Here is a 71,229-nt window from a genome sequence, read left to right as displayed (position 1 = left end):
AATAACTGAATTTAAAAAAATGTCTGATAATGTAAAGAACAATTTGAAAGACAGCCCTTTAAAAGGTAAACTATGATGCTCCAATCTACATAAATGAAGAAAAAGAAGACTACAAATGAATAATTTCAAAAATGGTGATTGAAAAAAAAGGTAGATCTGCTTAGGAAAGATGTTCAACAGAGGTGAACTTTCGGAAGGGTTAGCATTAACTCACAGTATACATGGACTCAAGAAACTTAGACTTTCAGAAAAATAAAATCTTAAAAGCATTCCATGGTGGTGTTTGGTTGTGTAATAGTTTGGGGGTCCTTAGGCATTTGAATGACTTACCACCAAGTCCTAGGCAGGTTTGAATATGTGAGGGTTAATGGCCGAAGTAGTGTGCATCATCAGAAATAAACGCAGGCCGTGGAAGCCTGACGAGTGGGTTAATACTGACAATGCACACTTCGAAGGCCACGAACTCACTTATACCAAGGTCACTGTCAAAAGAAATGAACATTCAATGAGGTTTTAGTAATTTATTCCTGATATTTTATGGGTTTGGATCACTTTTTTTCCCAAAAAGCGGACTATTCGTTAGGTGGTTAGCCGCGTTGTCATAGCTTCTTTGCTCCTCTCCATTCTGATCATCCACCTGCAGACTAATAGATCCACGAACGTCTTTGTTTTTTTTTCTCGTCTGAACTGGAATCTGGATCCAAACTGTACGGATGGATAGCTCCAATATTACGCCCCATTTTTGTTGCACCGCTAATGTTGGGAGAGTGTGTAAACTGAGAGCTCTCAGCCAAAAGGAGGGGAAGGGGTGCAGGTCCACGTCAACATTTCCGCCCACATCTCAGAGGCGAATTTCCAGTGAACTCCTGCCCCCCTGTTAAAATATGTCCTAGAAAATCAGATTAGATTTTTTTTTAACTTTGGCTAAAAACAGCATAATCACAATAAAAATGACGACTGGGAACACTTTAAAATTAGATCTGAAGATGATCAGGGCGGGTCTTTAACACTAGATTTGAAAATGTCCCTTTATTTATTGGGAGATTAAAAGAACCTAATTTGACTTTGAGAGTGTTTCTGTCAAACGGTTTTCAATACTCGCTCTTTCTGTCTGTACTTGATGTAACATAACAGAAGTAAACTTTTTCTTTTTAGAAACATGAACTCAGCTTTGTTGGAACCAAACATTTGGTGCATTGTTGCATGTTTTATATTTAGGCTTCAAACAGAAGAACTCGCAGTTGGACTCCTTTTAGTTGGGCTTTCATGTCGTGCTTTTGCCACAAAGGAAGCACACCTGCTTTGGTGCGGCTCCCTCTCTGAAACTCTAATGATACCTTCTTCCAGGCCTATTTCAGGTACATCAAAGGATCAACCGACCTAAGTGCTCATGCCACCGCGTGAGGGCTACACGCTGTATCCTTTATTTAGAAACTCCCATCATTTTCCATGCAGACACAGAGAGTTTTGTTTCAATCACTCTCTCAGGGTTTCTCCAACGTAAAGCGATGGCGCCATCCAATGGAAGACAGAGGTGTTGGCTTTATGAGGAAAAACAAGAGGCAGCAACAAGTCTGGGAAATTCATGCACAGTTCTTGGAAAAAAAAAAAAAAAAAAAGAACGACTGAAAAATAAATGATAGCAGCCGCTCTGATCTGAAACTCAAATCATGTAGACTGAAGAGCGCCAACAGAATGAATCTCCCATGCTGTCCGGTTTCTAATATTCCTTCGCTGACCTCTGATTTCTCTCAGGAATCAAATTGCTCATGTTTTTGTTGACTGAAGTCAGCCAGCCTGAGTCATCTCAACCTGTGATTTTCTTTGATAGGATGAAAAACATCCTTGAACAGTTGGAAGGCCAGAGTGATCTATCTGTTGCCTGGCAACCACGTTGACTCTTATTTTGTTGTGCAGGACCGCTAACTAGACTTTCAGTCAAGGTTGCATCAGTTTGGTTTGATTCCTCTGCAATGCTGGAAACACGTAGGAATCAAGGATGAGCATCTAATATTGATGCGGCAGCGTAAACCCGCAGTATCAAATATATAAGAGGATCTCCATAATGTGGGATTTGCTGATAGAAATGCAGATGTTGAAACAGAAAGAAACTAAAAAGGAGGCTTTCATCATCATCAACCAGATACCCGGAGGTGGTTAAAATCTCAGGTGAATCATGCTGTCAGGTCAGGCAGCGGCAGAAAAAATGTTCACATCTTTAAACAGGGCTGTTGTTTGCTCTCACTGAAGTCAACTCCATCTTCTGCTGTAGAAATATTTCTCAGTGGCAGGTAAGGCGGTTCATGCAATTGGTAACTCAACATGCTGCGATCAACAGACAAAAGAAAAGCCTTTAGATGTGGCCAGCAGCTGCAGGAAATAATAGGAACTGTAGATTAGAATTATTATGTAACGGCAAGGATTATGGACAAGAAGCCAAAATGCTAAAGACTTCTGTATAGAGAAAAAAAACAGCTAGTCTTGCTCTGCTACCTTTTTCCAACATGTTCTTGATATTTTTCATGACATTGTTTCTGTAGTTCAAGTTATTTATTTAACTGACCAATAAGATTCCCCAATAAATGTAGGTTCAAAACGTTTGATTGACAGATTCTCCCGAGCCCGCTTTCAAGTGGTAGGGGGGGGGTGGCCTTCCAACAAGCTCCTGATTGGTGAGAGTGGTTGCCATAGAGTCTAAATTAAAAGAGGTAAACGATTCTCATCCTTCCAGGTGACATCTTGGAGTTGAGCCATTGCATCTGAATTTAAAGAGTTTAATTGAAATGTTTCGCCGCTCAAAAAGACACAAAATAAATTCTAGTATGTTGTTGTTTCTCTTTTGGCTTTTCCCATCAGGGGTTGCCACAGCGAACAAGTCGCATGGTAAACTTGGCAATGTTTTACGCTGGATGCCCCTTCCTGACGCAACCTTCCCAAAGCAACCGGGTTTGGGACCGGCACAGAAGTAGAGAAGGGAACAGGGAGCAGCCCGGATTCGAACCCTGGATTCACGGACGGAAGGCGCTGCAAACCAGCACGAGCTAAACCGGCTCCAAAATAAATTCTAGTATGAAAACACATGAAAATAATAATAATCTTTTTTTTTTTGGAGGTCGCCGTTCATAAAATAGTGACAAATAAAAACAAACAAAGCAGCAGTAAAAAATAAAAACAGGCCAAAGCAGTGAAGTTGTGGGAGGGACTATGTGAGTCAGAAAAGGCGGGTTTTTAGCTTCTTGGGGAATAAAGGGAGAGAGCCAATGTCCTGGAGGTCAGGGAAAAGGGAGTGAGTGAGTGAGTGAGTGAGTGAGTGAGTGAGTGAGTGAGTGAGTGAGTGAGTGAGTGAGTGAGTGAGTGAGTGAGTGAGTGAGTGAGTGAGTGAGTGAGTGAGTGAGTGAGTGAGTGAGTGAGTGAGTGAGTGAGTGACAAATCACCATTGGAGCTGCTGCAGAACTGGGTGATGTGGTGATGTTGATGGATGGTGCCTTTAAATGGCAGACGTAAACAGTCCTTTATTTGTTAGATTTCTGACAGTTGTTGAGCTAAAACATTACGTTTGCACACCTTATTAATATGTGAGGATCATTTTGGCTCCTTCTGTGGTGTGGCAGAAAATAATTTTGCTTTAGAGTGACAAAAAAAAAATCTTTTGTAAAGTTCCTAATGGACTTTAGCTCATTTTCATTAATAAGTTATTTAACTATGGGATGTAAAGAAAGACTTTCATTCCAAAATGAATCAAATATAAATATGGATTTGTGTTTTTTAATTCTGGATTTAAAGTTCCAAGTGTATGAAGGAAGAAATTATCTGTAAAAAATCTGTTCTGTAAACAAAATCCTTCCAAAAATGTCTTTCAGAGGTTTGAAACATGTTTTCTTTTTTTTTTCCTGACTGAAAGACCTGGTGTGGAGAAACTGTCCTCATCAAACTCTTTTTTTTTTCCTGCATCCTTGAGAGTCTTTTCTCTTCACGCTTTCACAGTTTCAGGATAAAGGTCAGGGTTCTGTCCAGAATTGCACTCAGAACAGCTGCAGTGTTCGTGTGGAGAAGACATGTCTCCAAACCACGGAAAAAGTTCATCTAACCTGTGAGAATCCAGCACACAGGTTGGTAAATGTCAGGATTTTGAGCATTGAAAATACAGCAGCTGTGGAGAGAAAAGAGAAGCGAGGAAGGGGGATTTTGGTTGTTTTTTTAAACCCAAAGTCTTAACAAGTGGGAGGACCTGAAGCCTTCAAGGAACATATCCTCTTCAGTGTCTGTTCCTTTAGATGTTTATGTTGCTAAAAGTTTCCCTTTCTTTGAAATGAAGTCACCTTTGCTGACTCTTCCTACCTCTGTTCTCTCTTCCTTCTTTATCATTTAACTTAACCTATGTTATTATATAATGTACCTCTTTTTTGAAATCATACTCTTCTTTATCGTTCCAAAAGGAGGATTTTCAAAAGTCTGGTTCGCCTAGATGGAGACTCTTCCATTTTTGGGTTTAGTCTCCTCTTTTTCATCTGAGGTATCATGGAAGTCCTCATTTAGGCTCATATGAAGTGTTTTCATGGTCTTCATCTAAACACCTTCATAATTCCTGACCAATGAGTGGAAAGATCTTTAGTCACATGTGCTTTCAGAATTCCCACCCTACTTCCTAACTAACTACAAAAAAATCGTATAGTGCGGCACTATCTAGGGAAGGTGAGGACCAACACACATGGTGAGGCTTCGTTCTGCCATTATGGTCCTCGCCTGTGGAACGGCCTGCCGGAGAACCTCAGGGCCGCAGAGACTGTAGAGGTTTTTAAGAAGAGGCTCAAGACCCACCTTTTTAGTCTGGCTTTTATATGACTTTGATCATTCCTTATGTCTTTTATTATTCATCTATTTATTAATTGAGGTATTTATTTACATATTTAATTATTTATTTTCTTGTAAAGACTATTATTTCTTTGTTTCTAATATGCAATTCTTTTTATTGTTATTTTAGCAATGATTCTTAGGTTATGTTTTAATCACTGACGTTTTTTTTTTTTTTGTTTTGTTTTTTTAATTACTAACATTCTTATATCTTATTTTATTTTTTATCTTTTTCTATTTTTATTGTTGTTATTTTATGATCATTTTTATTTTTTATTCTGATGTTTTTTTACTCCAGTGTTTCCTCTGGGGGATCCATCGTTCTTGGGCACCACCAGCTTGACCTGTAGGGCGTGCCGTTGCTGTGGTGCCCGTTCTGGTTGGGCGGGCTGGGGTCCCACTCTGTGGTCTAATAGCCATGGATGGGGCCCTGGGCTGCCCTGTGTTGGGCGGGCGCTGCGGTAATGGCCCCTGTGGTCCGGCTGGGCCTTGGAATGAATGGATCCCCATGATATCGTTTCCTCACAGCAGTACCAAGCCAGACCTTCTTCAACTGCAGTTCTTTGTTTCTGTTCACGGTTCTACTGGGGTAACTGGGTGGGTGGGGGTGGGGGCGAGGGGTGGTGAGGGAGGGGTACCTTCTTTGTGTGATTGTCCTTTGTTTTCTGTTTTGAACAACTTTCACTTTTTATGACTGTTTTATCTGTTTTTATGTTAAGCGCTTTGTGTTTTTAACCAAAATGAAAGGCGCTATGTAAATAAATAAAGTTTGAGTTTGAGTTTGAGTTAGTGCCCTGAATTTTAAAAGCAATTCAGACATCATGCTCATTACTTCAAACGGCAGATATGACGTCATCGAAGTTAAAATTTAATTGATATATGAGCGTTTTGCAAAAATTATTTATGAGACCACTTTCTCCTGAAGATAAAAACGTTGATTGTTCATTAAAATAACAAATTTAAATACCTTTTTTTGGAAAAAAGCAATGCATTGCATTGTGGTCTATATATTTATCTAGTGACCATCGATGCACACTGGACTTCTGGGAAATTTCTAGGTCATTTTGGAATTGTAGATTCGGACAGCACTAAAAATGGGGAACTCACTATATAGTGCACTATGTAGTCAGTACTGAAGGATTTCGGACAAAACCATGGTTTTGTTTACAAGCTTTGGTCCTGGGGCCTGTTTCAGAAAGGAGGTTAAGTGTAAACTCTGAGTGCATTAACCCTGAAATCAGGGAAACCCTGGGTTTTCCGTTTCAGAATGGGAGGTTTGTTAAACCAGAGAAAGCAGAGTAAGTCAAACCCGTTTCTGAAAGAGAGGTAACTTCTACTCGGAGTCCGTATCCATGGTTACTTATGCTGTGAACCTAACCTGGTCGGGAGCAGGTTTTATTCTCCAAACTCGAAGTTTCTGCCGGTCCCCTCCCCTTTTTAAAGACGAACGACGTATTTTTCGCTTTAACCTTCATTGCCCACATTTCCGTCACACAGAGACGGTCTAAGTGACAAGAATGGCTTGTCCTTTTTTGGAGGACCCAATAGACGAGGAGGCTGCATTAATTTGTAGAGAATTATATTTACCTCGTACGAGGATTTTGAGAAGACTCGATTTCTTTTTCACTTTTTACTGCTGCCATGTTCTTTTAATTCCTGCAGGATTGCATCTACATGAAAATGAAATCAGGGACATTGAATTAGATTAATGTTACAATTACTTTTTGGAAACACAATTTGCTAGCACTGCTTACTTTCTTAATCCCATATAAACCTATACCACTTGATCAATACAAGGGTAGTGTTGCAGTGTGTGTGTGCTGAGCGGGGTGCGATCCACGAGAGAGAAGCGGAGGGGCGATTGCAGGTGCAGATGGGGGGGGGGGGGGGGTGAGCACGGAGCAGAGGTGTGTGCGTTGTATATATTGTGTGTTCGGAGGACGGAGCACTTAGTTAAATAAAGAGAAGGTGTCATTCCCAGAATAACTGTTTTGGAGTCATTCTTAATCCGCTCTGGAGGTTGAGGGTTTCCAACGGGAAGTGAACCCCGAAGGAGAATTCCCTTCGGCCCTGAAGGAAATCTCCCCTGCGCTTCTGACCACGGTCGGTCGGAAAGACGAGAGAAAAGAAAGGAGAAGTCTTCGCGCAGCGAAAGGTTCAACAGTAGACAAAAGTTCACTTTTAAAAACACAATTGCATGTATTAATATTAAACTGACCAACGTTTGCAAGAGGGGAAGGTTGACAAAAAAGTCCTCTAAACATTACCGACGTTAAATGCATTTTTCCCCAGATTGGTTCTGTACACTATGCAGCATTTCATGCATTTACACCAGGAATGAGACTTCAAAAGTACACCTAAATATCGCCATTTTTTATTTCACTCCTTACGCTATTTAAAAAGTTATTACAGCCAATATTTTATAACAATGATTTAAATGCAAACTTAGGCATTAACTTGAGCAGCTATGTTTTCCACGCTAACTGTCTCTGTTTTGCAGATGCAGCGGTGTTGCTTTTCTTCTGGAATATCTGCTCATATTCACTGTAACTCTGCAGCAGCACGTCAAGTTCAGCTGGCGAAAAATACGCAGACCTCTTTTTTTCACGGTTGCCATGGTGACTCGTGATATCTGCGCTCCATTGATAATGGCTTCTTATAGTCGCGGTGCGCACGCTCACCTCCGAATCAGTCCACTCAGAATTGATTGACCTAACTCCGATCAGCTTCTCTGAAACAGAAAACTCAGAGTTGTTAATCTCTCGATTGACCAACTCAGAGTTCAAGTTTAACCTCAGAGTTGGTTGAACCTCCTTTCTGAAACAGGCCCCTGAGCAGGGATGTCCCTTTGTCTGAATACAGACAAAACCCAAGGTTCAAGACTCGATCCGGACCCAATTATGCGGACCAGGGATGGACCAACAGATTTTTCCAGTCTGAATACACCCTAAAACTCTCCTTGAACTGTTAATAGGGAAAAAGAGATTCTACACTTCTTGCTGAACAGTCTCTGAAACGTTCAGGTGAACCTGACACTTTTATTTGGTTTGTACGGTGGCCGACAGGGCTCACACTACATACAAATGGAAAAACGCAACGGCATTACCCGAAGCAAGACGAAATTACCCGAAGCACAACGGCATTAAGAGACAGCGCAACGGCATTAAGAGACAGCGCAACGGCATTACCCGAAGCGCGACGACATAACCGCAGCATTAGCATTAAGCTCAGCACAACGGAAGTGAGGACTTTTTTTCCGGGGAAAAAATAAAAGCCTGGCAGATTCAAACTATTCGGTACGACAGAATTTTAGGGCCACCAAAAAAAGTAAAATTATGAAATTTTAAACCGTAAATTTATGAGAAAAAAATTGTATTTTTACGAGATTAAAGTGGAAGTGAGCATACAGGGCAGCAGCAGCAACAAGTGAACGCTGCAAAGCAGCAGAGCAGACTGACTAAACTTAGTTGAACAGGTGAGCTGAATGTTTATTGATAACGTTCCAAATGTCTGGAAGTTTAGTTGTTTGATTTATGATTTATTAATGTTTTATTTTTTGATTAGTGGTTTGGAGGATCTCTGCAGCCCGATGAAGCCGACGGCCACAGTTATGGAGTGTGAAAAATAAAATAAAAGCTGCAGCGGTTCTCTACACCCAAATGTTTCTCTGAGCTCCTTATTTTATATATGAAACTCCGCTTTACTGACACCGAACCCCGGAAAACCGGTTTACACTGAAAATTATCTGATTTGTGTGTAACATTTGGGTGTAGAGAACCGCTGCAGCTTTTATTTTTCCTTTTCATTCACATATCCTGAAGTTCATCTGTCACCTTACGACATGAACCTGTCATCAGAACACCAATGCAGAAGTAAACAGTGTTACATACGCCACCTCCTCCAGATGAAACGTCCCGTTATAACATATAACAATAAAGAGGAATGAAAATAGTCTGTAATATTAGCATTAGAACGTTGAAAATGCCAGAAAGTGCTCCTCCTCAGACGGAAGTGTCACACAAACGTAGAGATCTGATCTTTAATGGAGGAAGAAAGGATTCAGGTGGACAGCTGCAGGGATACTGTTGAACCTGCGCGATAACTTCTCTTTTTTTCTCTCTGACTGTGGTCGGAAACGCAGGGGAGATTTTCTCCAGGGCCGAAGGCGGATCCTCGTTTGGGATTCACTTTCCCGCTCGGATCGTCAGCCTCCAGAGCGAGTTAATAAGACAAAATACTTCTTCTGGGGAGGGACATCATCTTTTTATTAAGGTTCTCAGTCTCGATCACACAATATAGACGCAAACTCTCCCGCTCCGCGCTCTCACCCCCCTCTTTCGCCCGTGCTCTCACACATGCACGCGGGGTCTCCAACACACACACAGGCACGCACACACACGCGCGCGCGCGCACACTCCATAACTGTCGCCGTCGGCTTCATCGGGCTGCAGAGATCCTCCAAACCACCAATCAAAAAATAAAACATTAATAAATCATAAATCAAACAACTAAACTTCCAGACATTTGGAACGTTATCAATAAACATTCAGCTCACCTGTTCAACTAAGTTTAGTCAGTCTGCTCTGCTGCTTTGCAGCGTTCACTTGTTGCTGCTGCTGCCCTGTATGCTCACTTCCACTTTAATCTCGTAAAAATACAATTTTTTTCTCATAAATTTACGGTTTAAAATTTCATAATTTTACTTTTTTTGGTGGCCCTAAAATTCTGTCGTACCGAATAGTTTGAATCTGCCAGGCTTTTATTTTTTCCCCGGAAAAAAAGTCCTCACTTCCGTTGTGCTGAGCTTAATGCTAATGCTGCGGTTATGTCGTCGCGCTTCGGGTAATGCCGTTGCGCTGTCTCTTAATGCCGTTGCGCTGTCTCTTAATGCCGTTGTGCTTCGGGTAATTTCGTCTTGCTTCGGGTAATGCCGTTGCGTTTTTCCATTTGTATGTAGTGTGAGCCCTGTCGGCCACCGTAGGTTTGTGTTCCCGTCAGGAGCCGCATAGGACAGTCCTATGCCGCCCTCTTGTGGTCAAACATATGTAGTCCATCTGTTTTGTTGCTTCACAGAATCTGAGAGGAAAACAATCATCAAAAACCTTTCAGTCACTTATTTCTTCTAAAAGTAATAATTTCAAGTATTTCTGCAGAGGAATTTTTTCTCATTCTTCGTTTTTGTTGTGCCATGATTTTTCTTCACTTAAGTCTTGGGTTTGTATTGGATTAAACGGAAGTTCAAACATTATTAATCAGTTTGTTACCATAAAGTAATTAATAAAATGAAACTCTTCCATTTTAGTCCTGTCTGAGACCTTCATCTAATGCTTTGTGTTTGAATTTAAATGATGGGGTAAAACACATCATACCTTATCAGGATTTTAAGGCTTGTTTTTCAAAATAAAATGTGCTAGAAACCCCTCGCATCTTCTGTATATTTCGTGTCAAGGTCAATCAAACATTTTTGAATAAATCTCCCAGACCTCCATAATGTTTGTCCAACAGTTTGATTTTGAAGAGCCTTTTCCAAACGTCATAACTGTGGCCCGTCTCCTGCTGCTGCTGTTCACACATCACAGCAGGAGGCGGGAAAGCCAGAGCTGTGGTTGGTCAAAGACAACACACATCATGATGAAATGGAAGCAGGGTTTTTTTTTTCCAGCAGCCCTGTTTGTGATTTTGTTTGACACAACACGTGCATGAGTGTTTTCACAAATGTGGAGAAAAGGGGGTGCAGAGCAGACGAATAGGGGATGATGTGAGGCTCAAACTCCAGACGACAGACTTTTGCCTTCAGAACAGATTCAGCTTCTCTCCTTTAAGTGTACAGTGGCCTAGAAGTTCAAATCCCATCAGTGCAAACACACATTAAAGGCCAGAAAAACCATCTTTAAATTCCATTATCTGTCACACACTTTGGTCCCCTTTTCTAGAGTCTTTGTCATGACTTGGCCTGGAAACTGGATTTAAACTCACAACCTTCCAGTCACAGGGCAGACACTCTTGCACAGGGCCACTGAGCTCTTCACTCAGTGGTCAGGAGCTGCTGATATCTTAGAGTTCAAAATAAAAAAAATTCTTGAAACCAAAACTCCAAAAAAATAAATAAATAAATTGGGAAAAAATGTAATAATTTCCAGTAGTTTCCAGAAATCCAAATGAAATGTTAAAAAAAGAAACAAAATATGAAGCAGGCAAGAGTTCTGTAGGTGTTATGGAACACCACTGACGGGATGATGATGTTTGAGTTTTGAAGCCAAAGGAAGTTTTAACTAAGCCGTGCTACAGAGTTGACTGAGCGATCACTTCCCTTTTGCTGTGGCCAGAAGCTTCAAGCAGCGTTGTGTGGCGCCTGCAGGGGCTAAGACCCACCATCACCGGCTGAGGGGCTGCTACATGCCCCTCACTCCCCGCCTCTGCCCCAGCCACCACACTTTTTTTGTTTTTAAATCTAGAAACCATGACGATCAGGTTTCTGTAAATAAAAATAAAAATCAGCAAAAGTAAACCACATTCCTAGTATATTCATTCATCTTCTTTACCGTTTATTCCCTTTCGGGGTCACGGGGTTGCCGGAGCCTATCCCGGCTACTCCTAGTATAGTCATTTCATATTTTATATTGATTTGTGCAGCCTGAGGCGGGATTCATGTATTAAATTTTCACTATGTTCCAGAAAAAATGTTCAAACAACAGGGAAAAGCTATTTAAAATCTACAAACAGATTTTCCCAAGTAGCTACTCAAGGAGTTAGGGGGCGATATACGGAAATCCATAGGAGGAGTTTGAAATGAAAACAAATATCATCCAATCAGTGATGTCTCATTGCAACTATTTTGTTTCAAGTTTTAGTTTCAGTTCTGGAAATTACTTTTGTTTTTTGAAATGTTTATTGTTTGTTTGTTTTCCTTAAAGCAAGAAAACTGTTGTTGTTATTTTTAAGTGTTGAGTGATTTTTTTCAATGTGGTTTGAACTTCAGGGCCACCGTACAGTTGACTAGTCTTTATATTTTGTAGGAACGGCGTGATGACGGAGCAAACCAAGATCTATTTCTCACTGTTTGGGTGAAACGAGATCTTGGTGGTTCATTTATTTCTTTTAGGAAGAATTTGGTTAATCAAGAAAAAAAAAAATGTTTAGAATTTATCCAAAAGTATTTTGTAGATGATTTCAAAAACGTCAGTTTTACTTCCTAATTATACTTATGAAGCACTTTTATTATATGTATTCAGGTAAGAAAATAAACACTTGGACAGTTTTTTAGAAACTAATTTAATAACATTTTAACAGTATTTACAAATGTATTTTAATTCATTTCGTTTTTAAGTAAAGAAAAACATAAAAAGTTTTGAAGTTTTTTCGTTTTCTTTGCATAAACTCACCGGCATCAGATATTTAAAAGTTGCTCTTTTGAGTCGTCTGCACCTCCTGTTGCCTCCCAACATGAGAACCTGCAGAGTTTTCCTGCATGTCCCTTTAAAAGGAGTCTTTCTTTTGTGGGATCTTTCTTTTTCCCTTTTGGGATGTTGCTGTTCGTCCTCGTTTCATCAGTTCCACCAAAGCGCCTGAACCTTGATGAGTGCTTTGGGAAGTGCTGCGGCTTTGGGGCCACATGAGTGAAGCTGCGGTCTTTGAGAGGCATGGCGCTCGCTTCATCGCGGTTAAACAATCCTCTGCAGGAGATCTCGGGCGGTTTTGAGTGTCCAGCTGGACTGGAAGCTTTCTGTTTCTGGGTTTCATCTGTTTGGGGCCGACAGGCTGCAGTTCAAAGCTAAAAAAAACCCTTCCTGATCAGTCAGCAGGCTTCCTCTGCAAACTTGATCAGATCGGTTTAATGACAAGTGCTTCAGTTCCTCACTGATGTGGAATCCCAAAATATCACGCCCACAGCTCGGACTCTTTTATTTTTTAAGCCGGCGAGCCAAACTATTACATGTGACATGTGGAAGCACTCAGGCTGTGCTGGACTACTCCCATCTGCGTAACCGGAACCAATAATAGTCATTACCCAAAAAGTCCTCCTTAAAACTTTGCGGGGTGAAACGGATTTCGTTGCAGAGGCATCCTTTGACTTTTGTTCCACGTTAAAAATGTCGGTCCGTTCATGAAGGATGGGGGGCACCAGTGGTCTTCGTGTCTGAGAAGCTTCAAGGAATGCAGGAAAGAACAGCAGATGTCTTTCGTCAGAGAGGAGTGATGGAAAATTCATGATTTCAGGATAAATGTAACCATTTTCCTAGAGCCTGATTTTATTTGTGGTCTGTGGTTGTATGTCTGTGCACTAAGTAATGTCGTGTTCCATAAACTGGAAGATTTGGACCCTGGGATTATGGAAACCTGTTTGTCACCCGTCTTTAGGGCTGTTTTGCTGCCACCATCAGAATTTATCAGTGTTTCTGCAGCTGCACAGATTTTGCACATTCAGCATTGATATTAAAGCCAAACGATCAGTTTCTGCGTAAAATGAACTAACACTTTGAAAAGAAAGTGGAAAAATATCTTAAAGTCCCAATTCAATCATCTTTTGATCTCTTTTGTATGTCACAAATATATATGTATATATCAAACTGCTTTTTTCCCCTCTGCTCATGATTCACAACGAACAAAAAAATGATCAGAAATGAAATTTTGACTTCATGTTCTTTATTTATGGCCCCCATCATTAAAAGAATCGCCTCAAGAACTTGTTTAAACACAAAAAACAGGATTTTCATCAGGGTGAGTCCGTGATATGATACACTTTCTCCAAAATTACATTCTATTCTATTAGAATAGAATAGAAACAAAAGGTATAAAGAGAATATCACATTAAAATATGAGTACAGCACAAATTACAACCTTAAAAAAGTCTGTACCAGTACCTCTACATTGGTAACAAACTGTGCTGTGTCTGATATTGGTGAGGGTTTGATTGATGGGAGAGTGTTGACTCCAACACCAACAAACATTGCAGAGTCACTGCCCCTCCGTGGTCTTTTCACTAAAATCCAGAGGGCATCACTCACTTAGATGCCCTAAAATGAGTCCCTTGCTGTGCCGTATACGGAGCCGAAACAGGTAACACCGCCCAGACAACCTAAACTCTGTCAGGATGGAAGCTCACGTTCTGACCATAAACAAACAAAGGAATAAGTCTGACACTGGAAGGGGGTTGGACACCTTCCTTGGTCATTTCTACAACCAAATTAATAAGGTTTTATGAAAAAGATGAATGGGTGGGACAAGGCAAAGTGGGAGTGTTTTTTAGTCCACCCATAGGTCCATCCACATGTCAATCAAAGAAGCATACTCCTATTCAAGCAAAAGTATGAGCTACAATTTGCTGGTTTACATACATTTTTCAGTTTTTGACCAATTTCTTCTTCTCTGTATTTATCACATGTTTGCTCGTTGCTTCAGAACCGCTGGGAAGAAAGTATGGGTTAACGTCAGCGCCACGGCTGCTCTGCTCGCTTGTTAAACCGGTGAGATCATGTTTGGCAGCAACAGGTCGTCTGTTTGCTGTTTGTGTGTTAAAGCCTGTTGTTTGTTTACAGAAGACATTTTAATAGTGAAAATAAAGGCATCCAAATATTCTTTAGGGACGAATCGGATGATTAAACAAACTGAGCGGCCTGCAGACCCGGCCCTCCTGCTGCAGACGCCTAACGCCGATGTGTTTGGCTGTGTTTGCTTTTTTTTCCATATTATCTCAACCTACAATCTGCAGCTGTGGAAAACATCATTTTAACAATGTGACCTCAGAGATTTGTACAGGGGAAAAAAAAAATCTGGCTCTGGTTCGTGTTACTTCTCTATGCATTCCAGCTCAAATCTCTAGATCTTAATGTAAGGAAAATCTTTAGATTCATCAGAGCAAATTCAAATGAAGAACTGCTAGAGACTCTTTTAAAATAATAGAAATTTAGTTAGTTTTTTGTCATTTTAATCTCCTGCTGGATTTAAAGTATTGAAACAAGTGATTGTGTGCAAACAGTAAGTAACCACATGAAAATAAGTGAATTCAAGGTAAGTGCTACTATTTCAATACAAGCCTAGAAGACACTTGAAATAACTATCTGACCTGTTGGTCAGTCTCAGAGCTGTTATACATCTTTGGGATACTGCCATAAACAGTTTAGAGACAAGCTATTCACATCCTAACAAACATTTATGGTAAGAATGCACAACTGTTGTGTGTGTAGGTGTGTGTATGGGTTTAAGCAGGCCTCTGATGTCTTTAGGTGGGCAGCTTCAATTGTCTGTACTTCCTTAAATAGACCCACAATGCTGAGAAGGCTCAACAAATTGCAGCATCCAAGAACCACCCCCTCTTTGTCTGCACCAATTCCCTTCAGCTTCATAAAGACAAGCTGCTAATGAGCCATAAACAACCATTCATGACTACTTGACCTGAAGCATTAGGGTGAGAAATGCCAGTCTTAGTCACATGCACCTATACGGAGGGCGGACCTGTACGGGCTCTGTGGGTGTTTGGGTGGTCCGGGACCGTGGAGGGTCACAGAAAGGAGCGGCTGCATCTTCAGGGGAGCACAGGTGTGTCTTTCAGTTCCCTCGAGGCTGGCATGGCGACCTCAAAGGGCGTTATGAAATTGGAACGTACCATTGTCATGGGTGTTTATCGTGAAGACTTAATAAGGTTAATAGAAGTTGGTTGGGGTGATGCTGTCATAGAATGTCCATGCGCCTCGATCTAGTAAGAAACGAGTACTGGCTCATCACTGACCCTGCACAGGAATGCTTTGACTTGATTACCAACTTACCTTGGACAGATCAATCTGGTTGGATAATTTGATTAATTGATGAATGGAAACACCCCATAGGATGTTTGTTGGATGGGCATGTTAAATATACTCTGTTTTTTTTTTCAAATTGTCTCATTTCCAACAGTCTGCTGTGTGCAAAAGGACAGGCATGTGAGCATGAACAGCAGTAATGGGCTCCTTGCACAGTGCCAAGGTTTTGGGGGGGGTGAAATAAAGATGAAAAATCTATACGACACGTTTGTTTCTCTCCTACTTCACCCTCAAGTGTTGAATGTTTGCTCCAACCTATCGCCCGCAGTTTGTCCGTTAAAATAAATTTGCATGAACATTTTCTTTCTCCGGGTTCACAGAGCGGTCTGTGACCTTGATATTTCGTATACAGGTACAGGTTTTTTGCCCGTTTCCACTGGTAAGGACAGTTGAGACAAAGAGAGAAGAAAAACTAAGGAAAGCAAGTTGGACCAAAACTCAAAAGATCATTAAAATGCATCACCTCCCAATCAATGATGTAAACCCAATCTATTCTACAAAGAAGGACACGTCTAAACTCATCTCTTCCAGAGACTGGGACTCAGAGTTGTGACTTGGACTTGAGATTAACTCAATTCCCCTTTGTTTATGTCTTCAAACTTGACATGAACTTGAGCTCTAAAACTGAATTTTCAGAAGAAATGATTTATTTTCTTGCTTCTTAGGCAAATTCTAGCAGAGCACACTCCATTTTTCTTTTCTTTTTATTGCACCACAAATAAAATCCTGTCTAAACTTAAAGCTGAAATTCTTTGTATGAAGATGAAAACCCTGTGTTGAAACCAGAGTTAGCCAATACTTAAAGTCTGACTATATTTTGATCTATTTTCATATTGTTCCAATGGTCTTTTTATTTTATTTTTTACCCAAAAGCATAAAAACCTGTGTTGTTTTTTTAAGACATATTTTCTGCAGAGCGGCAGGAGCTCATTAGAAATTCGCCTCTGTTTTGTGGGTGGGACTGATGTGGAAGTAACCTTTACGACATTTAAAAACACCAAAAACAGCATTGGAGTAGGTCTTTAAGTAGATCCAAAAATCATCATCATGTTTTTTTAAATCCCAGCTCTAAAAACTTTACTTTTTATTTGGTGTTTCTCCTTCTTAAATCAAACCATAAATCAAAAGCATCATCATTTGGCTTTTATTTTTATGAATGCTTTGTTTTAACTGGAGTTGACGGCATTGAGCATTGAGAAACAGAACATTGACAACTTTATTTGAATGAAATTTCTGTTGTAATTTCAAACCTAACTTTTATTTCAACACTTACACAACACCCTGCTGAGTTTCTCAGATGTACTCATTCAAAACGACACGTTTCAATTTCAAATAGAAAACCTGACATTTACGTCTGCGAGGAAGGAGTTAAGAGAACGTTGATGTTTTTGCTGCTTCTTCCAGGAAGGTTTTGGTTTACCTTCATCCAAAGTGTTTCACATGTTACCCTCTGCATGGGAGACAGGAAATGAGAGAATAAGGGGCTCCTACAATGATTCATACTTTCCCTGGTGCCTGAAATCATTAAAAAGAAGCTTGTAAGACGTTCAAATCTCCAGTGTGATGACCTAACGACCTCCTCTCATGAAGAAGTATGGAAAGAAAAAGCAGCTCAGAAGGAGGAAAAGACGGAATTACAAAAGTAGGAAGCACAGGGAGAAACCTTGTTGGTCAGAAAATGATGGAAAGTAAAGAGTCAAATGATGAAAACCAAGAAAACTCCCCAAAATTCAATACTTGACCAAGTAAATACATAGTTGAGTGGGATATTTCTAACTTTTCTGGTCATTTGTTTGGTAAATGTTGAATATTATGACAGAAAAAAATGCAAAGTAAAGAACTTTTCCCCTCACCTGGCTAAAGTTATCTATAACTTCATGAACTAACCCTTTAGTTTGGTGTTTTCTTACTTCATCTTCTGTTTTCAGATTTTTTGGAGGTTTTTTTGTGCCTGTTGAAGTCTCACCTGGTTTTGTCTGATAATTCTCCACAGCTGCGTTTAATGAAGTCAATCATCCTCTGTGTATTTGAGTGTCTGGTTTGCAGGTCATCTGCTTTGTCACTCTGTTTTCACGGTCTTGTTATACTTTGAATTGATGTATTGAAGTTTCTGCCTGGTCCATTTCAGTTTTGGTCCTTTGCCTCCTGACACTTTGGTTGCATTTCTTGAACTGTTTGATTCCCGAAAAAGAAGACTGAATGAACGAATGAATGAATGAAGATTTAATTCTTGCTGTATTTGGTCAGATTCCAATCATTTAATGTTTCTCAACCAATTGTGAGCCTATTTCTATTGACTTGAGTTTGGTTTAAATGAGTTTCATAAACCTAAACCTGATAAAAAAAAAAAATTTTTTATAGGTTTTGAGTCCTGTCTGCATAAAAATGCAAATAAATCCCCTTCCGTTTTAAACCCTTCATTCCAAAGGGGGAAGACGTAAAACAGTCATTTTATGCCTTTAGAAAATACAGAACATCTCCTTTTTTTAAATTATATAGATTCATTCATGGTTCCTTGAAGATGAAAAACGAACCTGTGACAGAAACTGTGTGTAATACTGCCGGAAAACACAAGATGGCAAAAGGTTCAGTTTAAAAGAGAAAACATGGCAGAGTCAATAGATTCTCATAGAAAAAGATGTGAACTGAGTGAAATGATCTGGAATTATCTGAATGTCAAGCTGGAGTTCTGCTATGCCTTATATGTTTCATTTTATAGACAATTCTCTGAACCATCTGTCAAAGAAACCACAATACACGACTCTCTACAGCCTCACTGACAAAGGCTTTTACTCACTAGACGGATGTTTCTGATTTAACCTCCAAGTAAAAACGCAAAACAGTTTTTAGATGAAAATTATATTTACCATTCAAACGTTTGTCCAAAAATTTACACTTAAATGAGTGAACTTTGTTCAAACTTTTGACAGTTATTGTCTGAATGTAGATTTTTTTTTACTGTGATAATGTATATATTATTAACTTTTTACAAATTCCCCATCAGTTGTGTTTATTTATTCATTTTTAGATCTGCTTCTTTTTAAGAACCTTTGGAACCACAAGCACACCAAAAAAAAGTAATTCCATTTAATTAATTGCGAGCACGGAAAGTGTGGTAAAAGACACTCAGCTCCCCAAACTGACAGGAAAAATTCACAGCGTCCAGCTGTTCCAGCTGTGATTAAACAAAAGCTTTTCAGAAAGAAAAATTGGTGGCCTGCCACAAATAAAAACCCGGTGTTGACTGAAAGTTAAAAATCCAACAGTCAGGTTGTGTTGCCTCAAAAGTGATTCAAACTGTCTCCACAGAAACAGTCACGGATATTTTTCCACAGCCACTTGATTGTATTTATTGGTTGTTCATCTCATGGGGCAATTACCTTTTCACATGGAGTCAGAGGTTTGGACTGCTTTTTTAGAAGCAGAATAGAATCATTTATAATGGCGTCTTGTATTGCTTCAGTTTCCAGAAAGTTTACGCTAGACAAACAGGAAACAAAAAGAAAACAAATCAAAAAGGGGCAAACATGTTTATTTCCTTTCATAGAAACTACATCTCCGTAGGTTTTTATGTGATCTCTGTGTTCATGACAGCAATGTGAAGGACTGGGTGGGGCTCTGTTATTCACTTTTCAACAGCCATACCATGTCATTGGCTCTTTTGGTGATTAAACTGTCTTGAATGCTGTTGAGGAGCATCAACCGGAACAGTCTGGAGGTGAACTTTTTAAGAAAATTGCTTTTAGCTGAGTCCTAATTCAAGTTTTTACATCGTCAGCAACTGATGTGATCCACTCTGAACCTCTGGCTCTTGGAATTTGCGGAGTTCTTCATCACCCGATGCACTTCCTGAACGGAGTCCAGAGGTTTTTGTCTGTAATGGATTCAGGAAGCTGTGCTGTGTTTCCAAGGTCGGCATTAACTACCATGACTCTGCGAAAGAGGCAGAACTGCAGAGTTTGTCCTTAAACAGCCTGAACTTCTTTAAATGAAACCTGTCATGACAGTGTGTGTGTTTATCCCGCCCGGCCCGCCTGAAACTATTTGGTGTGCGGTGTATCATTACAGGCTGATTGCAATTTCCCTGAAAATGTCTCTGCTTTGAGCCGCCCTGTCATTGCCCGTCCTTTTCCAAGGAACGTCTCCACAGGAAGCTCCTCTTCTCAGCCCATCCCAACATCCCAAGCACCAAACCATGAGACGCGATCAGAGGATGCTAATTACTAAACTGTGAACACACATCTGTGGAAAAAGAACCTCTTTTGTTCACTTTATTTATCACAGTTTTATTAAATTAACAGAGTTCTGATGTGTGACGAGTGACTAAAAATAATGCATGTAACAGATAACATTTTAAAAGATTTTGATCTTAGGTTCTTTCAATAAATATTAGAATTGAATGGTGTCAATTGAAAGACATGCATGTTAGACCCATAATTTCTGTGTAGATTCATAGTTATCTAGGTAAGTGGTTCCCAACTCCCGGGCCGCGGACCGGTACGATCCATGGAACAGTTGGTACTGGGTTGTAGTGACAAAAAAAAAAAAAACATGACCTACATTTTTAAGTTTTATTTTGAAAAACATCTACTAGATACTCCCCAACAAATCCGACTCATTCTTGGAACACGTCAAGTCGCTCGCTCGAAAATCCATCCACTATTTTCTTCAAGCAGCTTTGCCGACTGCCAAATTTAAACCTCCAAACTAACAAAGTTAAGAAAAAAAACAAACGTATTTGGAAAGTTTCTTTTAGCAGGAAAGAGCCAGAAAAGAAATGGAAAAAGAGCCTTCAACTTCAAAATAAAAGAAGCCGCATTTAACAGACAAAAAAAGGAGTCTTTAATCCAAACGTGGATTTATTGCGACAGTTGTTCCCACAGACCATAATAATAATGCATTATAATCAGCAACTGGCTGTCCAAGGTCACAAGGATGCTGCTAGTAAAGTTGTTCAAACGGTGGATTTATGTTTTATTATTATATTTAGAAAAATGTACGTTTTAGCTCCCTTTTTTTGAGGGTATCCATTACACTTTAACAGTCAGATGAGGCTGAAGTTGACATCTGATTTATCTTATCTTCCACTTTAAAATTCATGGGTTAAGGGAAAATCTAGATCACATTTTAATGGTTCCTACACCAAATCTAGTATATAAATAAAGTTCAAAGCAGCTGCAGACATTTTACAGAGGATGAAGATAAACTTCCCCCTCAGAAGTTAGCAAAAACTAGAAGCTAAAACAAATGGGATGCCCACTTTAGCTTTGTCTGACATTCAACCGGTCCATGACCTGAAAAATGTTGGGGACCACGGATCTAGGTCTTGTTATCGCACAATACTGTTTTTAGGGACACTTCTTCAGTTCAGTTCAGTTCACCTGTTCACATAATCCAGTGAACACGTGTTGGTGGGACAAAACAGCAGAAAATAAAGATGGAAAGAACTTTTAGTGGTAGTTAAAAGCAAAGAAACAGATGAGTTATGGTTAAGCAAAGCACTAGTTAAGGCTTGAATGATGTAATCACGACCTACTTTGGAAACTCACTGTGAATACGTTCAGTTTGAGACTTGTTGACATGAATGAACTTCTGCTTTTACTGTTAAGTTTAAAAAATATATATTTCTCACTTCGTTACTTTACCTGAAAAGACTGCTCAGTGCAAAGCTGAGAAATGTCAGTCAACTTCTTTTAACCCTTGTGCTTTCTTAGATGACCCCACCCTTACATTGACGTGTTATCCCTACCATGACAAAGGTGGATAAAGGTGGAAAGATTTCATGTAATCCATGGACACCAGTGAAGATCACAAATCATTGAAGAAAAAAGGTTCAGCGCACTGTTTAGTGGGTCTAGATCAGTGTTTTTCAACCTTTTTTGAGCCACGGCTTAACCTTGACAAAAATCCCGCGGCACACCAGCATCCAAAAAATAAAAAAAAATAAGCAGAAATTCATGGTCTCTTTTGATCGTCAGCCCCCCCCCCGCAATCTCACGTGGATTTTGTGATAATTGTGGCCCAAAAAGCAGGAAGTTGCGGCTGTTTTTTCTAAGAGATGAAATAAAAGTTAAATTAGGAAATTTAGAAACTGTTTGTTTGTCCGTTGAGGTTTCTAGACATTTCACGCGCACTCATTGTGCGCTGGGACACTGGCCCTTTAAGCCAATGCATCATGGGAGATGTAGTGTGAAAACTGCCGAAAAAGGGCAGAAAAACTCGCGTCTGTGAGCTTCATTGTTTTGTTCACGGTCTGACACAGGACTCTGTGGAAAGCTACACCGCTAAAGACGAGCTTTAGCTGGTATTTTTGTTGGAACTGAGCGACTTTATCAGCAGAATTAAGAACAAGGAAGTGAAGACTTTAGCCACTTCTGATTGGTCAGACTGCTGACATGTGATTAAGCCTTCAACAATGATTGGTGGAGACAGGTAAAGGGGCGGGACTTTTCCGCAAACCGCTATAGCTGCAGGTAAATACCGTCATTCTTATCAAAATGTCTTTAATAGAATCAAATAAACACAAAGAAAAAGTAATTTTAAGATCTTTTATATTCCTCACTACTCAGTGTTTTATCAGGGCCTGTTTGGATGAACAAAGAGCTGATTTCCTGGAGATGGAAAATGTTTTTAGATCAGTGAATGATTAATGAGGGCAATTTTCCACGGCACACTTGACCATCTCCCGCGGCACACTAGTGTGCCGCGGCACACTGGTTGAAAAACACTGGTCTAGATGACCCAACTCCCAATGTTAAAGTGCCTAGGATAGCACAAGGGTTAAATATTGCCCAATGTCATTTATTGGTAGTCAGGCAGGGATATACTATAGTTAAACATATAGCGGCCATCAAAGTTGGTGGTAGTGTGATGGTATGGGGCTGCTTTACAGCTTAGAGACCTGGATAACTTTCCATAATAGCATAATGAAGTCATCTAAACTTTGTTTCATGGTTTGTTTCATTATAATCCTTTTTTTAACTGTTTTGGACTTATGCTACATGTTTATTTGCATTGATTCAATAGTCTATGTAAAATAACAGTTGACTTACCTTTTCTAATGATAGTACACGTGTGAGGAGGCTTGCAGAAAGTTTCTTTTTTTCTTTTCAGTCTACCAAATATTAAAATTTTGCAGATGTAAGATTTTCCAAATGTAAGATAATTATTTAGTGTCTTTCTCCATGAACTCATCCATGAACCCAAATTTTTCAAGTCTCCTTCTCACAGTTGACTCATGAACTTGACTTTAACTGAGTCAAGGGAGGCGTTCTCTTCTTTCCATGCTTTTATCTTTCTCTGGATGAGTTGTCATGTTCTTGGACTCATCCTGAGGTTAGCATGATAGAACTGTGTGGGCTTTTAGAATTTGGTGGTTATCACATAGTCATCTAAACATAAATGCACAGGTTTTAATTTAGATGTGGTTCATGGTAGCTCCAGCCAGGCTCAACCAAAAAACAACCCATTTAGATTTAGAATGAGTCTTACATTTAACCAATTTTAGTTAGCTCCTGTTTGACTCTTAGTATCAACTCTTTGGTGGTTAAATCAGCAAAAAGGTTGATAACTACTTCCTGTGCCGATGCTGAAATGGAAGGGATTAACTATCCGGAATTAGACCAGAGAAAACTGGTAAGATTTTAACTTTAAATTAGAAGGGACTCAACAAAATTTCAAGAGAACGAAGAGGAAATCAGCTCTGCCAGCCTTGACCCAGAGATGCTGCTACCCACAAAATGCTGCCTAAAACTGCCTTGATTCAATTAGTTAGAAATGTTTTGTTGCTGTTGCAGATGTGGAGGCAAACATTAATTTAAAAGGAATTTGATTGAGACTGTATAAAATAGCCAAACGAACACAAAATTAAATCTTGCAACAAGATTTTGTCTGGCTATGAGCTAATAAAGCCAGAAAAAAACTGACTTTTATAGGCAGTTCCCACAGCTGTATGTAGTTTATGGGCTGGTGATGATACTCCAAATCACTCGACTGAAGTCAACTTGTGACAGGTAGAGATTAAAATCTACCCCATGGGTGGTCAGGAAACCATTTACTGGCGAAAGTTATGTAGTTTAAGCTAACATCGTCCCAACAACCACATAATTAGACAGGCCAGCGCCATCTAAGACTCTCTCATTCGCACGTCTGAGACCTCTGTCAAGTGCCTCCAAGAAAGCCCAGATGGCAGTGTGTGATGTTGGCCCAATGATGGGCATGTGTATAATTATGGCATTCTCAGATTTGGCTGCGTGAGTGGCTGCATTGCAAATAGGCTGACATGAGCACAATTTCAGTCCCTGACTTAAGTCATGTTAAATCTGCTGCACAAGTCTGCCTTTCAGACTGCAGACGGCACCAAATCCAGGAAAATTGGTATTATGTACCAGGGTTGGAGATATGAGTAGTTCAGACTTGAGTCACCCCTTAATTTGCACTTGCAAAGAATTTAAGTTTAACTTGAGTTCCCATACTTAAAATTTGCTCTGTGCTTGAGGTTTGTTAGTCATAAATAATTAATTGTAACAAATTCTCCATTGGTTGGTTGTAAATTTTACCACAATTATTTAATCGCGATCCAGACCATTTAGTGACCATAATCAATGTGTGACTGGTGCAATGATTAGACACAGGATTTCACTTGGACTATCAGACAACTGAGTCCCAACACATTTCCCAAACTTTGAAATTTGCTGGAAACGTATGTTTCCAGAAAATGAAAATGGATAAGTTGCACAAAAACGATGCTCTGATTTTCAAAATAAATATGAGCAGACTTACTCCTGTTTTAAAGTGTGTTGCCCTAACCCTGACTTAAAAAAAATTCAGCAAACCTTTCGAGGAAACGTTGTGGAAGATATTTTAAAACTTTGTCATTTTTCTGTATGAAATCGGGGAAGAAAAAAAAACATCAGGAATTGACATTTTTTATTTATGTTTTGTTAATATTCATTCATTTTGAATAATATATCATTTGATGGCTATTGGAACCTTTTGTGACCACTAAGAGTGGGAACCATTTGAGTTTCTCCAATGACAGCAATATACAAGCAGCACAGCCTGAGAGAGGGCGGCTGAAATTTAAGGTATGGCAAGCCACAAGAGGCAAAATTCAGCACAAAAAAAAAAAGTCCTTTAAAAAAAGACTGTCAATGAACATCCAGTATCTAATGCAACTTTTTTTGAGCGAAAGTGCAGCATTCTTTCAATTTCAAAGTCATATTTATATAAGGCTGCCGTGTCAAACTCCAGGGCCAAAATTCAAAGCATGCCAAAGGTCAAGGGATGAACAAGATAAACTTTTGTTTAACACACTAAAACTACACTTTTTAAAAATGTGTTGTTTTAGACTATTCATTTTTAAGGAAACCGAGATTTGACTTTTTCATATAGTTAGATAGATCTTTATTTCTCATTCTCATGCATACAAATAAAGCTCTCTGCACTATTGCGCTTCTGTTGTTAGGAGTTAAGTCAGTCCCCCTGTCTTTCTCAAAGCACAGATGTTAAAATGGCAGCAACCCAAGAAAACACTAATGCACATGGCGTGAAAAGCGCCCTCTACCCCCATAACTTCTGCTAATTGCCTCTGTGTAGCCTTCAGTTTAAACTGATGAAGCAGGGGGAAAAAACGGTAAGATTAATCTGCTGGACTTACAGCCGCAGCAGAATGTTTAATAAAAAATGCTGATTTGGAGACAGCGGTGTCATTAAACACTGATGCTACGATGCTAAAGGCTTTGATACTATCATGCTATGTAAACCGGCTGCTCCATGTGCCCCTGTAGGTACCATAACCATTCGGCCTGCAACAACCGTTCGGGTCCTTAGACCAGTGCTGACATCACATTATGTGATTGGTTGTCCGTTGGTCTGATGACGTGTCAGATAGTGATTGGTCTGGACAAATTACTACACAAACATAAAAGAAGATATTATGCGGTCCGTTGTAAACAAGCAGAGCTTGTGCGTTTGCAGCCGAACGGACTGCGGTCCGAACCCTTCTCCGGACCGCACACTCTAACAAAGCACCTTCCCTGCCTGCGAACACGAAGCTACGAGACTCCAGCTGCTCTGATCTGAGACACAGTTCGCTTGTGTGGAGCAGTAGGTTCAGTCTAACGGCCACAGATCTTTTTACAAAGTGGGTTGTGGCAAAATCTCTCTACAAACACTACAAAGACCAATGTCGGACACAACTTATGAGGGAAAAAAACTTAAAATTGAAATATGTAGAGCCCGAGCAGATCTCCACGCTACGTAGTTTGTCCAAGTGGTGATACCATAGTGTGACGTCATCCTCAGTTGACAGGACCCCGAACGGTTATTGCAGGCCGAATGGTTATGGTACCTACACCGCCTTCATGTAATCACGGACCGGTTTAAAGTCGGACTATATTTTCGTGGAGTGGACTTTAAAACATGGTGGATAATTGCAACAAAATAACATTTTTAAAATTTTTTATTTATTAATATAATAAGAGGCACTTTAGACGTTTTTATCTACCAGCCAACTTGTTTGGTAGATCAAAAGAACAGATTTTGTCACTGGGGTGTTGACTTCATCAAACCACACATAGCAAAATCTGTTTCAAGGCCGTTGCTACCAAAAATGCTCTGCCGAGTGTGTTCTAGTATTTCTCTTTATGAGATGCTCAAGCTAGCAGTAGCTTACAAAACATTTTTTCAAGACATATTTTCAGTAGTTTCACACTTTTGATGCCTTCAGCGTGACTCCATCCCAAAGAGGCCCAGACTTCCTTCAGCTACTCTAACTATATGTAAGTGTACATGTGTATACATATAAATGTATATAATGTATATGGGTGTGTTTAGAAGTACTCCATATTTGTTTTATTAAATATAAATACTGAAGATTAAAAAATTGTAAGCTTGTGTTTTGTCCTTTTTTTTCTTCTCTTTTTTCTCCTTTTTAATGATTCTAAAATCGTTACACGATCCGAACCCTGAATTTTGGGGTGAATTTTGCCCCCCCACTGTGTAGGCCAACATTTGTTTAGGAAATCACAATATTAACTAGTTTATTCTCGTTAAAAATGTCTCTGCCCCTACATTGGTCTCACAATAATATCGAGGCACAAATGTAAATATAAATCAAATATATGTCATATAAACGTGTGTGGAAAATTTCGGCTACAATGGCTTGCCATACTCGGTGACGTCACAGCAGCGTCCGTCCTTGTTCGGAAAGAAAAAGTTTGTTTAGCTTCAGCAAACTTCACTCCGTCGGTGCGGGAAACGATGAGAGGAGATCGGACGGAGCTGGTGGTGGCTGCCTTTTCGGTTCGCCTCTGAAATCGGTTTTTATTTTATTAAATTAATGTCAATTTTAGGTTCCTGTCTTGACTATTTTAGAGGAGCACCGCTGTTTAAAAGAAAAAAAAGGAGCCTGAGCGACCGGTTGTTGTGGACGGAATCACCGCCGCCGCCTAGCCGTTGGTCCCCTTAGTCAGCAGCGCTGGACGTTTTTCCGGTAAATTCTTATTCCTGCGTCGTCATCCTCCTCACCATGTTGGTCGTATGTCCGAAGTCCTCGCGGCCTCCCCGCGCATGAGCGGCGGCGCGGGAGCCGTCGGGGCTCGGAGCCGGCGGGCTTCAGGATGAGGATGCCCAGAGGAGGACGCCTGCTGCTGGCCACGAGCGCGGGCTCGCTCTTCGTCCTCGTGCTGTACTTTCAGAGCATCACCAAACCAGGTAAGGATGTGGTCCAGGGACGATATTATTTTTACGACACTTCTCTGGCGGTTTTCCTCGCCTTTGGGTTAATACGAAAAGCTTAATACAGTTGGAGGATTTTCAAAGTAAAAGCCTTTTGAGAGGGAGCCGTTTGAAGGAGCCACAGAGCAGCACCTGTGTAACACGTGATGAAAGGTGAATGAGATGATGCATGAATAAGCCCACTGTGAAGAGAGGAATGTTTTCACAGCACCCCCTGCATTCCTATGCGCCCCCCTCCATCCCTGCCTGGACACCAGAAGCCCCCATCCACACGATGTTCAGAGTACTGAGGGGGAAAATGGGCAAAATAAGGTGAAAAAGACCCCAGAGGTTATTACATTTAACGCTTGTGGTTTAAAATAACAGATCCAGATAGCCCGGACGGAGACGGGGGGGGGGGGGGGGGGGGGGGGGGGGGGTCTTCTAGTTTCTACTCATCTGTCAGCATGTGGGTTGGTCCACAGTGAATCCTCTTTAATTCCCGTCATTATTTGGAGTATTTACAAGGCAGCAGCAGCAGAAGTGTGCGGCGGCCAAACGGCCTAAATTGTTCCCAGAGCGCCCTTCATTTTCAGAAAAGCCATAAACCACCTTTTATAGTCGGTACAAGCTGACACACGAACCACATGTTGCTGAACATACAAGCCCCCCCCCCCCCCCCCCAACCACACACACACAGAAACTGCCTGATCTGTTGGGGCTTGTCGGCTTTAGAGGCGCAGCAGTAGCAATGAAAGCCACATGTGAAGCCGGCTGGAGCCACATTAGACGGGACTAATTCCCAGGATGTCAGCAAAGCTCAGCCCCTCTGAAATTATTCTCTTCCCCCAAAGTGGATTTAAACAGCAGCAACAGTCGGATGGGTGTGTTTGTGATCACAGCCGTTCCCTCCTTCAACCTCCCAGTCGTCTTTCGGTTTATTCAGGGGTGAGACGCAGCAGAAGAAGGTAGCTGTTATAGCCCTTCTGCTTTTTGCTTTTAAAGTTCTCTCCAGGTTTTTCTTCCTGCATTATCTCGTAATCCCGATGACCTGACATCCCAGGCTCCGTCCGAATTCCCTCCCCAACCCAGAACTACTAAAAAACGACACAGTGCGGCTCTTTGTAGTGCCCTAAATTTTATAAGCAATTGGGACACCATGCTCACATCTTTCTTTATTTTATTTATTTATGTATTTTTAACAAATATGACGTCATAGAATTCACAAAGTTGAGTGTTTTGTGACGATTATTTATCAGTCCATTTTCCCCTGAAGATAAAAACGTTGATGGTTTATTAAAAAAAAACAATTTAAATTTTTTCTTTCGCTAAAAAATGTTCTGACGGGATGCATTGTGGTCTATATTCGCGGATCTAGTGAGCATCGATGGACACTGGTTTTTTGCGGAGACTTTTGGGAAATTTCCATTTTGGATTTTGGAATTCAGACAGCAATACAAAAAGGGCAAAGGAATTCGGACACAACCCCAGATTCTCTTTTTTTGGGGGGGGGTCATAATTTCCAGTGTCACCCTCAGCGATGTGAGGCTTTTATTTGTTAGCCGTCTACACTTTAAATGACTTTTTAAACTTATTAGCTGATACCCAGTTTAAAAAAAAGAGAAATAAATAACATTTCAAACTGTTTCCAGTGGTCTTTTCATCCCAATTGTGCATTTTTAGCCAAAATCCTAAAACCTGTTGTTTTCTAGGACATAGTTTCTGCAGAGCAGCAGGGCTTTATTAGAAATCGACCTCTAAATTGTTGGCGGGACTGTTGACATGGAGCAATCCCACCCCCTCTTTCCCTTTCACGTTAGTGGGAGGTCTCTGTTTTCCACGCACTCCCACTAGCTGACAGCCCCTCCCACCTCCGACCTAACATTACCGGTGCAACGAAAATGGCGAGCAAAAGTGGAGATTTCCAGCCGAACAGTTCTTATCCAGATTCCAGCTCAGACCAGGAAAACAAAGACGTTCATGGATCTGAAGGGGTTTTAAAAACTGGAGTGGGTCTTAAATACTAGTTATGAATACTGATAGGGTTTGGGGTTGGGAGGGGCTGGTGCTCAGAGAGCCGGTTTTTAGAGGAATACTATAAATGCGAAAACGGAGCAAAATATCGCTTTGGGATTGTTTATAGTGAGGAAGGAACATTAGAAAACACTTAAAAGCTCAGAGTAGATTTTGCGTGGCATGGTGAATACTTGTATAGCGCTTTTCTACCTTCCTCGAAGTCCCAAAGCACTTTACAGGCACAGACCCGTCCACACCCACTGGTGGCCGCTCCGCTGCCGAACTCAGGCGCCAACCTTCCACCAGAGGCACGGTGGGGTTCAGTGTCTTGCCCAAGGACAGTTTGACGTGGAAATCGAACCCGCAATAGTCCGATCGGACCTCGACCGCCCTACCACTGCACCACGGCCGCCCATGGTCCTTCTAATTTATCATTATCGCAATATCAAGCTGTGCAATACGCACATCACAGAAGGCGGTGAAAATTGCTGTTAAATGGAAATAAAAATGCGCTAAAACAAGCTTGAAGTACCCATCATGCATTTGACCAATTGGATGGGCTCCTTAACATAATTGACCAATCAGAAGGAACCCTTTTATGTAGACAAGGGTCATTTGGAGTTTCATTTAAATGATGTTGACTCTTATTTTAATTAAACTGTTGCAGTGAAATAGAAATGACGTATTAAGTAGTTTTGCTATTTGTTCATGTACCACAGGTTATGTCGTCATGGTGATATTGATTCTAATATTGCAAGTTTTCCTCACATCGTGCAGCCCTAATGATACATCCAGGTCCAAAAACGTCACAAAATAAAGACAATTCTGAAAAAATATAAGTATTGCCAAAAAAAGAAATCCGGGTTTGAATGGAATGTCTTCATTGAGTGAATATAGTAAATGAAGAATCTGCCCACAATTTTAGATTCTTAAACTTTTTTCAAATGTCTGGTCTACTTTCCATCCCGTTCGTGGTCTGGAAGATGCGTTGGGTAACGGTGGAGACAAATGACTCGTGGTTGACCATCAGAAATGTCCAGCAGAACCGTTTCCACACGGTCAGAGACGTCCTGGGAACATTTGTTCAGACTGAGACTGAAGACCTTTTTCTGTCACAGCAACAAACGGGTCCAGAAAATCTGATTGTATGAGAGGAGAGGAATTTCTGTTTTTTTTGCCAGGCTGCTAAAAGCAGCAGCGAGTTGGAAGTGCCCGATAATGAGAAAGTGCTGAAGAAACCAAATTATGGACTTGAGTCAGAGAGGAGCGGGTTCCTGTGAGGTAAAGAACAGCAGGGATGTCTCATGGACCCATCAGACAGGTTCATCACAGCAAACCGAGCCCTTATGTTCCCAGGAAACCTTTTTCTACCGTATCAAAGTGACTCATCTTCTCTACTCTGAGGTCTAAAGATATGTGCACGCTCCGTCTGACTGAAGGTGCAGCAGACGAAAGCTGAGTTTCTGTGAATTAGTCACAACCTCCCCTACGACTTCCCAAACATGACACAAATAGAATCTCTTTCGGTCCATTCATTGTTGAACTAATGGGGACCAAATGGTAGTTTCATTTTCTGGTTTAAGTGTGGCTGCTTTGTTCCGTTGCGCTGATGAAACTTCAGCGGTGGAACCGCCACATTTGACAAACTGCTTCCTGATGGCTGGCTTTTAGAGTAGTGGGAAGTAAATCTGCCTAGTGTTAGGTCTGTTGTAAATCTGATAAAACCTGGTTGTGTGTGTGTTCTTCCAAACTGTCGCTAAACACAGGACCACTTTCTGGTGAGACTGTAGGAAGTCCGTCTCTTAGATTGGCCTCGTTTTGTACAATATCTTTGAGGCGCATATTAGCGCATTGCTTTCTAAAACAAGTCCAATTCTGGACAGGAAGTGGGGAGCGTGTTATTGTTGTGCGTCCATTGTGTTGCTTCCTGGAGCAACACCCTGGGGAGCAGCACTCTGTAAGTGAGAACAGTGTGGTAGATAACATGAAAGGAGTTGTAATATTAGCAGAATAATTCTTCCATGATGGCTTTTAATAAATCGTGCACATTGTTCAGCTGTTGGACTGATGTACACAGCGGGTCTTCATGGACGATTGTGGCGTTTGGGTCAGGTGATGGTTGTGGTGACCGGGTCTCCACAGGAGTTCACCTGAGACCCCAAGTGGAAAAACATTATCAGAACAACATGAAACGGGGCAAGAAATGTGAGAGATGTCGGTGAGAGTTCTCACTTATCTAGACGCCGTCTTGAAGTTGAGTCGTGGCATCTAGACCTAAAATTTTCTTTGTTTTCACGTTTTTTTCCATTTGTCCAAGGGGCGTCATCTGAGTGGTAACAGGTTCAAGCCCCACATACTCCTGATGGATACCAGGGATGCAACACTTTTAGGTTAAAATGTAACCATTTGTTCCACCATTGAACCAGATGGTGAGGAAAGTAAATCGCTGGATCCCTACAGTTTACCAGGAGAGGCGTGTCAAACACGTGCATAGGAGGCATTTATTTTTTTATTACGAAACGTTACGCCAGGCTTAGTAGAAGCTGACTGAAAGGTTTTCTTCATTGTTGCTTTTTAGCAAATTAAAAAAAAAAAACCTTTCAGAGTTTTTAGTTTTCTGGGAATCCAAAGCAAAGCGTGACCCAAACATTGAGCTTTGAACTGAATTGTGGGAAAAGTGAATCGTTGCATCCCTAGTGGGCACCTACATTCTTTCCATTGAATAGCGTCCTTCAGGTTGAGAAAAGTACGAGTGTTTTGCTCGGTTACGATCACGGTCAAAATCTGAACCCCAACGTTTCGGGCGAGTCTCTGCGAAAAGCTTTGAACTCTGAAGTTTTTCCGACTTCCTTTCCCTGCTGTCGTCTGGGTTTGCTGAGGAGCTTCCCATCTTGACTGTCAAAGAGTTCCTATAGATGCGCCGTGCTGCGACATTTCACTAGATCAGACATGTGTTCCATCTAAAGATGACAAGACTTTGTTGATCCCAACCTGTGAAAGTTTCAGCAGCGGCTTTAGTTTGTACAACAAACGGTTGGAATTTACTAAATCTACAATACAAAGTACTGAAAAATACACTACTACATCATCAACAATAGTAATGCAGCTTATGTTTTATGTCGCCGTGGCAGTGAAGGGGCCTTAGCTGCTTGGAAAAGGCGCTCCGCCGTCTGTCCAATAATGGATGGCGAGCGTGATCAGGATGCGTTCAATGTCGTCCTGTTCATCACTGCTTCAAATGAGTAAACGGGTCATGGAGTCAGAAATGGACCAAACATGGAGGAAACCAAAAAAGGAAGTATTGGTTATTGCAACATAAGAAAACTGATCACGCTCTGGTCGTGTGACGATGATGTGACCGGTAAGGAAAGTGACTCGCTGTCCGTTCCAAAGGCTTTGGCATCAACAGAACACGCCGCCGCCGCCATGACTTGGTTTCTTAAAGCTGGATGGTTGTTACAATTGGAAGATTTATTTGTTTATAATTTAATACATTATTTGCTTTATCATACAACCCTGTTTTCTAACAAAGCCAAGTCGTACTTTTGTGACAGAGACCAACAGCTGTTGATGTTTGTTTAAATCTTCACTCAGTATTTAGTTTTAATTAGATTAATAGTTGTTTCTAATTTAGCAGTTATTTCAATGGTCTATATTATCCTCATCATTTACTGCCCAGTGCCTTTAAACCAAATGAATTAACTTCAAATGCAGAGTCAAAACACACCTGTAGATGACCTTTTCCCGCTCTTTTTGTCAGTGTGGGCATGTATTTGGACAGAGATGAGCTCTGGGTTTTCTGCCATCGTCCCTTCAGCAGCGCCCCCTTCATCCGAATGAAGCTCGGCCTGAGAGAGAGAATCAGCACATCGACATTTCTTGCCAACGGCTGATGGGTCGGCACAGATCGGCTGGTTTGCTCTCAGCAGCCGTCTTCAGACACAAGGCGGTGGCGCTGAGGTCGCCGGGCTGCGACCCCGGGGCAGGCCCGCCCGCAGAACTCTTCTTTTGCTCGTGTTTGGCTCGATTGCAGGATGTCCAACAAGACGCTCTGCCAGCAGGAACCCCAGCTTTGCCTGCTGGGTCGGGGTCGCTGCCGTAATCCCACATGTGCCGATCCAATCTGACTTTAATTTAGAACGGAGGAAAGCGCCATTGTTTTCCTTTTTTAATGATTGTTCCGTCTGCACAAACAAAGAAGAGGACTTAAACACATTCATGTCAGCATTTCAGCTTTCATGCACGTCTGCAAAAGAGCTTTTAAAAAAAGGCTGTTTTGGAACAAAAGAACGCTGTGATGCCCCACAGCCCCAAACGCCACACGCTACACCTGCAGTCCATCTGTTTGGTTGGTTGGGCTCCAGTAAAAGTCCATCAAACCGATGAATGTTGTCGTCCCTTTTAGCAAAGAAGCATCTTTTCTGTTGGTTTAGAGAAAACCTTCCTGAGCTGCAAACAGGTTCCTTCAGGTTCCTGCTTCAACTTTTGCAGCTCCAAACTTTTTCCTGGAAATGAACAATTTTAAAAAATACAAGCTTGAAATTGCAAATCCCCTTCTGTTCCTTTTTTTCTGAATGCAGCTGCAAACTACAAGCTGGACAGCTTTCTGTCTTAAAGCATGAAGATGGTGGCCAAACCAAAGTCGCAGACAAAACTGCGATATTTAGATTTTTCAGAAATGTGGCCTCTTTCAGAGACACGGTTGGCCTCTTGTTGGACCTACAGCAGATACAGCGACGTTGAAAATGTGGATCAACCTTCAGGATCTTCAGAACCTTCCAGCTGCAGATGTTCCCGTCTGTGTCCAACCCAACAGCAGGTTCAGGCTTCTCTGTTTATTACAGCTCTTATTAGTCTCTAGTCTGCAGTGGACTGGAAAATTCTTCTTTTTGATTCAAAATAATCCAGTTTATGTTGGGATTAAGACACTTTAAATCTGGAATCCTTTGCGGTTTATCAGAAAAACAAACCCCTTAAAACAATGTTGGGGTTGGTAGATCTCACTCTTTAAATCCAACCAAGCCAGTCGGATCCGGTGCGTCTCTGTTTTTTTTATGATCACTCTTCTGAATATTCATCTGAACTCTGGGGTTTCTGTGAAAACCCGCTCAGGACTCCACACTGGTTTTTTTGAACTGCTGGATTTGCATGTTTTAAGATCAACAGATTTCTGCCGTCCTCTCTTCCTGCCTGAATTTCTTTTCTTATTTTCTTTTTCCGTCACTTTCAGTTCTGCAGAGTCTTTAATCAGCACAGATCTGGGATTGTTCGTTTAGACGTGAAGAAGACCTGGACGTCTCCTAAGCAGAGCGGATATTTACCTTCCATCCTCATCACGATTAGAGTCGGTTTCAAGAAGAAAGGAAACTCATTTAGCTCAGAGATTGGCCTGATACACAGAGGAAGACATTTTTCATCTTTGCTAGATGAATCAGTCTTTCTCTCGACATGACGTGACCGACCCTTCCTCGTTGGTCTGAAGCCGACCTGAGCTTCTGCTCAGACCAGCGGAGCCGCTTCGGCTCTTCTTGGTGTCTGTGATGTCACTTCCTGCCTCTCAGAGGAAGTGTCGATTTGGGGTTTAGTCACGAAACACATCGTTGTGGTTTCCGCTCTTCAGAACCCGCTCGTTTTCTTCCGTTTCTGCTTTTCCGCTCACGTGGAAATCATGTGAAGAAAAAACGTGGCGTCTTCATCTTCAATCTGCAACTTTCTGCAGCCTAACCCAAAACATCTTGAAAGGTTGTTTTTTTTTCTTTCTAATCAGTGACGGGGCATTTTGCTGCTCAGAGGCAGAATATTTCTGATGTTTTACAGAGAAAGTAAAGGTTTGGAAATGGTTATTTACCAGGACCAGCAAAGGGAGCCACCCATCACCCCTAATGATCTGGAAAGTCAACCCTGAGGCTCCAGAAAACCCCAAACGCTTTAACTTTCATCTGATCGTGGTCATGAGGGACGCTGTTTGATGGCGAGCTGCAGTCCTCATGTGGGTGGAGCCATCTTTAACCTGCTTGCATTTATGGAAAGGCTGAGCATCGGGATGGGGGCTGATGCGGGAAGACGAGGACGGTCGGGACTCGTTCTGCCTGTTTGCTTCATTTTTGCTGAGTCACTGTTACTGAAGTTCTGCTATTTTCTGATTCAGGCTTCCTCAAAACAGAAAAAAAGGAAGCAGAAATGATTTAAAGCTGGGTTTTTATCTAGAAAACGGTCGTCTGTCTTTACTACAGCTGAGGTTTGTCTGGACTAGGCCTGCAAAAGAAATCCAGAATTTAGCGTTATCGCCATATCAATCTGTGCAGCATTCATGTTGCAATAGTCGACGAAAATTGCAATAAATGTTAATCATAAATGTGCTAAAGCAATCTTATGGCAGCTTGAAGTATTAAATGAATCCATTTATGCATTTGACCAATCGGATGGAGTCTTTCCATTCGCTTATTTATTGATCCATTTTGGAGCCTTTGATGTTAGATGGAGACGAGCCTCATTTACAGTAGAATTTAAGGGACGTTGACTCTGATTTAAATGAAACTGTTGCAGTGAAATGCAAATGAGGCTTTTAGTTTTTCATGTGTTACAACCCATATCGTCATGGCAACATTGATCACCAATATCGCAAATCTCGGGTTTTCCTCATATGGGCCGTCCTAATCTGGACACAAAGATTAAAGGTGGACAGAAGCTGTACAGGTGCATTCTGGGAGTCCAGACCCGCTTCCAGACGGCAATCTCTTTTTTTTTTCTTCCCTGTTTTTGTCCGTGTCGTTGTTTGGAGTTTTTTTCTGTCAGACAATAAAGACGTGGAGATGCAAAGAACCCCCCCCCCCCCCCCCCCCCCCCCCCGGCATTGTTTGAACACACATGGAAAAGAAATTATTGAGAAAACACAAACAAACAGACAGAAATATCTCTACAGCTGAAAGCTGCAGTATTAATAGCTGCAGACTATTTAGATGTTTGAGACAGAAATCCTGGACTCATCTGTAATCTGGAACTTTAAACCCAGTTGTCATCGATGAGGCTTCTTCTATTTTTGTGTTTTCCATCTTTGCTTTGCATGTTGTGGTCACATTTGCAATCCCATAATATGAGGTGCTGTGAATGTGTCTTTGAGCTGAGGAAAACGTGAAGCCAGAGCAGAAAGGACACCTTCTACAGCGTCCAACAGCATCGGCTGCTTGTCTGTTTGCAGAACTTTCCCTGGGGAGTGAGGAAGTTCCCGGGAAAAGCAGGAGAAGTCCGCTGCAGACGCTCTACAACGGCGAGCAGGTGAGGAGGAAGAGCGAGCGGGAGGAACTCCTCCTCATCATCAGGATGGACAAGAAATCGCCTCGATATTCTGCTATAAAAAGCTCCCAAAAAAAAAAAAAAAAATTCATTTGTTGGTCGCCTTACAGCAGATGACTCTCAAAGATAAACATAATACCAAGAATACAAAAAATGAAAATGCAAAATAAAAGAGAAAAGTTAAAATACAATCTATGGCTACGTTCACACTGCAGGGCTTAATGCTCAATTCGGATTTTTTTCAAAAAATCCGAATTGTTTGCTAGACCGTTCACATTTCCAAGTAAATCCGAACTTTTGTGATCTCCAGTGTGACCGTGACACGACCCAAACGAGACCCGCATGCGCAGAAGCCAGAAGAATACTCAACGGTGAACGACGTCACTTGTTGTTTGAGGAGCAAACGTTAACATGGATGTCAACAACAGTGTTGTCAAAAGCGGAGCTCTTTTTGTAATATTAAATTTATTTTCATGAAGGAGCAGCACAATTACAATCTTCTCATTTTAAGAAGGCATTGGAGTCGGGATCGTCTGTACCCACTGTAGTGGAATAGGAATGTGTATGTGTTGGGCCCGCGCGCCCGCGTGTGTGTGCAAGCGGGTGCCGCGATAGAGAATGGGGGGGGGGGGGGCAGTGTGTGCGCGCATTCATGTTGTGTGTTACGGAGGACGGTAATAAAAGAAGGTTTCCCCCCAAATAAATGCTATGGACTCTTTATTAACCCGTTCTGGAGAATCTAAGGATTAGAACAGAACAGAACAGGGAGGAGGAGGAGGATCGCCTCGGGTCCCCCGCACTTCTGAGCACGGTGGGAAAGGAGAAAGAAAAAAAAAGTTATCGCGGGAAAGGTTCAACACCACGCTCTGCCATTTAGCTGGAATTTTTTTCAAAAACCGTCCAGTTGCGATAAGAGCCCTGGAGTTTGGCCTGAATAGAGCGATCAGCCCAAATATTAATCCAATCAGTGACCTCCCTTCCCTTCCACTGACTGATCTCAGCAGCATCGTCCACCATGGTTAATGTTTATGTTCTCGTTCCCGCCTACTTCAACGCAAAATGATGACGTTTGTTGCGTGTCGATGACGTACAGTTCGGAATCAAGTCGCCTGGCCGGTCAGACGGCGGTCGCAATTGAAAAGAACGGCTTCAATTCGGAATCAGGACGGCAAACCCACGGGGCCTGGGTCGCAATTGAAAAGATCGGATCTGTGTCATTCAGACTGTCATGAAAAGATCGGAATTGGGCCGCTTAGGGGCAAAAAATTCGGAATTGGGTCGTTTCAGCCTGCAGTGTGAACGTAGCCTATGTTAGTAATTACAATCAATGGATGAGAGTTTGAGTATTTCAGATGAAATTGGGGAGGGACTCCGTACTGCTGAGTTTGGGAGGGGGCGTGGCGTTCTGGCGTGGCGTTCTGTCCGTCTGCGGACCGACCGCCTGCAGAAAGGCATTCAGCTCCTCCTGGTGTTTAGGCTGACGGCTGTACGCCTTCAGGAAAAAAGACCAGTTTTATGAAGAAATAGAGAAAAATATCAAATAAATATAAACACAGAAATAAACCAAAACAACAAACATTGAGCCTTAAGTCGAGGAAATAAACTTCCTTCCTGTCTTGAGATCAATCCTGAGGAAAATGTAGAATTTTAAAATTTTTATGAGACTATAGTCTGCAGTCAGTCATCAGAATTTGAAAACTGCAATTGAAGAAAAAGAAAAAACCTTGTCTAAACCTTCAAAGAAAAACCCTCTTTTTAAATTCTGTTAGTCAAATGAAACGATTAAAACTCAAACTTGTATTCTTTCCTTTAGTTTGTCTCTGTATGTAAAAACACACTGAAGCTAAACTTAGAAATGTAGATGCAAATGGTTCCAGATCCGTCCTTTAAATTATATCAAAGCTGACGTTTCTGAGTCATCAGAGATGGTTTTGATTGGCAGATGAAGGGTTACTGCCTTAAGGTTTATGCCAGAGATGATTGGATGTCAGGATTCTGAAATGTTTATGCGGATCCATAATTCTCCTGTTGGACGGATCGGGAACGACGCGTGGAACACACCTGCAGCTGCACCTGCAGCTCCAGCGGGCTCTGCTGCCTTTCTGACGGTTTGCTCTTCTGCGTCCTGACGAGCAGCTGGAGCTGTCGGAGGAGCAGCGCTCGCTCCAGGACCGCAGGGAGCTGCTGGAGGAGGCGTGTCTGAGCCACACCAAGAAACGCCGCGTCCTCTCGCCCAAGGACCTGAAGCACCTCATCGTGGACGACAAACACGGCCTCATCTACTGCTACGTGCCAAAGGTGGGTCTCCCTGGTGGGTGGGGGGGTGTGGCCTAATGTCCTAAAAGAACGGAAGGTGTCGAGGATTAGAACCACAATAAAACACAATAAAATAAAATAAAACATGATTTTTCTAAGTGATTATAGAAATATTTATGGTTTAGCAGATAAATCTGTCTTTTGATGTCATATAAATGTGATGATATGTTTAAGAATTCATATGGAATTTAAATTTTCACTACTGAACTCTGATATTTCGGAATATTGATGCTTTTATGGAGCAGCTTTCAAATATGAATGAAAAATGTGAATGCTTGCTGGTGTCCAGCAGAAACCTGCAATCAGCTGCTTCTGTCCTCGCCTCGCCTCACCTCCATCCTCCTGTAGCCATCTTTGGCTCCTCCCCGTCACGCTGGCACATTTGCTTCAGTTGAGACGCTTCTCTTTTCTGGTTCCTCTCTGACTGTAGCAGAAAACCGTCAGTCAGTACGCCGTGCCTCAAGGAAATCCCATTTTAGCGCAGGAAGTTGGTTTCTAGTTTTTAATTTTTATTTTTCCCAGCGAGTTGCTGAAAGGAAAGTTGATGTCTGGTTGTTAGGATCGCTGAGCTAATCGGGGGAAAGCAAAACCCAACTCGCTCCACAGAAAGTGTTTTTTAGAATCAAAGCATCGAATAAAATGACGGAAATTTAAATAAAACCGGAAATTAGGAAAACTGTGTCAAAAAACGTTAAGCTATCAAAAAAAAAGAAACCCTGGAGAAAAAAAAGATTTCCTCCAGGGTTAAAGGCTCTCGTCTGAAAACTTCCCTTCAACCTCCAGTCTGTTTGGAGGATCTACAACTTCTAGAACTTTTCCAATGGGACGGTCCAGACCAGACCATTTTCTGAGCACATCCCTGTTATCAGCAGAACCCTCCTGATCCAGGTAACCCATGAGGGGGAGGGGCAGAATCTCTGAGAAACCATTGAGGGTTGACCCACCATTTAGGTCTGTTAGGAAACCATTTTATAAAAAGTTGGTGTCAGTGGTTCTGGCCCAAAAGAATCCAAACACATTTTCTGAGGAGCCTCCAGGCAGAAACTGCTGTGTGTGACGGTGGAGAGAGAAGAAACCAGAGGCTTTGTGATGTAGAACCAGAGCCTGTAGATCAGGCCTCCAGCAGCAGCTGGACCCAAAAGGATCTGAGAAGTTAGGTGGAGATGTTCTGACTTTTCTTTGGGGGCTTTTAGTCTTTTATGCATCTAGAAATGTATTTTTAAAAATCCTCAGCATTTGTGTTTTCTATCAGGCCTCCAATGTTTTTGTGACTGAATCAGCAGAGACATGGAAACGCTTTTTCCTGTGATTTGGTGAAGGAAACCTGATCAAGAACGCTGAAGAACATCTGAGCCCCCCCCCCCTGGTTACGGCAGGAACACATGCAAAGAAAAAGGAGGGAGGAAATGACCTCAGTGAATGTGTCTTTAGGACGTTTTGATCACATTTCAGCCTCCAAACCGGAAAGGCTCCTGCATTTCACCTCTGATTCTCATCGGATCCTAAAGACAGACTGATGTGGGAATTCCCTCCTGGGGAGTTTGCCAGCCGAACCGGATCAGCAGCAGCTCTCCTTTTGGATCAGAAATGCTGAACTTGTGTTCCAGCCTCTAATAAACCACCGCCTTTGAATTTTTCTGCTGCTGTTTGCTATAAAAGTGGATCTTAATGAGGATCAGTTTGTGCCAGAAACAAAGATGTTCTTCAGCTCTTATGGCTCCTCGGATAAACAGAAAGCAGGTTTTAGTGATCGACTGATGGGCAGCATGTACCCCACGCACGCACACACACGCACGCACGCACCCACACACACACACACACTTTGTTCACATGTATGCAGTCGCAGAATTTCAACACATCTGGCCGATTTTCAGGACTGTTGAGCAACTTGAGCTCCAGAGGAAGACGCTGGTCAAACTGCAGACTTTCTGAGCAGAGATACAGAAGTTCACTGAGATGTTGTCTCGTCTGATGATGAGCTGGAAGGACAACGCTGCAGAAGACTCATCTGACGCGGAGAACAGGCAGGCTTCCTGGAAACTCCACCTAATCGATGATCAAACCCCGAATACTGAGAAGCATAGAGCTCCGCCTCCTACAGATCTGCACTGATTCAGAGATGAGCAGAAAGAAGATTCATTTGAACAACGACCCGATTCATTCTGACCTGAAATAGATCCAGTCATCTTTAGCCAAAAGTTCAACCAGAAATACCTGCTACTGATGCCAGATTCTAGGATTTCTTCAATCAAGTGTAAATGAATTGTGGGTACAAGGAGACAAGAATGAATGTTAAATCCATTGGGTTCCTGAAGCTCAGCCCACTGTTGTTTTTCCACATCAGAACATTCTAGTACACTGGATGGTCACATGACTATTGGATCCATTTTTGCTACATCACGTTACATTACAGTAAACCCTTGTTTTTCGTGGGGGTTACGTTCCAAAAAGAACCCGTGATAGGCAAAAATGCCGTTTTCACTTTATGGTTGACTTTGATCATTTCTTTCTTTTTTTTGCCAATTCTTACCCTTTAAGTTTCATTTTCATTCAGCAATACAGCATCAACTCTGCATTTTCTTCTGGAAGTGCAGCTCCTTCTAGTTCTTAATATATTTCATTTTGAAACTATTTTATAAAAGTATAGGTCGATTCGATTACCAGCCTGCCTCAGACGGATTAATCTGGTTTAATCGTAGGAATAGAAATGGATTCATGGATGAATCGTAACACCCATGCACTTCCACGTAGAGCAGGATCGAGTGACGGCACAACACAGATTATTTACAGTCCTGAAAGACCCACTCAGAGGAAGAAGATGGTGTTTTGGGTGTTTTTCTAATGATGGAGGAGATTTATGAAGAAAATTAAGCTCAAAATCGCATTTCTGACTATTTCTTTATTCAAATTTCTGTGATGAAAAGATTACTGTTTGATCATATCTGTGATGTAGAAAATATGCTGGGCGGGGCCACAAGCTCCCTGCTCCGCTCCATTCTGATGAATCCACTTCCAGACAAACGGATCCATCAACGTCTTTGTTTTCCTGGTCTGAGCTGGAATCTGGATCAGAACTGGACGGATGGACAGCTCCAACAATGCTGCCATTTTTGTTTGACCGCTGACGTTAAGCTGGGGGGGTTAAGCTAGAGGGAGAGTGTGTAAAGTTGAACTGCTGCAGAAGTTATGTCCTAGAACGTAACAGTTTTTAGATTTTTGGCTATAAATGCATCATCATAATCAAAAGATCACTGGGAACAAATTAAAAATGGATTCAAGGATGATCAGAGTTTTCAGGATTTAGAAAACATTTAAGAATGAATGTTCTTTTTTCTTTGTGGACTTTGACTCACGGCTTTTTCGGCTTCTTCATCTGCAGGTGGCCTGCACCAATTGGAAGCGTGTGCTCATGGTCCTGGGAAGCGGCGGCCGCTACACCGACCCGCTCGCCATCCCCGCCAACGAAGCCCACGTTGCAGGAAAGCTGCGGTCCCTGTCCGACCTCTCCCCCGCGGAGATCAACCAGCGCCTGCGCAGCTACCTCAAGTTCATCTTCGTGCGGGAGCCCTTCGAGCGTCTGGTGTCGGCCTACAGGAACAAGTTCACCCGCAGCTACAACACCGCCTTCCACAAACGCTACGGAACCAAGATCGTGCGGCGGCACCGCCAGAACCCCAGCCCTGAAGCTCTGGAGCAAGGGAACGACGTGTCCTTCCGCGAGTTCGTCCAGTACCTGGTGGACCCGCGGACGCAGCGGGACGAGCCCTTCAACGAGCACTGGGAGCGCGTGCACTCCCTGTGCCACCCCTGCCTGATCCACTACGACGTGGTGGGCAAGTACGAGACCCTGGAGACGGACGCCCAGGCCGTGCTCCGGCTGGCCGGCGTGGAGGGGACCGTTCGGTTCCCGACGTCCGGAAAGAGCACCCGGACGGACGGCAACATGGCCGCCCGCTTCTTCAAGCACATCACCCCTCTGTACCAGAGGAAACTCTTCAACCTGTATCGCATGGACTTCCTGCTGTTCAACTACTCCACACCCGAGTATCTCAGGACTCGATGACCGGCAGACGTAGGACACGGTGTGACCTGACGGGTCCGGCAGACGGAGGACACGGTGTGACCTGATGGGTCCCGCAGAACCCAGCTGGGGAAGGCGCTGTGCTCCATGAGGAACTCTCCTTTCAAACCGACGCCTTCTGTGTTTATGAGCAAACCTGGCTTTGGTTGGAGCTGCTGAGCCGCCGCCGCCGCCTTCAGCTCTCCTGCTGTGCTCCGAGTGCAGACGCTCTCCCTCTCCCGAATAATGAGCCATAAATGAAAGTCAGACTTTCAGAGGAGCGGGTTCTCTTCTTGCTGTTGGATGTGAAAGTCCACAGCGCCGCCGCCGTACAGGAAGGCCTCTATTTATGTCCGTCCTATTTATTCCTGGGTTTGAGATTAAGTGCAAATCATTCCTATCAGAGATTTTTGTCTCCCTGAAGGGGCTGCGACGGTCGCTCCCCGCCGCCTGCTGCCATCCCTCATCCGTCGGCGCGTTTGGCTGAACAAACAGCCGCATAGCTGTGGTCGCGGCCTGTTCCAGCCCAGCGCCGCCCCGCTCAGAGCTGCCCTTGTTGGTGGGAGCGGCGGCGCACGAGGGGTTAAAGCAGCTGCACTGCGGCCCCTTGTTCTGCAGACCTGCAGGAATTCATGCAGCTTATTATAGGAACAGAGTTTCTTAATGGCATCTTGTGTCTGAAGGGAAAAATCCCTCAGTTCTGCCTTTTCCAGGTGGAGTTTTACCGTTTAGGAAAAAAACCTTCTTGCTGCTTTTGTTTCAATGAACGCCGTTGGCTTAAATGTTCAAACTGCTGCATTAAACGCATCCAGTTCAGTCTATTTGGCTCCAGCAAAACACATTTCTGCTGAAACGTTTTCCAGACGAACCCATTTCTACAAAAGAGGAGCATTCTGCCTTTAAGTATTGGATGAGGGTGGGGGGGGCAGGAGGGATGAGGGACTCCCATCCCCTAAATCTGACAGCGGCAGAAACAGACACTTTCTTAATTAATGTAGTTTATAATAAAATACAATGTCATTTAAAAAAACCTAAAGATATTCAATTCTGTAAATGTATTCATTCAAATTATTCTTAAATTGTAAACAGACAAAAAAATGCAAAAATGAAAAGATTAAATTATAATCCAGTTCCATAGTATTTCAATTGGAACAAGTCTGTTTTAATAATCCGGAAGTGACCAACAGGTTCAATGGAAGCATTTTCCCGGTCGTTGGCTGTTCTCAATTTAAGGAAAGATTTATGCTGAACGTAGTAAAAACGTCGATAAGATGGAAACCTTTGACCAAAAAAGCAGAAAAAGACCCAAACCGGAGCGTTTAGTCCTCTAAATGTGAGTTTTCAGAGCAGCCAATGGTCTGGTGGCGTCCAGGCCTGGCGCCCTGCATCCTTGTCCCCCCGTCTGATTGGTGGAACACACCTGCTTTGGTTAACAGGTGGGTCTGCGGAAGGATCACTAAAGCCAGATCTAGTTTGATTCCTCTGGGCTTCCGTAGGAACCATTATTGACACAAAAATGAAATAGAAGAACAGCAGAAAAACATGATTAGGCCTCATTAATGTTGTTTCTTTTTTGTCTAGTTTTGTTTTTTCATCATAGCTGCAATAAACAAGCAGGATGGCAGCAGTCTGCAGGGGGGGCTGGGTGGGGCGTTTTCAGATCTGATGTGGTGTTTCAGCTTCTTTGCTGCACCGATGCTCTCTGGGTCGCTTCATTGAAGATCTTTGTCTTTATTCTGTTAAAGGAATCAGTCAGACCTGCAGTTCCACTGAAGCAGCCAAAGTCCAGAAAAACCTCACAGATTCAGTTTCTCTCTTCTGGATTTTCACTGTAAATCCCAAAGAATTCACTTTTGTTGCTGTAAAGATTTTTCTTTCAGTTTTTTTGTCTTAAAATATTTTTTTTTCTTTTCCACGCAGTTCTTCAATGAGTCAACAAAAACCCAAATGATCTTTTACTTCCTGTCTTATTATTCTCTAAAACGGTGCAATAACTGCATGCTTTCCTGGGTTTCCTTTGGGTTTCTCTGCCGATGGTTGATCAGATGTTCTGTTTCTGTCTGAGAGCATTAAAGAGTTGAGCTCAGCTTTGTGGGGGGGGGGGGCTGCTTCTAACTGTGAATGTGATGAACTGAAGTCCACTTGCTGTCTTATTTACTGACTGGTTTCCTTGAAGTTCCAATAAAGCTGAAGCCCAGCAGCAGCAGCAGCCTCCTCTTCATCTTCCTCCTCCTCCGGTGGATTTTCTGCATTTCTGAACTTTTCAGCAAAACTGTCAGACTGAAATGTGTGGAAAATCCACCAAATGAACCCCTTTAGAGTTTGACTTTGTGGTAGTTTTCCTTTTAGTTAAGATCAATCTGAAAAGAGTAATCAGAGAATAATCTTAAAATTCCACTTTTTTTTAAGACCTTTCGAGGGTTAAAAATTAATAAACAGTTCAGTTTGTTGTTTTTAAAATCGTGTGAGACGAACGTGGAAGCAGACGGAGTCACGGGGAAGACAACCGAGCTCCACCGCATCAGTTTGGGCGCACGATGGAGGGCGGAGCAAACTATCTGGACCTGAACCAGCAACCCTCCACCGGCCGCCAAGGAACTGTCCGGCTGCCTCCAACCAGTTTGACGCGGCTTTACAGCAAAAAGACCCAAACAGTCATTTCTATCCAAATGACCGTTTTTGAGCAACTTTAGTTCAAACAAGTGGTTCAAATCTCACCACAAATATCCTCATTTCTGAATCAAAAAAAGTTTGATCTCATTTCTAATCTATGAAATGACATCAGCACTTTAACATTGGGAGTTGGGTCATCTAGACCCACTAGACAGTGCTCTGAACCTTTTTTCTTCAATGATTTGTGATCTTCACTGGTGTCCATGGATTACATGAAATCTTTCCACCTTTATCATAGTAGGGAGAACACGTCAATGGAAGGGTAAGGGTCATTTTGACCCCACAAGATAGCACAAGGGTTAAGCTGCACATGACTGCATCTCTGGTCAATATGAGTTAGTGCTCTGCAGTGTGTGTGTGTGTGTGTGGGGGGGGGGGGGGGGGGGGGCGCAGAACTTTGCACAAAAGGCAGACGTAGAGAGAGAACGGCGCCGCTGACTGTAAGGAAAAACCCAAAGTCAGCGAACAGGAACATGGAGACTTTTAATGGTTTTTTGTGTTTTCAGTTGTGGCTTCATTTCAGGTTTGATACACGTGAATTTGGGCGAAACCGTTTTTTTTCCACATCTCACCGTTGTCAGAATTCTAATAAAAGCAGGTCATGTCTTCAACCAGGTTCATATTTTGCACAAAATCATTTTAAAAAAAAGAAAAAGTTAAATGAAAGACAAGAGAATCTAGTTTGTGCTGTTTTTTTCCTGTGAAGTTTGTATACAAGAGGAAAAAAAAGAATTACTTTTTCAAATGAGTAAAGTAACTTAATTACAATTTTGATCCAGGAACAAAGTAATCAATTACTTTTTAGAAGTGATTTACCCAGCACTGCTTTCTACAGTTTTAGAGTGAAGGTACAGAACAGAGAAGTTCAGCGTCTGTTTCTGAGCAAATCTTTCGTTTAACTTTAGACAGGAGATCTACAAAAGCATCAACCTGATCTGCCGGTCAACCTGGAGCAGAAACGTTTAGAAGAAATGATTTCATCCAGCAGATGAACTCCAGTCCTCTTCCTCCTCATCTGCTTCCTGTTTTGTGGTTTCAGCCACAGAGGAGACCAAAGCGATGCTCTGTGTGCAGAAGGCCCAGCAGCATTTGGATCTCTGGTCGCCTTTTTTTCCTCACCTCATCCAAACATGCCGGCTTTCCGTTGTTTTCATTTGTGCAGCTGCTTCCTGCCGCAGCAGGAGGTCCTGCTGTTTCACACGGAGATGTTTGGTCCACACCAGAGTTGGTTTCAGCAGGTGTTTGTCTGCGTGAAGCTCACCTGAACTCTGGGGCAGACCAGGCGAGAGGAGGTCAGGAGGTCAACCAGGAGGACTTTATGTCTGCGTCTGAGCAACAAGAAAACGCTCTAATGTGGAATGAATCTAACTCTGAGACGTTAGAAAGACGGCTGAGAATCGTGAAAAGGCGTCTCCTGTGATGTTTCCCCGGAGGTGAACTGGATAAGGCCGAATGAGGAGGTCCGTTTGCTCGGTAAAGGCGGTCAGAGGAGGTCCGGCTGAGGGGAACTCAGAGACCCGGACCCTGAAGGACCGCCACGCAGCGGAAGCAGAGAGCCAGGAAGCCGGTGCCCAGCAGGTCGCCCAGCGCCGTCAGGTACGGGATGGAGAAGTTGTCGGGGTCCAGACTTCTCCTCCACATCAGGCGGACGATGAGGTCGGCGACGTAGAGGAGGATGGCCACCTGAGGAGACGGGGGAGAAGACGCTCAAACTACCCCAGGTCCAACAGAGTGACCACATTTGTACGAATCTCTGTCCACTTCAGCAGAATCCAAACAGGTAACATTGGTTTAGTTAAGAAACAACTTTATTTTTGAATAACCTTTTTAGAAAGGATAATCAGTTGTAACTTTGTGTAAAAGTCGTGACTCAGATTCACCTCTCCTACTAAAAGTGATTGTTTTCACGCTGGCGTAGGTCCGTTTCTCTGGTTGCTTTTGGTCTTTTGGTTTTGTAACTCTAAAGCTGCCACCCTGCTTCCCCTACTTTTCACCCTACTTTTCATGTTCTGGTGACGTTTGGATCCTGTCCCGGAACAGGTCCGAGTCCGAGAGCGCCAGAGAAACGCCGAGGCCAGCAGGAGGCGCCGTCGCTTTTGGGGCTTTTACCTGCAGAAGGGCGGCACACAGGTAGCAGAGGATGAAGGCTGCAGTGCTGGGCGCCTCCTCGCCCTGCAGCAGGGAGATGGCGTAGAGGAAGGCCAGGTGACCCGGAACGACCAGCATCAGCAGCACCCGCGCCGACTTGGAGTTCACACCTGGAGGAGGCAACAGAAAAAGTGGACAGCGTCCCCCCCAGCGCAGGCTCAAACCTGAGAGAAAAGTGAGGTACCGGAGGAGAAGAAGGTGGTGCAGGGGTTGGGCCAGTTCTGCCTCATCTTGTAGGGCAGCACCCCCGGGATGCTCCAGAAGTGCAGGTAAGTCGAAATCCTGCTGGCCTGGATGGCAACCAGGTTACCCCCCACTCCTGCAGTGGGGGCAAAACATGAGAAGCACGATGACTGAAACTTTTGCCCCAAAATCTGGGGGGGTGGGGGGTGTCTTTATTGCAGGGCGGTTCTGCTGAGCTGGGATCCAGACTCCACTGTGTCAAAGCTGAGGCCCGGCCTGCGAATTGGCGCCCCTGCAGCTGCACGCGCCCCCCCGTCTTTCAGGAGGTCCCGCAAATGTCGCCCGGGGGGTGAGTTAGTGTAGAACCGCCACTGCTGCAGTGAAAGCAGGTTTTCCTGCCAAAAGGTGTGGATGGGTGAGAGTGGGGGGTTCCTGAAGCGAGTGATTCATGAAGAGAAATGACCTCGGGTCAAAGATCAACTGAAAGTGACAGTTAACACAACTGCAACGCCAGCAAGAGTATCAGCAGGCGGAACCGCTTCTTCTTTTTTTTCTTTTCACTTCTACCCGCTTCGTGTATACAACAAAAGGCTTCACATTTATTATTTAACAGCTTTTTTCCGATAGAAACGTATAAAAAAAAAGGTTCAAATAAAAACTTTTCTTTGGCTCTAACTTTTTGAACTAAACGTTTCCAGCAGACTGGAGCTGTAAAGTAGAGATCGAAGGTTTTGACAGATTTGGCAATAAAAAAAAATGCCATTTAACTGAAATGACTGATCCTTCCTGGATTTACATCACTGACTGGATAAGAGAACCCAAGTGAGAGAGTGACGTCACTCATGGAACATTTTTTACTGTTGTTTTTTTAACAATAGTATCAAATATTTCAGTTAAGTGCAGGTTTTGTCCACTGCCTGTCTATCCACTATGTAGCACTACTATATTCTATTATATGTATGCTATGCTATATTTTTTCATGTTCATGTGGTGAAACTGATGAGGTGCTGCTAAAAAACCTGATTGTGTCGCCTCCATGTTTTAATTTTGAGGGTCTCTTGTTTGTGCACGAGTGGAAAAAAGTGAAGAAATTGGTGAATAATTAATTTAATTACTATTTCATTCACTAAAAAGTTAAGTAATCAACTACTCTTTAAAGGTATTTTTTACCAACAATGAGCCTTGTCTACTTATTTGTTTGTACACATATTTAAATCACACTCGATTATCTTAAAGAAACTAGGAATTGTATCATCGACCACAAATTATGATCAAATGAATCGTTACATTCCTACTACAGATCAACGTATGAGAATAAATCTTGACTGTAAAAACAAATGTAGATGGGGCTTTGCGGACAAAACATTGGAAGTGATTATTGTCGTAAAGAACTTGCTAAATACAGGAAATGCACCTCCTTCTTTCATATTTTCTTCTTCTCCTCCATTAATGTCAGCTTGTACATCCTCACTTGCAATCCTTCTCCTGCATTTATAAATATATACTGTATATATACAGTACAGAACCAAAGTTTGGACACACCTTCCTTGCTGTTTTTTTATGTTTTTGTATTTGTTTATGACATGTACATATCAATCTGCATACACTTTGGACATTGTTATATTTGCACAGTTCAAATTTTGCATATTGCACACTTCTGCACTTCTTGTACATATTGATATATTTTTTATATTATAAATACACTGACCAAAAATATAAATGCAACACTTTAGTTATTGCTCCCATTTTTTATGGTATGAACTCAAAGATGTGAAACATTTTCCACATACACAAAATAACCAGTTCTCTGAAATATTGTTCACAAATCTGTCTAAATCTGTGATAGTGAGCACTTCTCCTTTGCCAAGACAATCCATCCCACCTCACAGGTGTGCCATACCAAGATGATGATTAGACAGCATGATTATTGCACAGGTGTGCAATAATCAAGTGGCTGGAATAATATACAGGAACATGTGTGCAGAATATGAACTGGAAACCCCAAGGTCAAAATGGGAAACACCTCCGAAGGTGGTAGAGAATGAGAGGGCAAAGATCCTGTGGGACTTCCAGATCCAGACTGATAGGATGGTAATGGCGAACCAACCAGACATTGTAGTGGTGGATAAAGAACAGAGGAAAGCCGTTGTGGTGGATGTGGCAGTACCAAGCGATGGGAACATCAGGAAGAAGGAACATGAGAAACTGGAGAAATACCAGGGACTCAGAGAAGAACTGGAGAAAGCCTGGAAAGTGAAGGTGACAGTGGTGCCAGTGGTAATTGGAGCACTCGGGGCAGTAACCCCCAAGCTGGAGGAGTGGCTACAACAGAGACCTGGAAAGACCTCAGACCTCTCAGTCCAGAAAAGCGCAGTGCTAGGAACAGCTAAGATACTGCGCAGGACCCTCAAGCTCCCAGGCCTCTGGTAGAGGACCCGAGCTTTGAGGAGAAACCACCCACGGAGGGTGAGAGGGGCGTTTTTTTTATGTATATATATATATATATATATATATATAAATATATATAGCTCTAAAATCCTGATTGAAATTTGCACTGAAAGCATTGAATGTTCATTGTTCTGCATTTATTAGCTTGTTTTATTTTGTTTTATCCCATTTATTTTTTGTTTTATCCTATTTATTAGCTTTTTCTCTGTAACTTACAGCTTACTTTTTAAATTTAAGTCAAATAAACAACCAGGTAGCAGTTTTTCTTTTACAGTTTCCGTCACTCATCAGAAGATGTCCTCAGCTTTTGGCCCCTGTGCAAGAGTCTAAGTGCTACTTCTATGAAGGTTTGAGAAAATGTGCAGACCGAAGCTCTGATCCTCAGGAATGATGGAGCATTTCTATGCAACAAGCTGATCCACTGCAGACACAAATGTGACATCAGCTCTGGAAAAAACCCTCAAGAGTTTCCCTGTGGGAAAGTCTCGGACACATTTTAACTGGCTGCAGATGGATTCAGTTCTTGTCCACGTCTTTTGGAAGAGCTCTAGATGGAAAACTCAGCAAACTTGGAGCTCAGAAGGTTTTTCAGAGAGAAGAAGGATTGAGCAACAGTTTGAAGAGGTGGAAAAACGATGAAGACACGGTGAGAACACAGAGGATTTGAAAGTCTGCCAGAACTCTGGCATAAGAGAGCAGATCTGCTGCCAAACAAAACCACGAACCGTAACTTCACCTGCCTTCAACCACAAACGCTTGCTGATGTGATCCCAGATCCCAGCCGGATGGTCAAAACAAAAACGTACTGGCACGATGATGCTGAAAATCTGTCCAGGCATTATTATTCATTCACCCATTATTTCCCAAACCTTCAATAGGTTAAAAGACAAGATTTAAAAGTGCAAGAGTCAGCAGTGAGAGAGTCAAGGTGAGGACAGGAAGAGATAAATGCAGTCGCCACAACACGAACGAGACTAAAAGGGACAAACTGTTAAACGGCGTGCAAACGCAACATGGAGTAAAAGGGTTTGGTGGCTGAGTCCAAAGCAGCCTAACCGCAATGAGGGGGCAAAAAGTCTGGGAGACCCCCGAAGGTGAAGCTTGTTATACCCAGGGACCACTGGGGGCCTTGCTTTTGCACTTTGATGTGTTTACATGTCTGCTGCGTATCTTGAGTTGAGCTGCTGTTTGGATCTTTATTTCACTGAAAGCTATGAAGCATTCATCCCACTGTTTTCCTGTTTCTCTTTCTTATAGTATTTTCTGCCAATTTTATGGCGCTCAACTCCATCTATAATGTTTCAGCTATTTCACCCATTCAACTATTCAAATGTTCAGCTCTTTCCGCTTTTTCCAGTTATGACTTTTGGTCCTTCAAATCCTTCAACTTTTCCAGATATTCTGTGCTGTTTTCACTTTATTTATGGTCAACTTTGATCATATATTTAATTAATTTATTTATTTAGTTACTTTTGCAGCTCCTAGTTCCAATTTATGTTTCCATAAAAGTTTATAGTTATCTCAAATAGAAGTGCACTATTTCGGTGTTAGTTGATAAAATAGGGTGTATAAAATGATGGTGGAAAACCTGGACCTGTTTATTTAGCATTTCTTCGGGGGTTTTTTTCTATGTCAGATGAAAGTTTCGGATCTGAACTGAAAATCAAAAAACTCTGGGCCAAAAAACCAAATCAGGAGGACATCCTTGGTTAGGATGTTCAACAGATGAGACATCCTTTCATTGGGCGTCCTGAGATAATAAAGGATTCAGTCAGGACCACTCACCATTAATAACGGGAGTGAAGACAGCCATTCCTTTGAAGTTTGGATCACTCACAGTCTTGTCCAGAATAAGTCCACCAACACTGGAATGAGGAGCAAAGAGAGAACAAACATCGCCACAGGAAGGGAGGGTGGAGGTTTATGAGAAGCAGAGATGCAGGGGAGGGAGCTGAGTGGTGACCTGCTGATGGACATGGCTACGATGACGGGCTGCCACCCCGAGCGGAGCACCTCTGAGATCTGAGGACTCTGTCGGGCCACGGCCACCCACAGAGGGATGAGGGTCAAGAAGAACAGGCACACCAGGGGGGACAAGTACCACAAGTCTGAGGAGGAGGAGCACACGAAATGGGAACACGCCGATGCTTCCAGTCTGTGCTGCCACCTGCTGGAAGGATGTAGGAAACGTCTGCTGCGTGTCCTCACCTCTGTACTGGTAGAGCGTGCTGCTGACCCCAGCCAGCAGGGACAGCGTGATCAAGTCTCCCAGACTGGCAGCGATGGGCGTGGCCACGTTGTCAGGGTTAATGCCCACCTTTCTGGAGCCGATGATCACTCCAATCATCACCAGGCCTTGAGTGGAAAAGGAAGGGGTGATGACAGAAAGGTTTAGGGTGAGAGGTGAAAGTCTGAGAGCAGAGCTGCTGCCGTCTGATGGAAAGCTTTCAACATCCTGCTGAGGAAAAACGGCGGGGTTCTTTTTCCGTACCAACCAAGAACTGAGCCACAGCTTTCTGTAGAGGAGGAGAAATCGAATAGTCATGTTCTGCTCATTTTGGATGAACAAAATAGTTAGAAGGACGTAGAATGTCTGTGAGACATACTATGAAAATACACCCGACTGAACTAAGACTTTATCTGTTTGACTGTATCAAAGTGCTTCACTGTAAAAAAAGACACAAGAAACTTTGGACAAATTAAGAACAAAAATGTAAAAACAACATAAAACTACTAAAAGTATTTAGCATTAAACACATACATAAAAGAAAAATGCAATAAAACAAATACAAGAAATAAAATATAAAAATATGATGTATAAACTGTCTTGTTAATAAAACCATGTCATAAGAGTCCTAATTTTTACATCTATGTATCTAAATTACAGACTTTTTATGAAAGAGCTGATTTTAAAAGTCAATCAATATATTGAAAATTTATCGTTATAGTGATTTCAAGCTGTGCAATACGGATCTCGCAAAAAACGACCCCAATTGCGATGAATGGTTCCCTCAAATGTGCTAAATTACCGTATTTTTTGGACTATAAGCCGCTTCTTTTGTCACACGCTTTCAACCCTGCGGCTTATTCAACAATGCGGCTAATTTATGCATTTTTTGACGGCTGCTGGGGGGTTCGAGCAGATAAGGTAAGTATGGGACATGGGGGAGATGAGGCACGTGTTGCTGCCTCAAACAGTCTCAGAGAGGAAGCTGAATGTATAATCCCATTTCCGGCAACAAGTTCATTTATTTTGACACACCCACAAGCACCCAAACACCATGCAAGTCACTTCTGCTCTTAGACCCCTCAGTCATGGTGCCACAAAAAGAAACCGCCATGCTCAGCCCTACTTTGGCCGCATCCCACAATCCTTTGGCATCTTTAGTCCCAACATGCAGGTTCCCTCTTGCGCTGCTCTCGCGCTCTCCCCTCCTTCCGCTGGACACACTCCCTCTTCCGTCTTAGACACACGTGCGGTTTCAGCACATTAACATTCTCAATCTACAACACCGTGTGGCGACCTGGGGGTTAGCCCCACCATAAGCCCCTAAGACTCATGGGAAGTGGGGAATTGTGGTTGTAAAGTTCCTCACCATGACTGAGGGGGCTGTGAGCAGAAGTGACTTGCATGCTGTTTGGCTGTTTGTGAGTGTGTTCAAATAAATAAACTGATATGTTGTGTACTTCCCCCTCTCTGAAGCTGTTACTAGTTGCATAGTGCTTGGTGCAGGATAATTGATGACTAACAAATTGAGTCATTACAACATGCAGCATGTATATGTTTGACTTGTGCAGCTAGTGTATGTTCAAAATGGCTTATCCTTTCTAAATTAGGGGGGTGCGGTTTGTACTCAGGTGCACTCTATAACCTGTAAAATATTGTAATCTGATGGCAGCTTGAAGTATTTAACGGATCCAATAAATCCATTTATGCATTTGACCAATCGGAAGGACACCTTCACGTTGTTGACTAATCAGGATGGACTCCTTTAACGTTAGATGTTTGCCTCCTATGTAGACGAGGGTCATTTGGAGTGTAATTTAAGTTATCTTGACTCTTATTTCAATTAAATTCTGTCAGTGAAATTGAAGTGATGTATTTAGTTGTTTTGCTGTTTGTTCATGTATCACAAGTTTTATCGTCATGGTGAAATTGATCACAAATATCACAAATCGCGTGTTTTCCTCATACTGCACAGCTTCATCCAGGGTTACGAGTCTGACGCCGAATGCTCACAACATGTGGACACAACAGAGGACGTCTGATTGGCTGTTCTGCATGTAAGTAAAGTGACATAATTCGCGGCGAGGATGATGATTGGCTAACAGCAATTTGTTTTAAAAAAAAAGACCTTTTTGTTTCAGGTTTGTTTATTTTTTAATGGACTGTGATCTGCCCACACTGCCTCTACGATCGACTGATCAATCCGAATTGACATATTGGCCACCCCTGATGAAGACCATCATGTATCTCTCACCTAAAGACAGAGCAGCGAAGAAGGCGGTGGTGATGCTGCTGGCGCACAGCACAGCCGCCTGATCCAGTTCAACACCCCCCCTGGACACGGCTCCTAAGCAGATAGCTGCCACGGCTGCCAGGAACCCCACCACTGTGGCCTGAACCTGCAGGACAGAATGTTGCTGCATTCACACAGAGCCTTTGGTTCTTCACTGCTCTCCACCAGAGCAGTGAAGATTTAATGCTGTTAGAGGAGCTTGACCTGAATGAGAGCCAGGTTGCTGCGCACCATCGTCCACTGCTTCTCCGGGTCGTCCATCTGACCGGTGTTTGCCTGAAAACACACACGAGTCCAATGAGTCGGAAGGTTTTTCCATGTTGGATTGGTCTCAGCGGTTTGGGTTTTTAATTTTGGATAAAAATGATTTTTTTTTCTTCAAATTTTACTCTAAAATCCTTTATTTCTTTGTTAAGAAATAACATTTTCATTAAACTGATTGTGATTAAAACTAAAGTGACACTTTTGTAAAGAATAAAATGGTCATTTTTACATGAAAATGAGCTGAAAGCACCCCCCCCCCCCTCCATATGTTAAACAAATTCTTGTTGCATTTTTTACTGTAAGTAAAGATCAGTTTGTTTTTTATTATACTGGGTGAATACTCCATTCTGATTGGCTGCTGGGTGTGCGTTAAAGGTGATAACCGCACGCCCCAAAAAGAAGTTCCGGTCACTTCTCTTAAATCTTCTGTATTACTGCACCGGCTTCTTTAAAACAGCCTTTTGCTTCATCATCTGGACAAAAACAACCGATAAGAGGTGAACTTTCTCTCTGAACTGATGCTTTATTCAACCCATCGGGACGACCAGCATATATATAAAATCGCTGAATCTTGACCGCACCACGTAACAAATAGTCCACTTTTCATGAAAAAAGCGATCCAAATCGGAAAAAAAAACAAGAATTAAGGACTAAAAACTGGTTAATATTTGTTTATTTTGTAAGTGACCATGGTAAAAGCGGGTTAATGGCTGACAGAAGTATGCATTATCACTTTATAACGCACTTGACGGTTCAGGCTTCCACGGCGTGCGTTAAAAAGTGATAATGCATACTTCCGTCAGCCATTAACCGTGACGTATACCATGGTCCAGGTGAATTCTCGATTCTGATTGGCTGCTGGGTGTGCATTAAAAAGTAATATACCACAGTGATAACCGCACGGGGAAAAAAGAAGTTCCGGTCACATAGCTGAAAATGTTCTGGGTTCTTTAAAACAAACTTTAGCTTCATCATCTGGACAAAAACAAGCGCTAAGAGGTGAATTTCTCTCTGAACTGATGCTTTCTTTATAAACCCATCGGGATGATCAGAGTAGGTATCACCTTCCTTTGCCGCTGCAGTCCAGATCGGAGGTCTGCCGCACCACGCATCAAATAGTCTGCTTTTTGAGAAAAAAAGTGATCTAAACCGAAAAAATATCAACAATAAAGTCCTAAAAACTGGTTGAATATTGATTTCTTTTGTAAGTGACCGTGGTTTAAGCGGGTTAATGACCTTCCAAGTGTGCATCATCAGCATTGACGCACTTCGGGGAAGCCTGAACCGGTTCAGGCTTCCACGTCGTGCGTTAATTTCTGACTATGCATACTTCATCGGCCATTAACAATTACTTAATTCGGAGTAGTTGAAAGTTTAAAAGAGAACCTTTCCTGTAGTTTTAGAACTTTCCTCTTATTAATGAAACCATCAGGTCTTCTTCAGTCAAAGGACTCAAGTCACAAGTCGCTGCAGTGACAGGTTTGCTTGAGCTTTAAGGCAAAAACCTACAGGTGACGGCATCGGTCATTACCAGACCCACAGGCAGATCAGTGTGTGTTTGCTTTTTGTGTCCACATTTTCACAGGATCAACCAACACGACTCACAGCAGTGGAGAGGCGAGCTGCCAAGGTCATCTCCAGGTTTCCTTTGAGTCCAACCAGAGCAGGAACCAGGATGAAAACCTCTGTGATCACTTTGAAGACCTGCCAGTGCTGCCAACACACATAACAAACTGAACATTAAAGAGGAGGTTACAGAGCACAGAACCAAAGGTGTCATCTCTAGATCTGTTCGGCCAGTTTCAGTTTGAAAGGAACTTTCCAGATTGGCTCCTGTTCAAACCGTCCAGCATCTCCATCAGTCTGCACGGGTTCAGCAGCTTCACCGGCAGATTCTGCAGCTGCAGCTCAGAGCTTTACATGCAAACGTAGCAAACAAGGCCAAAATGGGCCGCAGAGAAATGTGGCGATGGAAAAAGACAAAGATGGAGAGCATAGAGTGAACACTGAAGGCCACGTGTCACACTAATCGTCTGAACGATTGATTATTCTATTCAGGCAGTTGTAAGAACACTCTTGGATTGTGATGAACAAGCTGTGGTCGAGCACAGAAGCAAAAGGGACGGTGCTGAGCTCAGTAAAATCATGTTTAAAGATCCACTTCCATGAAAATAGTGTTTTTAACATAAGAAAATTAAGCTCAAATATGCATTTCTGGATATTTGTCTAAATCAGCAGCAGATGGAAAATTGCCTTTTGAAAAAGATTGTGTTTGTGATGTAGAAAACACACTGGGCTCCCTGCTCTGCTCCATGTTTGTTGCATCCACTTGCGGGCATATATATGAGCTGATATTTGCCTCTAAACTGTACGGCTGGATAGCTCTAATGATGTTTATCGTTTTTGTTGCAGCTGTGAAGTGAGTGTGAGGGTGTGAGGGGCTGTAAGCTAGCAGAAAAGCATGTAAACAGAGAGATCTTAGCAGTGGGGCATTATCATAAAGCGGGAACGCTTTCACAATAGATCAAAAGATGATCAGAGTGGGTCTTTAACAAACTGTTGATGTGAAAACAGCTGTGGGTCGGTTACTTCTAGTCATTCCTTGCAACAACTAGACAGAACTGCACTAACAGTTTCTAAAGTCATTGAGGGTTTAAAGACTTTGAGAGTCTAAAGCATTGGATCGCTGCTAAAATGTTGCAAATGCTGCAGAAATGTTTCTTGGATCTCGACTTTTCTTGTTCCATATGCAGCTGTCTATTTATTTATATTGATCTACTTTCCTCTGAGGATTTGGGACCGCTTTGGCTGACGGCTGTCACACAGAGGAGGAGGCTCGGGACACGGCCCACTTCTTCTGAGAGCAGAGCGAGGCAGCAGAAGGTCGGATTTCCCTCCGTTTCTTCTGTTTTTGCACCCATCGGGATCGACAAACTCAAATCACTTGGTCAGCTTTTCGTTCTTCTTCCCCCTCACTATGAACGGACGCTGTTTAACCGACTTATGGAGCCCACAGAAATGGATTTCTACAGCGTCTGTGGATCACAACAACAAAAGGAAACTACACTAGTGTTTTCGTGACGGCCTCATTCATCGAATCATTAGGTCATTCGTCGTCGTGATTCCACTAAGACGTGATCCGCTTTCATCATTGATCTGTTCATCCATGTGGAGTTGGGCGCATGAAACACAGAGACGCTCATGACACTCCTCCTCCTCCTCCTCCTCTTCCTCCTCTTCACCTCACAGTTCTTCCAGGTTGATGTGAAAATCCAATTTCCTGCAAGTTTCTTCTATTATTTTAAATTAAATCCAACACAGTCAAGATTAAGTTAATCTACTATAGTCGAATATTTTGACCCAACGAGAAAAACGCTAAACTGATACATGAAATGTGATGATGATGATGATGATGTGCAGAAAATTGAAATTAGATGAAACTTTGGGTTCATCCAGACATCTCCATTCTTAATTTGAATATCAGTTTCATCAATTCCCTTTCATAAAACCATAATTTCCTTCTTTGTTATTCATATTCAGAGAAGGAGGCTTTTTTAAACGGGTTATTATTGAAGGATAAGAATAGGAACTTTAGTATTTTGATCTGCAGATGTATTTTTTAACCCTTGTGCTATCCTAGGCACTTTAACATTGGGAGTTGGGTCATCTAGACCCACTAGACAGTGCTCTGAACCTTTTTTCTTCAATAATTTGTGATCTTCACTGGTGTCCATGGATTACATGAAATCTTTCCACCTTTATCCACCTTTGTCATGGTAGGGAGAACACGTCAATGTGAGGGTGGGGTCATCTAAGATGGCACAAGGGTTAAACCTCCACAGCTTGTAATACATGGCTCCCGCCACAAGGTGGCAGAAACACAGCGAGCTGATTGCAAAGCAGCAGTTTGAAGTAACAACCAAAACTATTTGTTTTTTTTGTTTTTGTTTTTTGCTCACTAAAGTTTCAACTTTTCAAGTTCCAGGTTGGAATTATGGCAGGAAAAATTTGTTTTGAAGTCAAATATTTGACTTTAATTAGTACTCCTGTTTACTGGCTGTGTATTTTTTTAAACTTTCGATTGGACTTAAATATTGCTCTTTCTGCTTTCTGCAGTTCTTTCTGACATTTACGACATCACTGGGATTTTGCGTCATTTCCTGCTCAAAGCAAAGCGTCTGAATGTTGGTTCTCAGGTGTATCTGCAGGTGAGTAAAGTCGGGTTTGGGTTCTGCTTTTGGGGCTTTTTGGACAAAACATTTCGTCTTGGGGTCTGGTTTGGGGACCACAGGATGTCCCCTTTGCTCTTTGCAGATGATGTCGTCCTGTTCATCGAGCAAAGACCTTCAGATTACGTTTACTAGTGGATTGTTGTGGTCTCCACTGTTATGCAGTTGCTGTGCCGTTCCGTTGTGGTGAAGAGAGAACTGGGTCAGAAAGCAAAGCTCTCAATTTACTGGTGGATCTTCGTTCTAATGCTAACCTATGGTCATGACCCAGGGAACAAGGTCCCAAATACAAATGGTCAAAAAGAGTTTCCTCTGCAAGGTGACTGGGCGCTCCCTCATGCTACGTTCGGACCGAGCTCAGAAATGCGCGTTTGAGCGACCACCTCCAATAAAAGGCCTATGTATATGCACAGCCATTAAATGTGCACTGAAAGTTAAACCAGTTAAACTTTGATAAATCAGAGACTCAGATTTTCTAGTGACGTACGGGGGGCGTCCTTTTTCGTTCATGTGCGTCCCAACCGTTTGTTTGTTGATCATGGAGGAGAAATGAATAATTGTGGTATGTCGCTGGCTGGAATTCTCTGACACCAAGTCTTTCAGATATCGGAATAGAGCTGTGAAAGAAAAAATCTGGAGCAAGATTTACCAGATTTACTCCACTTTGACATTTTGCACCAAGCTTCTTCCAACTTTGAGTACATGCGCTAGTAACAGCATGTTCTTGAAAACATCTTCCATGCTTCCTGTATACGTAGCTTTAGCAATAGGGTGAGAAGTTTTGTCATTCGGACAGAGCTTGGAGTAGAACCACTCCTCTACATACAGAGGAGCCAGTTGAGGTAGCTCCTGGACGCGTCCCTGCGGAGATGAACCGGGCATGTCCCACCAGGTAGAGACCCGGGGAAGACCCAAGACACGATGGAGAGACCACGTCTCTTGACTGGCCTAGGAACCTCTCGGGGTCCCCCCAGAGGAGCTGGAGAGGGATGTCTGGGCATCTTTGCTTAGACCACCCGCTTCCCCCAAACCCAGTCCCGGATGAGCGGAGAATGGATGGATGACAGTTCCTTTGATATCAACGTTACCTTTTGTATATACTATAATCTTCTCCATTCATGGTCTCCACGAGGCTTCAACACGGTTCTGCTATCCGCTCAGATGTTTGTCCTGACTGCTGCTCTCAGCCTCTCAGCAAATCAGGACAAGACTTCTGAGTTGGAAATTCAGGAAACTTCCCGACTCAGAAAGTTAGTTACAAAACATAACCAGAGCCACAAGGTGTAAAAAACATCTAACAGCTCATACTTTCATAAGGTCCATCACAATTCCAGCAGAGACCAATCCAAGCCCGGATATCAGGAATGGCACCACAACCTGCGCCGCTATGAGCCAGGAGCTCTCAGGCAGGAAGCCGTACTGCGACCGCGTCAGCTTCCAGGTCACGCCACGCAGCTTCTGGCCCTGGTAGCGAAGCTCCAGCTCCAGACGGGTCACCACCATTTTCAGGGAAGCTGTAACCCCCTCAGCAGTTATCCCATGGCAGGAGCAGCTTCAGTCCAAAACAAGAGCTCCCTTGAAGACCATTTGTTCTGTCACAGAGCTCTGAAGATGACAGCAGACTGAAGAGGAAAACAAAGTTTGCCTTGATTTTAAACAATTTTTGCAGCTTCTATGTCAGTTAAAAAGCCTTCAAAGTGCAGCTCAAAACCCCCTTTTTAACTAGGAGAAAAACAAGAACTGGACCCTCAATCTTCATCTCACCATCCGCAGAGACGCGTGGCATTGTCACCCCTTTAATGAGTCAGCAGATCCCACCTGCTCTGACTCATAGGTCATGGTGTTCAACAAGTGCGGATGTGAAAACACCTGCAAGCCTGAGCATTTTAAAAAGACTAAAGATGATCCGGAGACTTCAAAACTTGACAATCCAGTCTGAAATCCACTTGACCTTCAGGAAAGAAGCTGAATCCGGTAAATCCCAGCAGCGCTTAAAGAGACAGCTCAGCCCCCTGATGAGGAGCTGAGGGAAATGTCTTTGCCACTGTGCCATCTGGATTCTGGTCTTCAATTTGCATCTCAAGCTGATAGCAGGAAAGGAGGAAGGAGCTCTGGAAAAGCCCAAAAGAAATGAGACGCAGCAGCCGGCTCCTGCAGGCTGCAGCTCTTCTTCCTGCTCAGCATCGGGGTCGACTCCGCTCTGCTGTGACGTAGCTGGCAGGGAGACGGTTCCGTCTGTGTCGCTCGCCGCTTTCTTGTTCTGTGCCTGTGTGTTCTGCGTCTCACCCCCACCCCCCCTCCCCGTCAGATGCTCTCACTGCCTTCCCCCTTCTTCCCTTCCATGTGTTCGGCTAACTTACCCCACCGGCTGTATTTTTACCCATGCAGGGAGAAATGCCGCTCTAACGGCTGATGTAGAACCTCCAGCAGGAGAAATTCAGCTGAATCATAACCGAGGGGCTAAACTTCACAGATGTGCTTTAAATGTCCCTACAGTTTCTGCCCAACTGACATTTGTGACTCTTTTTCAGAAAGATGTGATGAGGGTTGTAATCCTTCATGTTTATGTGACTTCAAACGTTCTAAGTGTTCCTTAAAGAGAACCACAGTGAGCGTTACTTTCCTCAAAAGAACAAAACGGAGGCAGAAAAGAACAGGAAGACCTGTCTACGTTTGATCAAAATCCTCTGAATTATCCAGAGAACATGTGTGGTCGGGTGAGATAGAAGCACAAGGGTTGAAAATTGGATTTGGTTCAAGTTGAACTGCAACAACAGGCCACTAAGAAACAAGTCAAAAAGTCTTACCCCATAGGCAGATTTTCTTTAAAAACACAACAAAATCTGCCAACGGGGTCAAAAAATGGTCTTACCAAGAATTTGTATTTCAAGAAGAACAAATTCTACTCATTGAGACATGTTTTGAGAAAGGTTGAGCTAAGATTGTTTGTGGTTGAAAAACTTTCTTGATACGATTATTTTCTTGACAAGACAGAAAATAAGACGTGTTTTCTTGAAAAACCTTCTTAAGATTCTGTTTGAACGTTTCTATTTCCCTTTATTGTGACAGAAAGCTAAAAATGACCACAAAAAAGAAGAAAACAACAAGAAGAGAAGGGGAGAAAAATCCTGTAGAGGTTTTCATTTGACTCAAAGAACAGCATCACACCGTGCTGTTGCTCTCAAACACAGCAGCAGTCTGACAGACAACCTTCTCTGCATTAACTGCCGCTGGCGTTTGCAGTTCCAACATTTTTATGTATTCAATCTGCCTCATCATGGTACTACAATAACCGAGTGCTCTGCAGGAAGTGAAGACAGGATGAATGATGAAGAACACAAGATGCAAGAGATGAAGGAGCAAACATCTGTATTAACAATTCTAGCCACAACCCCCTCCAACCACAGATTCTGGCCAAAATATTTTCTAAGTACCAGCACAGATCGGCGAGTGGTCGGAATCACAGATGAGCCAGGAGAAAGCCGTTTGTCAGTGAACAAAGGAGGAAGACGAGGCACCTGAAGGTCAACGAAGCAGACAGCGGAGCGTCTGATCTCCTCTGCCCATCTGGCTGAGGACCAAATCGCTCAATATGCCAGACACGGGATGAAGACGTGAGGAGCTCAGACAAGTTCAGTTTAAAGGAAAACAAACTTCCCACACAGCTGAAAGCTACTGCCGCCCGAAAATTCTTCATTATGTGTCGGAAGCAAGATCAACACGAGGCCACGAAATGCCTGGGATGAGTCACTAAAGTCATCGAGAGGTATAGTAGTAGCTTGCAAAAATCCAGATAGAAAAGTGATAAAGAATCAAATGCAGTAAAACACAAAGATGTGGCAGTGGCATAGTACCTATAGTAGTTATGAGTACTATAAAGGCCTGGGATCACTAAATGTAATAACAAGAGTTCAGTTCTAACTACAAGAGGCCCAGAAACGTAGAAAAAAATGAATATTTCTGAGCCTTTTTCCTAGCTTCATATGTGATGGTAGTTATCAGACGAAAACCAACGGGGTTGTGTCAAAGATGCAGAGGTGTGTGTGTGTCGTTCTCGTCGTGGGTTCTCATTCAATCTCACAGAAGCTGCAATAAGCGTCAGTATCAGCAGACTGCCGCCGGCAGTGAACTTCCACTCATCTGTTTAGAGGAAAACTCCTTAAACAGTGTTCTGGAAATGTTGTCAAAACCATTCATCCCTCTCTTTTCTCATCCATTACACTGGATGTACACACCCATGCATCCACTGACTGATGGCATGCATCAGTCAGTGGATGCATAGGTGTGACGGCATGCATCAGTGGATGTGTTCAAAATGGGCTGCACGTAAGGAAAGAACACGTCCGTCTCGTTCTACAAGAACTTGACCCACGGGGTGTTGAGCTCTAAAGAGCCAGACGTCTGCATCACCGCAGTTACTTTGCTAAGGGTCCAAACTATGGCTGTGTCCGGATTTCCACCCTAACTTCGAAAAAACTCTATAGTGCGGCACTATAGAGTGCCCAGAGTTTTTAAAGCACTTTGGACACCACGCTCACTACTTTTCCTTTTTTTTTTTTTTTTTTTAAACGCTGCATATGACGTCATCTATTTCACCAAGTTCAAATCTAATTGATATATGAGCGTTTTGAGACGATTATTTATGAATCCACTGTCTTAGATAAAAATGCTGATGATTTATTTGAAAAATACATTTAAATACATTTTTTGGCATAAAACGTTCCAATGCATTGGGGTCTATATTGGCCGATCCAGTGAGCATCGATGCTCATGGTTTTTCACAGAGACTTCTGGGAAATTTCTAGGGTACTGAATTTTGGAATTGTAGATTCAGACAGCACTAGAAAATGGTGAACGCACTATATAGTGCACTATACAGCAGTTAGGATGGGAATTCGGACATAGCCATAGACTCCAGATCTTGTTGCCCCAAAGGCTCATGGGAGTTTTCAAACAATAAAGACATTTAGGTGTGATTATGTTAAGGTACACTTCTATATATCTGAGCTGCAATTTTTTTCATCTGTTTCTTATTGGGCCAATCTAATGGGGTCAACAGGTCAACTTTGACTGGAGTGGGAGCGGGTCAACATCTACTGCCGCTAACGTCAGACGGGACTGACCGTGTCTTCATGTTTTCCATCTGCATTTAAACACCAGATGTTGGCTGAACTATGACGGCGATAAACACCATCCATAGGCACTGAAACTTTAGAAAAGAAGCGTTGTGGACGAGGTTTTCATCAGTGTGACAGCTGGCCGGTAAAGTTGAAGAGTAACCCAGACTAAAGTAAAGAACTACAAGGTCCAGGTATGACAGTGGAGCTTCAGTAGAAAAATGTAAAGGAGGTTAAAGTGAAGGTTTTTCTGAGGCGTAGGTGAATATGATGCTGAACTCACCTGTACATTGTCCAGCACCATGCCAGCCATCACCATACCCATCCCAGCCAGCAGGTAGGGAAGCAGCACCTGAAGGCAAATGGTTGTGGAGGACTCCTCCTCCATTTTAGCCACAGAAACTTTGGGCTTCTCCTCCTGCAGCTTTCTGGGCTGGAGGACTGGAGGTAAAACGAGCTCATCTTGACTGTCGGTGAAGTGGCCACCGGGACTGCCGCCTGGACTTTTCCCCTTGGATCGGGACTTTTTGTTCTTCTTCCTGTGCCGGGCCGGCTGCGGAGGTTTATCTTCTCCGGCCATGGCGTTTGCTCTGACGGTTTAATCTGAAGATACAAAAGGCAGAAGACGCCACCTCAAGGTTGGTTTATTACATGTTTTCTAGCATGCAGAACACACTAACCCTGAAAAATGTTCTCCTAAAAGTAAAGTTGCTTTTATTGGCAAGACTAGATTATTTTGATTTTACTGCTTCTTTGAATTTCTGTGTGGAGTTTGCATGTTCTCCCCGTGCATGCGTGGGTTTTCTCCGGGGACTCCGGCTTCCTCCAGCCCCGTGACCTCAAAAAGGGACAAAACGGGTTTAGAAGAAGATGAATGAAAACTGAATGAATGCTTCTTTCAATTGGCACTGAACCTCACATGACCCTTACACATAGATTTGGAAATAGGAACTGGGCTGAGTGACTCCTCCCCCCTTGGCATTCCAAACAGGAAGTACCTACTGGCTCAAACAAGCCAAAATCCTATATTTTATAGCAAAATAAACAGTTATTACTCAGGCATTATATTTGTCAGAATCCTATCTTTTTTTATTAAAGACTCACTCCAATGAAAATGGTGTTTTTAAACTTTTATGAGTATTTCTTTATTCAGGTTGTGGTGAATAATGGGGCAGACAAATAAAAAAACTCTCAGTTGTGACACAGAAACTGCATTGGGCAGGCCCAAGTCTCCCTGCTCTGCTCCATTCTGATGCATCCACTAATGCAGACTAATAGATCCATCAACGTCTTACTTTCCACATCCGAGTTGGCATCTGCCTCAAAACTGTACGGCTGGATAGCTCCAATATTGCCCACCACTTTTGTTGCATGAGTAAACTTAGCTTGGAGCTGTGAGGGACTGTAAGCTAGTGGGAGAGAGTGTAAACAAAAGCATGATGGGAAATAAGCAGAGGCTTACTTCCGCCTCGCTAGGTCCAGTTCTCATATATGGTCAATGGAAGACACACACCACAACTGGCTTCAGTCTGCAAATCTAAAGATTTTCTCTGGTTTGCACAACACGGCAGTCCTTCTATCTTACTTTATATCACATTAGGTATTTACCTAAAGGAGGTTGAGAAGTTCAATAATAAAAATGAAAAACTCTGAAGGATTTAAATGACTTAAATCTTCATTAGCCTAATCAGATTTCTACAAGCAACTTTATTTCTACGAGAATTTTGAAGTTAGATGTTTGACTAGGAATAACAAATTAGAGAGGCAAGGTTACAGGTTTTTATTTTTTCAAAATAGACCAAGCTTAATTTAAAAAAAATGTATCTAAAGAATTTCCCCATCGTGGGATTAATAAAGTCTATCTATAAACACAATTTTCACAGTATATTATATTAAATATTACATTTTTATGTGCATTTAGCCATTAAAATAGATACAAATAGGTTAATTGTTTTTTTAACCTAAAACTACATTTTTTATTACCGCCAGTGATTTGTTTTTTCTTTTATTTTTTTATTTATTTTTTAGTTTAAGGCAGCATTTTGGGGTAGAAACAGAAATCAGGCTACATTACCATTACAAACGGTTATTCTTCATTTGCATGTCGTTGTTTTGTTTAGCCTGGAGGATTTACCACGACAACCCGAAAGGAAATAAAAGCACGCAAAAAAAACAAACCCCGCGACTTTGACTGAGTTTACCGGGTACTAAGTGTAAATATGCGCCGTGGTTTACGTACATCTTTTCGTGACAATCTCCAAAAATGTCCGAATTCATCAGCGAATCCGAAGTTGTCCAAGAATTCCGATAAAAATCCGTTGAAAGGCATTCCTTCGCGCGAGGCTGCCATGTGTACATCCCAGAATACTAACCAAGCCCCGGTAACCACGGTTACCCAAGGAGACGCTCTCTGAATGGACGATTAAAATAGTCTCCACATGTGGCCCCGCCCCTCCGGGAAGCTCATGCAAATGCTGCTAGATTGGAACTTTGAAAGTAAAAAAAATAGTGAAATCTGAGTTAATGCAGAGATGATGAATGTAGTTAACTTACTTATAATATTAGCTAAATATTTCATTCACAAGTATGGATACAAAAAAACAGTTTTTTTTATGTTTTCCAGAAAGAAACAATAGTGAATGTAAATAGTATTAAATCCTGCACTAACACTAAAAAAGCTGCTAGAACAGTGGAAACATTTGAAACAACTTTCACAGATTCCTTTGCCTTTATTATATTTTTATTCTATTTTCGTTTAACCTGGTTTAGATTGCTATTATTAAGGCTTTTGGACATTTTTGTTCCTTTTGCCTGGCAAATGTGAAAATTGTGTCTTTTGCACAGAGTGTGGAATAACAATGTTTTGGTATTTTGTATGTGCAATATTTGTTAATAAAGTTTATTTTAAAAAAAGTTGAAAGCCAAATTTGAAGTTATTGTCCTATTTTACACTATATTCATCTGTAAAAGCTTATTTAAACACCAACAAGTGTTCAAATAATATGTTTTGTTGTAAATCAAACTCCATATGGGTGAGGTCACAAACTCAAATTGTGCACAGAATTCTTTTAAAACCATTTCTTAAAGGATTAAAGTGAATTAGTTGAAATATTGAATGTTTCCATGCTTCTTACCTACTGTTTTATTGATTTATATGAATACAATAGTATAAATATGAGCCAACATGCTCCACTAGACATAATTTTCTGTCGGGCCGTGAAGACCATAACAAGCTTCTAACACGCAGATTAGATCAAATCCTTACCGTTAGTTTAAGTTTAGGAGGCAGTCTTTGTAAAGCTGACCCCCAGAAACCGGTCTGAGTGAATGGAAGTTGTTGAATCTAAATGAAGGCCACATGTACTATCTTCTTTCCATCTCGGTAGGCCTATATACGTTTGTGCATGGAGATCTTGAAGTGTCAGTGTGTGCAGAGTAGGAGCTAGTGCGCATGCATGGTGGGGCAGCACTGGCTTGGATTACACAGCGTGACAGATGAGAATATGTCCCCGCTGTCTCCTTCCATCTGTCTGTGGGCCGGCTGACAGCAACAGGACTGCAGCAGTACACACTGTTTCATTCACCAAAGGCATCAAACTCCACTAAAACATTTTTATCGCGTTAGTGGAAGTCTTTGAAGAAATGATTCAGTGTTTCTTAGCACTTTTTGTCATCCTAACAGTGCATTCAAAACATTTATTCTGGATAGGAAATCTTTTCTTCCATGATTTCAAAAGAAGAAAGTATAAAAGAAAAAACTATATATTTTCAAAGCAATTCGGACACCATGCACACTGCATTTCTTTTTTTTTTTGAACGGCGGAAATGACGTCAATCGTTTTCAAGTTAAAATCTAATTAATGTTAGCGTTTTGCAATGATTATTTATGCCTCCACTGTCTTTTGGAGATAAAAAACGTTGATGGTTTATTTAAAAAAAATACATTTTTTTTGCAAAAAATGTTCAGACGCAATGCATTGTGGTCTATATTTGCCAATCTAGTGAGCATCGATGCACACTGGCTTTTCACAGAGACTTCTGGGAAATTTCTAGGGCACTAGATTTTGGAATTGTAGATTCAGACAGCACTAAAGAAACTTGTCATATTTGTTCTTGTCTACGTTTATCTCTATATTGATATTGATGTTATTGACAGACATGCTGTGATTTTTTGCTTCAATAAAAATAACAATTAAATAAATAAAAAAAGCACTACAAAATGGCGAACGCACTATATAGTGAGTATGGAAGGAATTCGGACACAACCTCAGTGAAAAGTAAAATAACATTTCTAGATTTGTCCACTGACCTCTGCAGCAGAGCTATTCGGGGAGGATTTTAGTGGAAAATGACACATCTCATTGTACAGTCATATTTGATAGTTGTGTCAAGGCCAAGCTGTCTGTGATATTTCAAACGGAAATGTCACTGCTGGGTTTCCTTCATGCTTCTTGAAATAGAATGAAATGAAATTTAAATGTATTCATGTACTATTTGGCCACACTGTAGTGTAATACTTTAAACAAGGGTACGATTTTAATAATTTATATTGTATCTGTCATAATTTAAACATGATGTAATCGGACTTTGATATAACACATTTCGATTACCATCCGCCCGTTTCCTAAACGTCACAGGGATGCCGAGCCTGCCAGGTACCGTCAGATGAAAGGGGGGCACGAAATGAAATTAATTCAGTAGACATTTTTTCGCAATAGGAACAACCCCATGTTGGAACCAGAACTCTTCCTCTAGCAGTTATTGGTCTGAGTCAACGTTTCTACGGCAACCACTCCTGCCAATCAGGAATGAGCTTGTTGGAGGTCCACAAACCTACCAATTGAAAGTGGGCTTGGGAGAATCTGTCAAATAAATGTTTTTTAATTTTCAATGTGAGACCTCGTTTTCACTGAAGCATCTGATTGGCCAGTTTTATAACTTTAATAACTTTCATTACAGATCAATATGATTAAAAAAGAAGATAGACATTTTACAAAAAGTAATAGCAGTACAGTACATTTCTCCGTTGAAGTCTGTGGGATTTGGAGTTATGGGATGGGACAGTTCGGATCTACAGTCCTTTTGATTGGTTGTTTTTGACAGATAGTTATTGAGTCCTCTTCTCACATCCTACTCCACAAATGTCTCAGCAACACCACTAGATGGAAGCATAGATTTAAAACGGAAAGCCTTCATTCAGTGTGCTTTGCATGTACTTTTCTTCCATGTGTGCTGAATTGTACAGAGCTTACACATAAAACAAGAAAAGTCTGTTTATCTATGTTCCTCAAAAAAAAGTTGTATACATAAGGATGTTGCAGATCCATTGACTCTTTGATTTACTAGAGATATTTCTCTTGCAACTTCTTACTTTCAATCGATAAATGAAAAGTATTGCTTAAAGGATTTGGCTCAAAATATGACTTCATATACATTTCACTTGTTATCAACTCCATTGAAAAGAATGTCTCTGAAAAGAATGTTTTCAACAAGCTTTCCATCCTTCTCATGTGGGCTTGTTGAAGTTGTGGAATTCATTATCCCTGTCACCATACAAATAAGGTTTTCAGCCCTCTTTAGTTTACTTAAAACATAACTATGAGGAAATTCATAATGAAGCTATTGTACATTGACTGCCCATCATTTTAGTCATGTTGTCCTTTCGAAGCATTAAATCAAAAATGTCCTTTTGTTTTAGTTTCTTAAGATCACTAATAGCATTTTTTCATTTAGATCAGCGTTTTTAGCTTTAACGCTCTCGTTAGCCCATTTCTGTAGCGACTGCATCCTTTTAAAGACATTTACCTGTTCAAGACAGTCTTTTCCTAAATAATAAGCTTAATAATGCTGTTGTTTCAGCCTTTGTTACTTATCAATTAATACATAACTGAGAGCTTTGATCTTAAACTTATGCAATTTCTATCTCTTTTTTACAGTAAAAACAAAAAATGATTGTCCTGACTAAATTCGCTTTGCCTTTGTAGAATTTCTACTGTCAAAGCATTCCATATAGCTAACTGAGAGCTGGTTCTGAGTGACCTATTTGGTTAAATAAAGGCTAAGTGAAACATTTTTTAGCACCATTACTCGTATTTCTTTACCCCTTCATTTCTGACTTTATTCCAATAATGAAAAAAAAAATCTGTTTTATTTTTTGTTCAAGTTGATTCATGGATTAATTGTGCTTAGATGACCCCACCCTTCCATTGACGTGTTCTCCCTACCATGACAAAGGTGGATGAAGGTGGAAAGATTTCATGTAATCCATGGAAACCAGTGAAGATCACAAATCATTGAAGAAAAAAGGTTCAGAGCACTGTCTAGTGGGTCTAGATGACCCAACTCCCAATGTTAAAGTGCCTAGGATAGCACAAGGGTTACATGATACATTGGGAATTAGTGGCATACAGCGCGAAGGTGTTAATCGTGAATATAACCCCTTCCTCTATTTGTGTTTTTCTTCATAGTTGTCAGCTTACCGACATTTTTATAGTTAATTTCACTATAGATGCTCATTTAGCCCTTTTAATTTTTATTAATCAGTTTTTTTAGCTACATATATCATAAAAAAAGTTTGTATTTAGCTTGCATGGCAAT

At 42.0% G+C, this 71,229-nt stretch overlaps 2 protein-coding genes and 1 long non-coding RNA gene across 8 annotated transcripts; 2 read left to right on the top strand and 1 right to left on the bottom strand.

Annotated features, from left to right (window-relative positions):
• Positions 1-26,558: 26,558 nt before the first annotated feature.
• LOC101160655 (carbohydrate sulfotransferase 11) lies at positions 26,559-45,253 on the top strand. Of its 2 annotated transcripts, XM_078949961.1 has the most exons (5): positions 26,559-27,362; positions 34,076-34,200; positions 36,580-36,656; positions 38,811-38,972; positions 42,370-45,253. In XM_078949961.1, exons 2-5 carry the CDS (start codon positions 34,170-34,172, stop codon positions 43,051-43,053), a joined length of 954 nt encoding a protein of 317 aa, XP_078806087.1. In that variant the 5' UTR covers positions 26,559-27,362; positions 34,076-34,169; the 3' UTR covers positions 43,054-45,253. The 2 variants fall into 2 exon arrangements, with proteins under 2 accessions (XP_078806087.1, XP_004070315.1); XM_004070267.5 differs by lacking the exon at positions 34,076-34,200.
• A 934-nt stretch (positions 45,254-46,187) lies between these two features.
• On the bottom strand, positions 46,188-68,096 carry LOC101160904 (solute carrier family 41 member 3). Of its 5 annotated transcripts, none has more exons than XM_004070268.5 (11): positions 67,898-68,096; positions 64,916-65,235; positions 56,892-56,999; positions 55,227-55,298; positions 54,984-55,128; positions 52,711-52,857; positions 52,466-52,610; positions 52,288-52,367; positions 48,056-48,190; positions 47,833-47,981; positions 46,188-47,406 (listed from the first exon to the last, which is right to left on the bottom strand). In XM_004070268.5, the coding sequence occupies exons 2-11, from the start codon at positions 65,210-65,212 to the stop codon at positions 47,233-47,235; spliced, it is 1,452 nt and encodes a 483-aa protein (XP_004070316.1). In that variant the 5' UTR covers positions 65,213-65,235; positions 67,898-68,096; the 3' UTR covers positions 46,188-47,232. The 5 variants fall into 5 exon arrangements, with proteins under 5 accessions (XP_004070316.1, XP_011475011.1, XP_011475012.1 ...); XM_011476709.4 differs by lacking the exon at positions 67,898-68,096 and adding an exon at positions 66,872-67,031; XM_011476710.4 differs by lacking the exon at positions 67,898-68,096 and adding an exon at positions 66,707-66,999.
• LOC144993942 (uncharacterized) lies at positions 48,265-55,009 on the top strand. The gene is made up of 3 exons (XR_013657253.1): positions 48,265-48,403; positions 54,705-54,786; positions 54,871-55,009. It is a non-coding gene; the product is annotated as an uncharacterized LOC144993942 (long non-coding RNA).
• Positions 68,097-71,229: the final 3,133 nt, after the last annotated feature.

Source organism: Oryzias latipes, chromosome 7 (genome assembly GCF_053564925.1).
Source record: "Oryzias latipes strain Hd-rR chromosome 7, Olatipes_Hd-rR_3.1".
In the NCBI taxonomy this organism is placed as follows: domain Eukaryota; kingdom Metazoa; phylum Chordata; class Actinopteri; order Beloniformes; family Adrianichthyidae; genus Oryzias; species Oryzias latipes.
The sequence above is the reverse complement of the archived record's forward strand: the minus strand, read 5'-3'. Positions and strand labels throughout refer to the sequence as shown.

What these genes read in the sequence shown, in the direction of transcription:
- LOC101160655 (XM_004070267.5), top strand. Translation starts at nt 27,269, where the DNA reads ATGAGGATGCCCAGAGGAGGACGCCTGCTGCTGGCCACGAGCGCGGGC. An exon ending in CGCTCTACAACGGCGAGCAG is followed by an intron (nt 36,657 to 38,810) that starts GTGAGGAGGAAG and finishes CCTGACGAGCAG; the next exon opens with CTGGAGCTGTCGGAGGAGCA. An exon ending in TCTACTGCTACGTGCCAAAG is followed by an intron (nt 38,973 to 42,369) that starts GTGGGTCTCCCT and finishes CTTCATCTGCAG; the next exon opens with GTGGCCTGCACCAATTGGAA.
- LOC101160904 (XM_004070268.5), bottom strand. Translation starts at nt 65,212, where the DNA reads ATGGCCGGAGAAGATAAACCTCCGCAGCCGGCCCGGCACAGGAAGAAG. An exon ending in GTAGCCATGTCCATCAGCAG is followed by an intron (nt 52,368 to 52,465) that starts GTCACCACTCAG and finishes TCCTCATTCCAG; the next exon opens with TGTTGGTGGACTTATTCTGG. An exon ending in CACCACCTTCTTCTCCTCCG is followed by an intron (nt 47,982 to 48,055) that starts GTACCTCACTTT and finishes TGCCTCCTCCAG; the next exon opens with GTGTGAACTCCAAGTCGGCG.